Source organism: Populus nigra, chromosome 6, assembly GCF_951802175.1.
Source record: "Populus nigra chromosome 6, ddPopNigr1.1, whole genome shotgun sequence".
Classification (NCBI taxonomy): Eukaryota; Viridiplantae; Streptophyta; class Magnoliopsida; order Malpighiales; family Salicaceae; genus Populus; species Populus nigra.
In genome coordinates this window covers 12,625,519-12,688,789 of record NC_084857.1, presented here as the reverse complement: position 1 = coordinate 12,688,789, position 63,271 = coordinate 12,625,519, and the positions used below count along the sequence as shown (strand labels likewise).

Genomic DNA, 63,271 nt, shown 5'->3' with positions numbered 1-63,271 from the left:
TGAAACGCAGACAACAAAACTAGTTAGCCATTGCTAACCCAAGCTCTCCCGCCGTTCACGCTCCCTTCTCACAAACATGTTGTTGTCTAAAAATCATGTTTAGATATTAATTTTTAGTTGATAGTCAATTTATAAAGTCAAGTAAAACCAACGCTTTATATCTTGCTTAAACTGGTTATTTCATTCTCCATAAGTTACTTAGAATATCTACAATTTTCTCAGCAAGTTAAAAAAACACAAGGGTGTAAATGAAAAAAACACAAGGGTGTAAATGAATTTTTTTAAACTATAGAGGGTTAAAAGCAGAGATATATGTGAAATTTTCAAAATGTTAAGGATGGCTATGGCCCACCTCCGTTTACATCCACTCAAAATAACTTTTCGTGAAAATCAGATTTGAAATGAGCTAATTTTAAACACGACACGACAGAGATTCGGTTCCTGTGAAAAATCCACTCAAAAGACTAGTGGAAGGGCAAAGCATATGAATGAATGATCAATTTCGTGCTAATAATGCTTAACCGGCACACACTTTTCATGTTTATTATTTTATAATGCCCAGGCTATATCACACCTGTAACGGTGGAGCCAAGAAAGTTGACTTTTGTCGCTCATTTCTCGATTTATAGGGGTATTTATTTTTTAAAGTATTTAATTTAGAAATAATTTAAAATAATATTTTTTTAAAGAAATTATTTTTAGGCAGGGGTGTTTTCCCACAAGTAGGGCAACATGGGGGACCATTTTCAAAGACGTTAGGACAGGCATCAATTCAAAATAATGAGGGAAAGGTTAAATGAAAGCTGGAGACATTAATGTGTCACATTATTGGACCTGATTTATCCTACTTGTCCCTTAAGACATCATTATCAGACCTCATAGGGACGCTATTGGGTGCCAGCTTGTGGGGTTAAAAATTCTTTTTTGCTTGTTAAAATGAACACTTCCTGGACAGCTATGTTTTAACCTGGCTTATTTATGGACCAATAAGATGCTATTTTTTTTATATAATTATCTTATTTTATTCTATTCTTGTTTTAATTTTTTTAATATTTTCATATCATTTTAATTTATTGATATCAAAAATAATTTTTAAAAAATAAAAAATATTATTTTATTATATTTTCAAGTGAAAAATACTTTAAAAAACAACCACCGCTATTCTTTTAAATACCCTCTAAACCTCCTTGCAATCAATTACTCACCACTTGAATCAATTTTTTGCAATCTTTCCTGACATCAAAGAATATATATTTGATTGATAGATACTTAGCTTAATTTGATAATTTGCTTGGCATATGAAACAGAGCTTTCTTCAGAAATCAAACGAAAAGCAAGAGAGCAAGTTGAGAAGGTTTGACATGGTGGTCAAAATGATATTTGCTCAAAATTTGATTTATTTCTATTTTAAATTTATTTTTAATATTTTTTATTTTCTTGATACGTTTATGTTAAAAATAAAATAAATATTATTTTAATATATTTCTAAAAAAACATTTTAAAAAACAATTAAAGTAATAACAAATAATAAACAAGTACAGAACATCTATCAATGTTGCAGGTTTTTTACGCAACTTGTCATATGTGACGGAAAAAAACACACTCCGTTTAGCCTCATGCGAATATATATATATACCCGCACTTTCTTAATGTCTTGACAGCAATTCTCTTGAAACACTTTTTCCAGGATGATGAGATGACAAAATTCTTGAGATCGTTTTGGAATCTTGAATATTAAAAAATCCAATCGATTAAGTTACAACATAATTGTATTTTTGAAACATGAAATTGCATGTTTCAAACATCCTCTTGGATGCGGTGTTTGACTAGATTAAGGCATTTGTCTTTACTTTCTAGCACAAGACAGTCACTAAGCCACCATGTTCTCTTCCGAGGAAACAAAAGAAGGGGCTGGATAAACATGGGGGGTTTCGATTTGGGGTCCTGAAAATGCCCCTGCCAAGTACCGAGAAGGAAAATTCAAGTCAAACAACATGATAGATGTTGGCGTAGATGTGGCGTGGATGCCTATAGCATAGGTAAAGCTAGGGGAAGAAAAAAAGAAGAAGAAGAAGTTGGTTTTTGTATTTTAAAAGTGTTTTTTAAAAAAATTATTTTTTTAATTTTTTATTTTAAATTAAATTTTTTGATGTTTTTAAATATTATTGATGTATTAATATCAAAAATAATTTTTTTTAAAAAATATTATTTTAATATATTTTTAAATAAAAATAATTTAAAAAACAATCATCATTATATTCACATCCTAAAATTATTTTATTATAAGTTAGAGATAGTAACTCACTTGATCAATTCTCTATTTTTCTTTTTTACCTAGTTCTCCTTGTGTGTGTGTCTATAGATGACCAAGTGAGACTGGGCATGAGGCCTGATAGCAACTTGTTATTAATAACTATATTCTTGTGCAGTTTTTTCAGCAGATTAAAAGGTGTTTAAAAGTGTAGAAGTTAATATTTTTTATATTTTAAAAATTATTTTTCACATTAATACATTAAAACGATTTGAAAATATAAAAAAAAATAATTGAAAAAAAATAAAAATAATTTAATTTTTTAAAATATATTTTAAAACATAAAAACAGTTCTAATGATAAATCTAATAATTTATATATTTTCTTTAAGAATCATTTTTCCACGGAGATATAAAATCTGGCCTGAAGGCCTGAAATTCATCCGAAATGTTGTTGCAGGTTGCCATGTTGGGCTTTAGGTTCACAAGATAGGTCTTGATCCATATGAATCTTTCCTTTCGAAAAACTAATAAGAAAATGGGCTGAGTTTCCAAGAAATCCCAACGACCCATCTAGGATGATTTCAAATTTTCAATGACTGTTCCGAGCTTCCAAGTTCGAATGCCCAAAATCTTCGATAAGATTAAAAACTGGGCTCGGGTTTAAGAACCCGCGGTAAGATACGTGCAAGTAATCTTATTTTTACCAAAGCATCTTCTGTTTCAGAGGACTTTTTTTACTCGTAATAAAAGCTGGTATGGTACGAGAAACCAGTGGAAGCCACTGCTCTCCAGAGACCAGTCACTTCGAGTTTACACAGAGTGGAGTCCCCTGCGAACCACACCGTGCACGTGCTCACCTGTCATGTCACAATGTCCCACTAAGACTAACTGGTCGGGACGGGACCCATGGTTCCCCTCTTCATCCGGTCAATCACATGATCCTATGCTGATATTTGACCATGTGGTTTCCTTATACACGTTTCAGAAATTTGTGTTTTTTAGTTTAAAAGGTGTTTTTAAAATTTTTTAAAATATTTTTAATAATTATGAATAATTTTAATATGTTAGTATTAAATATATATTTTAAAATAAAAAATACTTTTAAAAACAGCTATTATCACAACAATAAGCTAAAATAATTCTCAACGAAACTCTTTTAAATTTTAACATTAATTTCTTAAAAAAGAAGAAGAGAGAATGTTATTGAATCCAAAAAAGAAGAAGCACTAAATGGGCTTTGAAGGCTCTGTGACCAGCGACTATACTAGAATTATTTGTCAAGGGCGGTAAAAAATTTTATAAGTAAAAAAAATTAAAAAAATATGGGTAGCCAATAATGTATCTTTTTAAAGAAGTATAAACACTAAATTAATCATAAACTGTGGACATGATTATATAGTAGAAAGTTACAGCTGACATTGGTGAGACTTGAAGTAGTGGTTTTGACAAAGCATGTTCAATATGAACTCCACCCTTTAGAATTCAGAAGATCTTGTGATTGGGACTCTACTCTATGATATTCTAATTATCATACTCTATGAACACAGAATACAAGTTACAACATCTCCCAACTTTCACTCTAAAAATGTCATATTTCCACCTATTTCTAGACGCATCGGTTGGAAAAATCAGTAAGTGGAGGTCAATTACTTTCTCCCTTAACTGTCAAGAACCTTCATGAGAGGTAGACCTAGATATCTTTTCATCTCCCCTAATGCGCGATGGGGTGAGGAGGCCACCCCTAAATCAAGAGGACAATGAGAGAACTGGGAGGACTTGGCCATACGAGAACACAAATTTTTTCTGGATACACACATTTTTTTCTTTCAAAATGCATGTTTTAATGGTTATGGGAGGGTAGTCGTTCTTCTACACGTGCATCCTTGATGAGATGATGATGATGATATGAACTCACCACAGTGATTGAACGATCACAAGTTAGAGTGCAGTGATTTTCAAACGAAAGAGTGTTAATGAATTAAATTTTTTGAAGGATATGATAATTAATATGAAGCAAAAATCAAGAATTAGAGTGCTTTAAAATCAAGTATCACTCAAGAATACTATTGTGACAGCGTGTGTATAATCAGTGCCCCTCCTGTACTGTTTATGAAGTCACCCATCCTTGATATTGGTCGATGGAAAACGAATCCATATCTGGCTATAAGAAGCACAGAACAATCCGTAGACCGCCTAGCTGAGTTTGGCCAGCTAGCTTGGGTCAAATCTACGGTACCGAGTTACGGTCAAATGTGATGCTTTCATGCCTAACTTGATAAATGCTTTATTTATTTATTTTTATTAATTTAAATATTTTGATCAATTTACATATATCTTAAGTAATCTCACAAATCCTGAAATTAACAATTATATAAACCTCCAAACCAGGAGTGGAGCTAATAGTATTTGATAAGGAAAGCCAAAATTAATATAACAAAATATGTTATTAAAAAGCCTATTTATTTAAAATAAAAATATTATACTATCCCATATTTAAATACTAAATAATATAAAAATTTTAAATATTTTACAGGGGCCGACCCCTGCTTGCCTCCTCCTGGTTCCATCTCTGTCTCTAGTAATCATCATATTAGCAATCACAAGACTCGAACATTAGACCATATAATGAGCAAACCTCTTAATTCCAAACTTTTACTACTGAGCCATCTACTAGATAATTTGATAAATATTTTATTGACATATGAGGGTGAGGGGTGTTTAGGATGAGGGAGTTATTTTTTAAACTATTATTTATTTGAAAATATATTAAAATAATATTTTATTATTATTAAAAAAAATTATTTTTAATATTAATTTATCAAAATAATTTGAAAACATAAAAATAAATTAATTTAAATTTTTTTTTTTTTTTAAATGTAACATGCAGGTTCTCTGGCGTGTCAATTTTTGTAAGTTCAATATCAGCAGACCGGCACTCATAGTAAAGCTAACTGGTCAGCATGCATTAAAAACATACTGATAGTGAAGGAACTTCAGACTTAAATCATAATCAGAACATCCAAATATTCATAGCCCCCTAAATTACAAGTATATATAAATTTTCATAAAATTAGTGTAATTAATTTGAAAAAAAAATAGTAATCAGAAAACCATATTTATTCATGTCAGAGGGTAATCTCAGAGTACGAAAAGAGAGCCTTTTTTTTTTTTTTTTTGATACAGCCTGATACACATACACGTATGAGCTTATTTTATGAAAATCTTGACCATTAAATATTTAAGATTGTGGATTGAACCGAACGAGATCATGCTATTTCTAGCCACTATAATGTATCACATATCAACCCTCTAAAAATGGAATCTTTTCTTTTTTCTTTCTCCGGGACATGAAAACGCTACACGATTCTGACCATTACTTGAAGCAAAAGGATCTCGATATCGTAGAATGTCTTTGGTTGCGTGGTTGCTTCTGTATTTGAAGCAACCACAGAAACTTAACTGTGTGGTAGTGCTTCAATAACAGATTTATATTGGTGGGTTCTATTATTAATTATGGCGTGGCTATAAATTTGCAAAAAGCAGTAATTTGTTGCTTTTAAGCTGGAGAACTAATGAACAGTGGAGTATGCTCTACTGTTACGACTGGATTGGTTCAGTTCAACGCTAAAAATACATTGAACCGGGTCCCATATAACAAAATAAAAAAAATATTTTTTATTTTTAATTGTGTTTTATTCGAAAAACTAATGTTAAACATTATTCAATGACACTACATAAATTAGACGGAGATCGCTTGATGACGTAATATTTACAGAATTTGATCGCAATTCCAATTTTATTCATGATTATATTTTACCTATGTTGTTGCGCTCTTAAAAAATTTAATGGAACAATAAAAAATATTTTATATAAAGTATCATTTATTTCATGATATAATAGTAATAGTTAAATCTACAATATTTGAATTAAAAACCATCAATATTAATATATATTTTTTAAAATTATCTTATAACCTCAATTTCAAAAGCATTCTTAACCAAACACGTTAAATTACTTTTTTTTCAATCTCAATTTCAACCACAGTTTTAACCAAACACCTATTTTTTCAAACCAATCTTAACTAAAAATATTTTTCATAAAATAATTTTTTTCAAACTACAACCACCACAGCAAACGCAATAGTACTAAACACACTTGGCAATTAACACCTTAGCTTGCGACCTAATTTCTCTCTTTTTTGTGTGTGGTAAAAATCAGGGTCAGGTATACCCTAAAAAAACTATATTAACTAAACACGAGAATAAGATAGTAACTAATTTTTGATTTAATTAACCCCAGCTGGTAGGTGCGAAGTGACTCCTATGAGTTGCATCTTATGCCATAACAAAAGCAATCTAGACCTCCATTTGATCATTACTATTAATCTCCATAGGAATTACTCCCTGTTAATCTACCCCCACCCCCAGGGCATCATGTTTGAAACACAATATGATGAAATAATTTTATTAAATTATACTTTGTTAAGGCTAGGAAATAAATAAAATTAACATCTTACAAAATCAAGAATTGTGATAATTAAGCTTGATTTAATATAAAAGATAATTATTACAGTTTCAGTGATTTATATGTTTACACTTTACATCTCCAATAATATATTATATTTGGATTTTTTATTTGATACAGTACGTAAAGTATAAATTATAAAAGCACAGAGATAAAATAAAATTTAAATCAAACTAGCTAGAAGGTTTTTTGTAATCATCCCTTCTTATATTAAAATAGGCAGACAGTATAATTAACCATGCTTTGTCAACAACGGACATACATTAATTTCATGGCATCTTACCAAATATTAATTTATTCAACTGCTTATGCATCTTATCCTTCAACTTGTCCCTTGATTGGACACGAGAAAATCTCCATGCAATCTAAATCCAGAGACTAGCTAGAAACCTACATTAATATAAGTTTTAATCCTTATACCAATTTACATATCAATTTATGTTAATTTTTTTGAAGGATTTTACGGGAATCTAGTACATTTAAGAGAATAAATTCTCTCAGTGCTGGTCTTAAAAGAAAATCTAAGAAGAAATCGAATATTTTCTATCACTTATCCACTCCTTGAAGTTCTACATGGATAATACCATGAAAAGAAGTTCTGTAAGAGTCTAGAAAGCTAGCTACCACATCTACTGAAAAACCTAAAGAATAGATTTGAGAAATCTATAGAATGGACTTGTGCCACTTGTAGATTTTCTCTTTCTCACTCAAAATTGTTGAAACTAAGATCAATGCTCATGGGTCTGGTGTCCATCATGTGATGATGGATTTTTCACTTTTATATTTAATGATATCTCCTCTTCGGGGGACACCCAGGATTGATGACATGATGGAGAAATGATATGTGGATTTGTATAACGAACGAGGCTATAGAGTATAGACCATTCAAATACAAAGACCCCATCCCGCAGCATAGCACAAATCAAAGGTAATAGGGAATAACATTTATCAGCAAAAGTCTCTTTCCCTTCCTCTTTATCAGCAATGAAATGCAGAAATTTCATTTTAAGCTTAAAATACCACTCTGACATCAATGCTTGCAGGGTTGTTTATATAAGATCTGCTCACCCATATCCATACAAGTTTTGTGAGCAAAAGCAATGGCAGGAAGCAGGAGGGAAAGCAAAAACAAGCAGAGTCACAGAATATTATACCATTTAAAACTTAAATAAGTATATCATGAAGACAGTGCTTGACAAACTGACACACAAAAGCTTTTTGATGCCAGAATGATTTGCCAAAACAAGCATTCAAACATATTACTTGACAAATGATCTGACACAAATTTTTTTATTGCCTGAATGATTTGCCAATACCTCATTAATATTATATAAAACCATAAATAAAAGAGAAATGGAACCAAAAAAGGAAAAAAGAGTGGAGAAGAAAAATAGTAAGATACACAGCATGATCTCCAAATCAATTACACTACCACTACCTGTCATAAATAGCCTTTTCTATGACAATTGGATGCTAGATCACAAACATATTTTACTAGCTACTGCCATGCCTATTACCGGGAACCGAAATCCTTACATTATCCAACAAAGCAATCTAACCGCTTTATAAAAGCTCCTTAAACCCAACATCCAATATTACACATGTGATGCAATAACATTGATGACAGAAAAGAAAATGCCCTTAGCTAGCTAGTTGGAAAATCCATTACTTAATTCATTGCAAACATATTTTAAGAGATCATCATCAAGTTGTAATGAGTTATATAACATCCTCATTGATCTTTCTCTTGAAAACCCAAATTTAATGCAAATAGGTAGATTACTACTATAGCTTAATTTCTTACTGATCATGATTACTTGCACCAGTAGTGCTCTCTGGTGGTGCTTGTGGTGGCATCAGGGAAGCAGGATTATGCTGCTGTGGTGGTCTCTTTCTCTTCTTCTTCTCGTAGCTAATCCCTCTAGCTTTTGCCTGTGAATCCCTAACTTCACGTAGATAAAGCCTAACAGCACGAGCCCCGAAGGGGTTGTTCTCAGGCTTGCCTCCGTGCTCTTCAAAGGCAGCACGGAGGCGGCCAATAAGTGCATCGAGGCTGCCCCAGGCCTGGCGGAGAGGGCACGGGCACGGTGCAGGCGGATTCGGGTGGCCAAAGAAGGGGCAGAGTTGGGTGTGGACTTTGGTTTTTCCAAACTGATCAAGGTAACGCAAGAACTCGAGGACGTGGGCCCCACTGCACCGGGAGAGGGAGAGAGGGGGGCGGTGGTTCCGGAGGTATTGGCCAAAGGTGTTCCAGTCTCGCCGCTTCTGGTTCTCATAGCGGCTGAGAGTGGAGGGGGAGGTGGTGGTGGTGGTGGTGATGGGGGAGGAAGAGGAGGGGGAGGTGGTGGTGGTGGTGGTGGTGTTGAGGGGGATTGTGATTGTTGGGTGTGTTGCGGTACTGCTGAAGTCTTGAACAGAGTCCATATTTGTTGGCTTAATTTATTGGAAGCGTGAATTAAGGAAGATGGTGTTTGTTGGCTAGAAGATTTCACCTGGAATTTGATGATCCCATATGAAATAGGTACATAGAGACTAAGATATCACAGTAGTACTGTTATTAGGTCTAAGAATGTGAGATGTGGATGGAGGGAGCTTCAAGAAGTGTTTCTGAGAGATATGAAGTTAAAATGTAAGGGTTTGATTACATGTCAAAGATGTTTAAACTCTATCTAGGGTTCAAGAATGCCATGAACATGACTAGCGCTGTCCATGAGATAGCTGGGAGGACACTAGTAGTATTGGTTAGCGAGATGCTGGAGATGAAAGAAGCTACGGGGAGGATGATATATAGGGGAAAAAGAACAGTAACTACCGATCTTTTATTGGTTTGAGGATTCTTTTTGAATCTTTTGTTCATCAATCATAGAAACCTTATGAAAGGGTTATGATGTTAGTGCTGGGCTTTTCCTAACTTTGTAATCTGAAGACATTTGTAAGTTGGGCAGATACTTTTTCTTTAAAAGGGGGGGAGCAACTTAGCCTACTGGTAACCTAGCTAGCTAGCCCTGCAAACATGGTAAAAGAAGATGGGTAGGTGGAATGTGCTCGTTTGGGGCTTTTGTGGAAATGTAAAGAGGTTGACAGTGAAAGACAGAGGAGGAGGGGAGGAGAGAGAGATGGTGGACGGAGGCAAGGAAAAAGCTATTGGTTAAAAATATACAAGGGAATAACATGATTTTGTTTCTTCAACCTTTTGTGTTGATTGACAACACCTTTTATCCAATGACCACATTACCCTTCATTGATTTCTTTTCCAGGACATTCTTCTTCTTTTTTAATTAATATTAATATTTAAACGAGCTTATACATCTCTTAATTAATTTTATAATGCTAAATTAATTTTATAATGAATATTGAGTTTAATTTACAGGTACCTCAACTAATTCTATGAATTTTAAAATTAATAATTATATAAATTTTTAATAATCATAAGATTTATAAGATTCGAACGAATAATTTTTAAAAAATAAATCTAGAATATAACCCGTTAAGGAACACCATCTTTTTTCTTTTTAGTTTAATGTGTGTGTTTGGGTTAGTTTTTGTGCACCTCGACTAATCCCACGGATCCTGAAGTTAATGACCATGTAAGCCTCCAATGACTATTATATAAGCAATCACATTACTCGAATCTGGAATCATAGAAAAAACAAATCTTTTAATCTCAATCTCTTATCATTGGACCACCACCTAGATATATGAAAGTCATACTATTAAAATTGAACACCATCTTAATACCATGGGTCCTATATATTTCAACTACAGTTGCTCGGCACAGTGCATGAAGACTGTAGCAGTAAGATCAAACCTTTCTTCTTTTTAGTAAGATCAAACTTGTAGCTCCCACAAATGCCCGGGTCCCAGATCATATGGATCTCACAGGGTTCTGCAATTTTCAAGGTTTTCATTTACTAAATCAATTCTCTCACAAAAAATAATAATAAAAAAATCACAACAGAATTACCGGTATCACAATCAAAGAATGGGCTGCTACAATTGCACTTTTTTTAAAAACTTGATTTTTTTTAGTTTTAAATTATTGCTTTGATATGTTTACATTAAAATTAAATTTTTTAAAAATAAAAATATATTATTTTAATATATTTTTAAATAAAAAATACTTTAAAAACAATACCAATTCTCAGTCAAACACTTAGTATTAATATAATGCACATTGGTGCATGGTTTCAATACATTTATTATTTGATTCATCTAGCAAAACTAGAAAGATTTGAAATTAATGTTATTAAACATGAACTGGTTAACGAGTTAATTTATGTTAAGTTAAAAAAAACTAATTTAAAGTTGATTTAATTCCACCAATTAACCTATATCGTAATTAAAATTTAGTTTGCTGGAAAAAAAATTCTTCAAAATATCGTTGTTCTAACCTTTTTTTTTTTTTAATAAGTGACAATCCGTCTGAACCGTGACTTCTTGTATCAGCTGGTTCCAACAACTTTACTTAACATATTCATTTTTTAGGCTTAAGAAATAAAACCGGGGATTCCTATATACGTGAAGAAAATTAATTACCCATCTAAATCAGGCATCTCCTACAGGGACGTAGAGATCTTGATTTTGGCTGTTAATTATATTTTAGAATTGCTAATTCTCGCTGCCTAGCTATTTGATCTTGCTAGCTAGGCTGAGCATGGTTCTGTAAATCTTTTGGCCATGTGTACCTGTTTCCATCTTCTCCTTCTTTTTTAAACGCAGGCTGAGAAGGAGAGAGGCACTAACTTCACAGTTCTTCGTCCAGGTAGATCGATGGATAAACAAATGTTAAAATTATTGATTAATATGCTTCTTTTTTCTTTTTAATAAATGCTATGCTTGAATTCGATATTAAAAAAAAAACACTGACAATAAATAAACAAATATAATATAAATATTGATTTGTATGTTTTCTAGTAATTAAATAAGTACATTGTATGTATTGTTTCCTTTAAAAGAGAATTGAATGTAAATTAACATTTTTCTCCTCTAAAAAATAATGTATTTTGATATAAAACTACGTGAAACACGAATTTCTTCTACTTGGAAAAAGCAAATCACTTCCATATATATGTATGTATGTATGTATGTATGTATATTGATTATTATTTTTATTTTTATCGAGGAGACCAGTAGAATAGGAAAACTAAAAAATCAGTACTAGTATCGTATGCTTAGAGATTTTAGAGTATTTCAATAATAATTATCCATATTTATTTTATAGGAGAGATAGAGATAAGAGGACACTCAATATATCCATTTGTTTATCAGTTTGTTTATTTTTATAAGAAAATCTTAATAGAACAAGAGAATTGTTGCTTGGGATTCAGCTTGTTTAATTTTTTGGCAGAAAATAAAAAATATAATTAAAATTACAATGTCTTGAGTATATATGGTAACAGATAATCCCAGCATTATATCAGAGTGTCGATGCTTCCGGATACTAACCCCTGGCATCTACATATACATTGGAGGAGACCCCCCCCAAAAGTCATAATCTCTGTAATAAAACAAATTAAGATTTTAATTACCAAGACCTGATAGCTTAGACGATGAAAGGAAAAAATAAATAAAAATAAAGCGACAATTGTTGGCCCGAGAAGAGTAGAGGGGCAGCCTTGTTTCACGGTCACTTGGATTTGGCCTCCGAGGAAAACTGTACTTGCAATGTCAGGCGACCACGACGAATTGCTAGCCAATCCTTGCAATCCATAATTAAATGAAGGCCAATTATACTTCAAGAATCTGTACTATTTTTAGATAATTAAAACTCAACACATGGCCTAGAAGTATCAACCTCTACCTGGTTTCGCCTGACGTTGGGAGTTGGGTGGACCAAAAAGTGCTTTGTGTTTCTCGAGAAATTAACAATCTAAAAGCTTAATGACTGGCTTCGAAGTTCTATTTACTCGTAAATTCCCTCATCCACCCGTCGATACTGTCTATTTCTGGTAAGCAATACGTTGAACCATCGTATAAATCCAAATCTAATGCTAGAAGCCTACATGCTGGCATGTGTTTGTATGTAATGAAAAATCAGTAGCCTGGGTATGCTCGTGAATTGTGATTATATATATATATATATATATATAAGAGAGAGAGAGAGGGAGGGAGGGAGAGAGACTAGGCGGGGAGGGAGGTGTAGCTTGCATGCAACTTGTAGGCTACAGGTATAAAATTCATGTAAATTTGACATAAATAATATAAAAGACAGTAAATTATTATAAAGATTTTAGTGTTCGAGGTTCTTGTACCGTGGTTCTTGAACTAGGGCGATCATATCCTCTCCAATTATAGTTTTCATAACCTTGCATGAATATTGTTTAATGAAATACTATTTACCAAGAAATGCATAATTCTATTATACAGCGAGCGGCAATAATTGAATGGAAGCATGCAAGCAGCAAGTATCTGCTCGGATTTGTTGATCATGGCCATGGATATCAGCATTTTCTATAAATAAAAAAAAGAAGGTACGTAATTATAGATCAACATGAAAGAAAGAAAGAAAGAAAGAATGTCAAGGTCACATAAGTAAATTAAAAAGAAGTGGACAGCATTTAGGAGAAGACAGAAAACATCCTACGTGCTTTGTGGAGTTGGATTGCGGAATCAATTTCAGTAACTTGCAATTGAATAAAACAAAAATCCGTATCCGTCGTTTCTTTCTCTTTTTCTAAAGGAACCAATGGAATATATTGGATTATATGCTAACCAATCTCCTAATCATCGGCATCATTCCATGTTTTTGTACTAAGATGGTCAAATTACTACTTTAACTTCAAGATCTGCTTTTAATCTTGCTATAAGACATTGAAATGAAGGATTGGTGAGCGGGCAAAGTCACTTGGCTAATTAGGAAAAAAAAAAAAAACTTGAAAGAGAAGGTGAATTTGCTGTAATCCTCCTGGCAAAATTACTATTTAATTATTTTTATTTCTATTAAATTTATTGTTGAATTTAATAATTTTTTTAATTTATTTTTTATGAGTTTATTCTAAGCTCATGACTCCAGACACGAGTTTGTCGATAAATTCGAGTGACTCGAGTTTTTTTATTATTTTTATTATTATTTTTTAATTTTATTATTTAATATTGGATCAATAAGAAATTATATTTCGTAATTTATTTTAGTTTACTTTTTATGAGGTTATTCTCGTTTTATGACTTTGATCACGAGTTTGGCAGATTAATCTTGGTTGATTCAAGTTTTTTTTTGTGTCTTTTTTTAATAGATTTTTTTTTCAATTTTATCTTTCAACATTAAGTTCATTGAGAATTGAAATTCATAATTTTTTTTAATTTGTTTGCTATTGGATTATCTCGGTCTCATAATCTGGATAACGAGTTTGATAAGCTAACTCAGATTAACTCGGGTTATTTTTTTGGGTCCTATTTTTTAATTTATTTTTTTAATTTTATCATTTAACATTGAGTTTATTGAAAATTGAGTTTCATAATTTCTTTTGATTTACTTTCTACAAAGTTATCATGGTCTTATGGGTTGGTATGCAGATTGATGGGTTAACACAGACTGATTCAAATTTATCCAATGTGTTGTCATCTTATTTTTTATATAAAAAAATCTCATCTTAAATATTTATCTTGAGTCAAACTATATTTTCACTGATCATCCGAGTTGTCTTTAGAGACCTGTCAAAGTGAACGAGTTACATTGTACGTATTAATCATTATACAGTTTAAATTTTTTCTACTAAATTTTTTTATTAAAAACACCTAAATATTTTTTTAAAGTTAAAAAATTGACTCAGTCTATAGGTTAGCACAAGTCAATCATCTAGTTAACATTAAAACTCAATTTCTCTCCCTTTTCTCCCTTTTTCTATGCCTATATATATGTAGCATTTCCAAACTAGTTTTGATACAATACGAAGTGTATATGTAATTAAACCCAATTAATACACACCATTCATATCAAATTTATGAAAATTTTTATCCAAGTAATTTTCTTTATTTCCCTGATCCATTAAGAAAAGCTAGCAAATCACCATACAGACATGCATGGGACTTGTTTCGATTTTTTGGAATTGAAAAAAGAGTCCACTGATTAGATAAGCTTATAAATCACTAAAATATTAATCTGAATTATTATTTTTATTAAACACTTGATTGAGTTAATCTGATCTTTAAAAATCTAATCAATTAATTAAATTTTATCAAAATAATATATATCTTTGCGGTTTAACTTTAAACTCAACCTAAAAAATATTTTAAATCTTCCATATCAACCCTAACAAATTAAATTTAACAAATATTACATATAGTTAATCTAGAATACACATACACTTTAACAATGAATGACCGTTATTTGCGCAATTCATTGTATCATATTTTTAAAATCTAGCCCAGCTCGACAGGTCGTCTCGGGACCCGGCCGATATGAGGCTGGAACCAGGCCGGGTTGAAGAAAAAACAAGAGAAGAAAAAATCTAGTATGACCCGGCTGACCCGGTCAAAAACCCGGTTGGAATCCGTTGACTTTTGTTTTTTTACTAAAACAATATTATTTTGATCTTTTAAAAAAAATTTATCCAAATAATCCAGTTAAAACCTGAAATACAAACCTTCGACCAGACAGGTCTAAAAACTATACAATATAAAAATCCAGGCTGTCTCTTTTCTTTTTCTCTAGTCGATTTTTTCCTCTAGAAAAGTTTCCTGTACAATCATTTTATAGCTCGAAGCTATCAAGTAGGGTCTCCTCGCCTTGCTGTTAGTTTCCTCCTTCTCATCTTTCTTTTAATCGTTTTTTAAGTATTTTTAATAGTTTTTTGGTTTTCGTTTCTCTTTTGAGGCTTACCACAAAGCCTCTTTTGGGTATATTTTCTTTTATATGTTTTTTCCCCTATTCTTACACTCATTGTTTTTGTGTGATTTGGGGAGTATTTTATAATGCGGCTAAGATGTTGTTTGTTTAAAATTTTAATTTTTTATTTAAAATTAATTATGTTAATATTTTTAAATTGTTTTAATGTGTTAATATCAAAATAAATTTTAAAAAATAAAAAAATATTATTTTAATATATTTTTAAATAAAAAATATTTAAAATATAATTTTATCAAGCTTTAAAAAATACACAACACATTGGCCATGGCCGAGACTGACCAAGAGGAGAGAAAAACGAGCATCCGCTTGCGAGATTGTCAAATGCCAGCAGTGCATTGGCCATGGCTGAGACTGAAACGGCGCGTGCAAAAGGAGAACGGCGCCGACCTCCACACTGCAGGTGGATGTGCAGCTACAAAAGGTATACAAGAAGACGCCCACTAAAATGGAAAAGAACAAGTTATCTGAAGCCTAATATCACATCCCTATGTTTTTATTAGGAAAAACTGAAAAGAAAGCAAAGAATCTAAAACACATTGAAAGAAAAAGGAACAAAAGTACTGCCTTGAATATTGCAGTTTTAACCAAAAAACAAATTGTACACTTGTTTATCTTAGATGATTTTGTATAGTATCATGGTTGCAGATTCTTACAATTTAATATTTTTTCAATAAAAATATTTTTTAAAAAATAAACAAGATTTTAATCCTGTTTGATTTTACAATATGATTATATTATTTAAAAAATTTCAATTCTTTTACTTGTTTTAAATTATTTTAAAAAAATAAAATTTAAAAAATAAAAAATATATAACTTTAATATTTTTTCAAAATAATTTTTTTTAAATAATTGTTAACACGCTCCTTTTAACCTCACATTTGCAACCATCAAATCGATAACATCACATCATCCAGTTAGGTAAACAGAGTAGACCTATCATAAATTGACATGCAAGTTAAGGCACGAAAACTTGCAGGCCATGTTGGATGGTGCATGCACAAACAACACGCGAGCAGCTGTGGAAAAAGTATTTAATACTGTGGTAACTATTAAAATATTTTAAAATTATATTTTTCTTAAAAAATTTATTTTTAGTCCCAACATATTAAATCAATATAAAAATATAAAAAAGTATTTTTTTTAATCAAAATTTGATAAAAACATAGCCTGGCTACGACGCCAATCGTGCTCTAAACACCAATCCCAGGCTGATCTTTTTGAAGTTTTTAAAAGTTAATATAATATAATATGGTTATTTCAAGAATAAAAAAAGGAAAGAAGATGCCTTTGATGGAGTAATTTGCCTAAAACTTAAATGGGGAAAAGATCCTCCACAGAATCCAGTCAAAGCCTTGTAGAAAAACTTTCACAGGGAAAGCTCAATTACGGAGGAAGTGTGTGTATAGAATTAGTTCATAAATGATTACCTTGAAAATTGCAAAAGCATTGAATCCCTTTTACGCAGTTCATATATGACTTCATATACAAGCACATTGGAATCTTATGTATACAAAGAAATTATACACACAAGGCTCACATAAGGTATACCCTTAAAGAACCCATACCCATACATGGTCTTACTAATCACAAGTAAATCACAAGTAGGCGAGTAAAATGTTCCAGAAGTTGCCCAACTGCAGCAACTCAAGTTGTCAATTCTCTTGCGCTGCCAAACTTACCTGCAGAAACGGTTGCCAGCAATTTAGCATTTTTGTTTCTAGTAAATTTTACTCTCTTCAGGATCCTACATTAAAATTTATGCGGAGATCAATAGGCTCCCATGTAGTCACACAGTAAATCACTAGACCCCAAAAAAACTAGTATCAAGCTATTCCCAAAGAAAATGCAACCACTTCCTAACAGTTTTGACAGCATTTACTTGTGTGATTTAGATACTGAGAGAATAATTTCAATTCCCAAAATGCAGCAAGTGTAAGATCTACATCGGCAGAAGGAGGATGGTTAGTTTCAAACTGTAGGGGATTTCAGTGATGCTACTGAAAGCACAAACACTAAGGTATTCTCGTTCAATAATTCAGAAAAAAAAGTTAAGGTTATATATTGTTCTATAGGAAAGAGAACATAATTGTCTATGGTGCCCAGAAAATACTTACCATTTATAGCTTCATTCTTCAGCAAGAATCAAACAGCATAGAGCCTTACAACCTGGTTAATTGTGGCACGACACACAGGGCAACCCCATTTCTTGGCTTTGATTTCCTTCAAACAAGACATGCATCCAACCATGTGGCCACATGGAATGCAAGCTCCCTCAACTGGAGCATCTAAACATATTACACATGATGATGAACCTCCATCTTCTTTCTTTTCACCTGTGTTTTCTGGTAAATTCTCAATGGGCAGGGAAGAAATATCAAGGGGGCTGGAATCAATTGATGGATAGTGAATGGGACCATCTTCTATAAGCTCATCTACACTGGGTGGAGCTGATGGGACTGAATCTTGGGCATCAGTTGCTGTCTGGACATCAGCAACGCTGCTATTCAAGATCTTGGTTTGCTGAGTTGAGCTGCCACTAGATACACCTTCATAAGGTGTCCATCCGCTGCTAGTTGTTTTTGGAGGAGGTGCTGCTGGCACATCCACAGCACCTTGACCGCCAGCATTAACAGGGCAATTCCAGCTAGTGGATGAACTTGCTCCAGTGCTAGAGTGGGTATCAGAAATAGGTTGCTCTGCCGTGGCAGACTGAATGGAGGCATTTATTGCCATTGCTATCTCTGGATCTTCATCAGATGGTGGAGCAGTTGCTTGAACAGCCAGATTCTGAGATTTGGACAGAAATTCTGGAGGATGCATTACCTGTAACATTATATAGGCATTCATGTCACAAGTCCTCTTGTAATGAACAAAGTCTTTGACTAAATGATATATAGCTCTTATTGACCATGCAAGTTTTTACATTAAAGTTTCCCACTCTATACATAGATATGTAAACAACAAGGGAATTTCAATTGGAAGGTATGCAACACACTTGAAATGCTGATCAGAATTTAGACTCTAACAGATCACAACCATACAGATACACTTGTGACATTAGGATCCTTTTTTGCATATTTAAGTAAAAAACCTTTTTTAAAGGAAGCAAATCAACTGTTAGAATTTTAAATATGAAGCAATTAATGAGGTGAAGAGGAACCTCAATCAGCAGTCTGTATGCATTACGATCAGAGTATTTCTGCCCATTAAAGCAGTATAGCACCAATCATAAATAAATGCATTTCTTCAGCAATAACCGTAGCATAGTGACTAGCGTGCATTTCAGGAGAGTTTGAGCATAAGCTACCACTTACACAGTAGCAAGCAGCTCATAACTGTCCAAAGGAAAGCATAATGACTAGTGTTCATTTCAAAGGAGTTTAGTGTCGGCTCATAAACTCTTGAAGGGGGAATATAAGCCTCAAGGAAAGTAGTCCAGTATATAATATACAAATATATGCCAACGCGAGAACAGTTAGAATTTATTAAAGACATTTAAGCTTTGGTTTCTCCCAATCTGAAACAAATGTATTGTTCTTCAATATGAGTTTTGAATTTGACCCAAAGTGACATGAAAACCAATAATAACCCAAAAATAACTGATTAAAGCCAACAAAATTCCCTGCAACAGCATGCATTCCTCCCATTTTAGAAGGCTCAGAATTGTCCGTAAGGGGAGGTTTTCATGTCCTCTTCTAAATGGATCTACTAGACTCCAGAACAACCCTATTCTCAAGGAGGCTTCTTATTTGGCTATAGCATCTAACATTAGTTATGCTGGAATCTGGATAGTATTGGAAATTATAGCGTTATAAGAAAAAACTCCTCAAAAGTTATCATGGTTTCAATGAAAGGAAAGAAAAAATGCACATTCAAATACTTCAGCTGAAAAATTGTCTCATCTACTTGTAGCATACAAGTTATCAATTGCTCTATGACCAAAGAAGAACTGTATACAAGTGTGAATTGAACCTGTGGTATTCCTTTGCATGCATCACAAAACCACCGAAGCTGTTGCTTGTCTCTTTCCTTTGCAGGTGCGAGTTTAATGCGTGTTTCTGAAAACAAAACATATCAGGTTTAAGTTTAAAATAATCAATACAAATTAAAAAACTTTTGATTACTTAAATCTTAACCAAAAGCAAGTTACTTTTGATGTGGTGAATCATCAAAAAACTTTTTTTGCTAGCTATCTGGTATGTCTAATTCACGTTGGAGGCAGGAGCATGGCGAGGTACACTATATCCAGAATAGTTCGAAAGATATCTAGTTCCTTATGTTGTCAGGATTATTTATCATACTTACTTATGCCTAATAGTCTTAGGCCTACACCTCAGTTGTCTCCGCTTCCTGCCTCTTGAGACTATGCATGGACATAAAAAATCCAATGTAAATGTAGGGACTAGGAAACCAACATGATCAACTTCAACAAAGGTCAATAAAAGATTCGTGAATAGTTATCATCATTGAGAAATTACTAGTGAAGTTGTCAACAATCATCACGGTAGGATCGGAGTGGTGAAACTTTGGTTCTTCCAGATTCGCTTTCCACAATGCAATTATCGCGTGTGGTTGAGCATCCTGGTCATCCATTAATATGTAAGAAAATTATCAAAAACCAGAAAGTCATAACTTAAAAGAGAAGAAAATATAGCACTTTAAAACATAGGAATACAGCATCTTACATATGCAAACACTACTTGGAATACAAATTCAAACAAGGAAAAAGGACAACGAAACTAAGATATAAAACCCTGATAACATACTATCATCAAAGGAAGAGACCGTTGAAAGTGAGTCGTCAGTCCCATTTCATGCAATTTCATAAACAAAGTTTGCTTTGTTTAACATGCAGTACACAGTGAGAGGATCCAAAACCCAACCTATTCTGAAAAATTCTAGCACCAAAATGTTCAAGTGGTAATTGATGCAAAGCATGCTTGGATGTGGAAGCAGTAGCTAAACACATCACCACCTCTCACGCTGCATTTTCTCATTTCTGAATGCCATGAATTGATGCAAAGCATGCTTGGATGTGGAAGCAGTAGCTAAACACATCACCACCTCTCACGCTGCATTTTCTCATTTCTGAATGCCATGAAGTATTGACATCTTTGAAGACTATTTCAACAGCATGAAGGGACAAAATAGCAGCATTTTTAACCACCGAAGCTTGTAGCAGTACTGTAGGTGCTTGGATAACTTAATAAAATATCTTTGATTCAAGCCACTGTGCTAGGTGGGATGAGGCAGACTTCAACCTAGGAACGATAACCTTGTGTCTCACTCACATGTAGAGGCACTCACACGGGGTTGTTAGAGGGATATATTCCATTAGTTTGAGTCTCAACCTGAGCTTCTACTTCCACCTGTGGAATGAGCTAGCCAAACAACATTTATTGTTTCTCACCACATTCTATCGATTAAATACATGGAAGGTTAACAGGTATAGCTATAGCCATTACGAATCCAAAACCAGATAAATTTTATAACAAAAGTGTGTTTTTGGTAAAACCCATAAAACCAACCCATGTGTATAAACAGGAATAAAGATAAACCACCGATGCAAACCAGGAATGTGCCGAAAGAGAATTCCAAAAGCTTAAAGACAAATACAAGTATCATTACAGCAGAGCCTAGAACCAAAAAATAACTCTCAACGGCAGCACAAAAACAAAAGCCTCCATCATTGTAAGCTTTTAACAATGAATGTGAATCTGGTATCCAATTTCTTGCAAATCAGAAAATTTTACTTGTCATACCTGCAATCTAGAATAAATGGCAAGCTCCAACTTGTAAGGCATTCTAGGACTACGGGAACCAGTAGGTAAAACAACAACCCATCTGCACATGCCATGACACTATTAGGCATAACAAATCCAGTGCTTTTTGAGAACAATTAGCTGTATAGCAAATGTTACATGAAACAAGCCATTTCAAACTGTCTAGATGACAAATTCCGTAACTTAAAAAGGAGTAGCAAAAAACAACAAATAAAACCCCATCAATGCGAGAACACATGGAATCGATACCCACATGTTTCTTGAAACCAACCGAGGTGCCAATACTTCTAGAAATCCAGGTCCATAAAACTCCCGCAACCAACCAGAGAATAGGCAAATATGACTCTGCAAAGAATTAGGGGAAAAAATCTTTTTTACATGGTAAATAACAGAAATTATTTTCCCACGTTGCCCAGTTACAAAGTAGTTACAACATCACAGCATGAACTGTTAAGCATACCTCAATTGCCCGGACAACATTGCCGTACCCTTTTGCCCTAGCAACTTCTAGAGGAGTTTGACAATCATCATTCATCACTAATGCATTTGCTGAAAATTGAAAAGAAACAAACACTTATTAAACTACCGCTGACACTCAAAAAAAAAAACTAGACAGCTGCAAGCAAATGAAGTTTCCAAATTGACGGCAATAAATGACAGTGCACCTCACCTCCATGTGAAAGAAGTAACTTGACAGTATTTTCAAGACCTCTTTTTGCCGCATGATGCAAGGGAGTCCCCCCATTACGACCTACAGCTCAATTAAAAAAAAATAAATTATACTCATAAACAGAATTAACACGTTAATCAAGAATCCGTGGGCAGAGGCAATTCCTTTAAAAAAAAAAAATCCTTTACCGTAATATATTCGAAAATGAACCTGTTTTGTTATATAGTGGAGTACTAAACTAATTAAGAACGAACTGATTTCTCTCAATTGAAAAATTAAGAACGCAAATGAATATTTAAATTAGTAAAGAAAGGGATACCTGGGCGATAGGCATTAACATTAGCACCGAGCTCAATCAAAGTTTTAGCCACGTTAAAAAGTTGAGGATTCAAACACGCCACTATCAGTGGTGTTTTTCCTTCTTTATCAATCCACTGCACAACAAAACCAATTAGATTTAATTTTGTTTTTTTATTTAAAAAAATAATAAAAAGGCGAAAGATAAAAAAAGTTGGAATAATCGGAACCTCGAGGCCAGCGCCTTCTCTGCAAAGATTTTTGATTCCTTCTATATTGCTGCAATTCACTTGCTGATACAGCAACTCGTCCTTTGATTGCTGTTGCCCCATTCTTTTTTATATCACAAACAAACAAAAATGAAGGATTCCTTCCTTCCTGGATTGCCTTCTCTTCTCTTCTTGTATTATTTAGAGGTAAATCGGAGCGGTACTGTCCGGGAAAGCTACGACTATAATTTTCCTGGAAAATCGAATATCGATATTTTTTTTTTTGCTTAAGAAAGAAGAATTTGGAAAGTCAAGTGATGGGAAATTTAAAATATAGGTGAGGAGTTGAATGGAACTAAACTAAGCTCACGTGTCCTCTAATTTTATGGTGTGGGCTAGAGAGCGCGTGGATGGTGGACCCGAAACCGCCTTCAACTTCATTGTGAAGGATTTTGCTTCTTCTTCTTCTTTTTTTTTTCTATATTGAATTGGCCCAAGCCCATAACACAAAAACCCAGCTATGAAATAGATTTTTTTTAAAATATTTTTTATTTTAAAATATATTAATTTATTTTTATTTTTTAAAATTTATTTTTAATATTAATACAGCAAGAAAAATTAGACTAAACAAACACCAAGTTATTCTATTATAAAACTATAAATTAATATTCTATTTGGATATCCTAAGTTTGATTTGTTACCAAATGGTTTTAGGAATCATTCTCAATTCTATACAAAAAAACCTTAAATATCCTTTTATATTTTATCTTTTTTTTTACACAACAAATAATAGAAATTCAAGCCGTGATCTATTAACATCCCTACTCAAAAAGTAGTTTAAGAAGAAAGCTATTGTTTCTTTCTCGAGTAACTCTTTTTTTTATTAATACAAGTATAGTTATTAAACCCGACTCAAGAATTGACATGGTTAAAGGGCTCGGTCCCGGTTTTATGGGTCAAATCGGGTCAACCCATAAAACCCGGGTTATTTTGTGGAACCCAATGTGAAGGGCGTGGGAGAGGAATGAACATGAAGTTGTGGTTGTTTCGTGTAGAGAGAGAAAGTACTTTTAATCTCATCATCATCACCTCACGAAGTTCATCTACCCTCTCTGTTCCTTGACTTCTCCATGCTTTAAAGTTTAAAAACATCACACAAACCCTCTCTCTTTTACATCTTTCCCCTGTAAATTCCTGTGATTCATCTAACCTCTCTCTTTTACATCTTTTCCCTCACAAAGTTAAAGACTTGTTGATGGTAATAAAGCTTGTGGTACTGGTATTGCTACAGTGCTACCTGTTGCCTCTCTCTCTTAATGTTAATAAAGCCTGCTAGATGTTAAACATGGATTCCATAAAGTGGAGCCGACTTAGGATCCAAAGATGTTCAAATCCAGTTCCAATCAGGATAAAAGAAAGAAGAGGATGAGAATCACGACGGAGGGCTACTACCACTAGGAAGAAGAAAGCCTTTAGTACCTGATTCCCCGCTCTTAGTCATCGCTCTGTGAAGGAGTGGGTGAATAAACATCCGGCAAAGGCTCGTCGATCCACCACAAAGGGACGTATTCGACCTTGTTTTGAAGCAAAGCAAGGAAAGGCCTCAAGATCTTCAAACCCAAATCGACTTGCAAATTGCAATCATCTCAAACGGATCCAACTTCAAAACGTCGGGTCTCGTCCGGGTTCACCCGGGTCGCCCAGGTCATGGGTCGACCCGCCGGGTTGACCGGGTTTTGCCGGATCGTTGCACTGGCCGGTCTTTTAAAAAACCTGAACCGGTCTAGCCACTGGCTCCCGGGTCAACCTGTCGGGCTGGTCTGAATTTAATAACTATAAATGTAAGCATTAGGGATAATGTAGCTTTTTATATTTAGGGTAACCTCTTTTTGGTCCCCAATTTATACACCAATTTTCAATTAGGTCATCAACCTAATTTTATATTAATTTGATCATTAAAATACCAGAAATCCTCAATTGATTCTCCTTCATGTTTCTTGTCTAAACTTTGTAATTTATGAAATAAAAAGACTTTATTTTATGCTATTTTTCTTGCAATAACTCTAAGAACACAAGAACTTGATTGAGGATTTCTAAAAGAATAAATTTGATTAGAAAATAGGCTGGGATCTAATTGAGAAATGGGTAACATGTTAGGGACTAAAGTGAGGTTATCCCTTTATTCAACTTGTATTAAATGGATATGGACGACATTTAGGAGAAGACAAAAAAACATCCTACATGCTTTGTGCAGTTGGATTGCGGAATCAATTTCCATAACAAAAAATATGATATTTTTAATTTTTTCACAACTTCTAGAAAGTGTTTTCTGTCTAAAATAAAAGAAAAGCACTTTCCTGAAAATCAAGCTAAATTTTTTTTTTACTGGAAAGTGTTTTCCGTTGACCAGTTTTTCCAATGACAAATAAATACAGAAAAGTTTAAAAAGTGATTTTCAAGAAACCGTCTTCTGCCAAACAAACAAGGCCTTTTGGGTTTTTCCTTGAGGCTTACCACAAAGCCTCCTTTTGGGTATATTTTTTTTTATATGTTTTTTTTTTTTGAAGTCCTACACTTATTTTTTATGTGATTTGGGTATTTGTTTAAAATTTATATTTTTAACTAAAAATATTTTTTAGTGTTTTTTAATCATTTAAATTTCTTAATATAAAAAATAAATATAAAAAATTAAAAATAAAAAACAATTTATTAATACATTTTTCAATAAAAAATATTTTAAAATATAATTTCTATCCCACTCCTAATATTTACGCAACTTATTGGCCATGGCCGAGACTAACCAAGAGGACAGAAAAACTAACATCCGCTTGCGAGATTATCAAATGCCAGCAGTGCATTGGCCATGGCGGAGACTGGAACGGCGAATGCAAAATGAGAACGGCGACAACCTTAAAAATGGAAAAGAATAAGTTATCTGAAGCCTAATATCACATCCCTATGTTTTTATTTGCGTGTATAACTTACCCTCTTTCTTAATTGTCTATTAACAAGGTCCTAAACTGTCAGTAATTTAATTGTTTTATTTCCAGAATATCCATTAATTTGACCATATATTATTTTTTAAAAAAATATTTTAGGAATAGTTTGGTCATTTTATAAAAACCAACGGGCCATTTTAAGAATTAGTATATAGTGTATGGACTAAGTTATGGTTTTTTAAACCAAAGAAACTAAGTTATTATATCGCTAGAAACACAAAAGTATTAATTAATATTTACTCAAAGGAAAAACTGAAAAGAAAGCAAATAATCTAAAACACATTGAAAGAAAAAGGAACAAAAATAATGGCTTGAATATTGCAGTTTTAACAAAAAAAAAATGTGTACTTGTTTATCTTAGATGATTTTGTTTAGCTTATAAAAAAAATATTTAATATTAATTTAATATTTTTTTAATATGGTTGATAATTTAACTTTGTAATTTTTTTTTATAAGTAAAGCTAAATCATGTGGGGAAAGCACTGTAGCTTTCATCACAAAACACTGTTGATTGCTATAATGTTTCCCTACGTGTTTTTTTTTGTTATGATTTTTTCTAAAATTATCTTTGTTGATTTTGTAGGGAAAACACTGTAGCAATCTACATGATTTTTTTTTGTTATATTTTTTTTAAAATTATCTTTGTCGATTTTATTTTTTTAATATTACAATTACAAGTAAGGCTAAATCATGTGGGAATAACATTATAGTTTTTTTTATAAAACACTGTAAATTGCTATAGAGTTTCCTTGCATAAGTTTTTTTTTGTTTTTTTTTCTTATGGAATATTGACTCTATTATATTTTCAGTTTCTATTATCTAGTACTGGTTCACAATTATAATATTTTTAAATATATTTATTTTATAAGCCCACGACAGTATAGAAGCGTGCTATCGAGTCATATGTATAGAAAGAAATTATACACAAAAGGCTCACATAAGGTGTACCCTTAAAGAACCCATACATGGTCTTAATAATCACAAGTAAGCGAGTACAATGTTCCAAGAAGTTGCCTAACTGCAGCAACTCAAGTTGTCAATTCTCTTGCGCTGCCAAACTTACCTGCAGAAACGGTTGCCAGCAATTTAGCATTTTTGTTTCTAGTAAATTTTACTCTCTTCAGGATCCTATATTAAAATTTATGCAGAGATCAATAGGCTCCCATGTAGTCACACAGCAAATCACTAGACCCCAAAAAAACTAGTATCAAGCTATTCCTAAAGAAAATGCAACCACTTCCTAACAATTTTGACAGCATTTACTTGTGTGATTTAGATACTGAGAGAATAATTCCAATTCCTAAAATGTAGCAAGTGTAAGATCTACATCAGCGGAAGGAGGATGATTAGCTTCAAACTGTAAGGGATTTCAGTGATGCTACTGAAAGCATGAACACTAAGGTATACTTGTTCAATAATTCAGACAAAAAAGTTAAGGTCATATATTGTTCTATAGGAAAGAGAACATAATTGTCTATGGTGCCCAGAAAATACTTACCATTTATAGCTTCATTCTTCAGCAAGAATCAAACAGCATAGAGCCTTACAACCTGGTTAATTGTGGCACGACACACAGGGCAACCCCATTCTTTGGCTTTGATTTCCTTCAAACAAGACATGCATCCAACCATGTGGCCACATGGAATGCAAGCTCCCTCAACTGGAGCATCTAAACATATTACACATGATGATGAACCTCCATCTTCTTTCTTTTCACCGGTGTTTTCTGGTAAATTCTCAATGGGCAGGGAAGAAATATCAAGGGGGCTGGAATCAATTGATGGATAGTGAATGGGACAATCTTCTATAAGCTCATCTACAATGGGTGGAGCTGATGGGACTGAATCTTGGGCATCAGTTGCTGTCTGGACATCAGCAACGCTGCTATTCAAGATCTTGGTTTGCTGAGTTGAGCTGCCACTAGATACACCTTCATAAGGTGCCCATCCGCTGCTAGTTGTTTTTGGAGGAGGTGCTGCTGGCACATCCACAGCACCTTGACCGCCAGCATTAACATGGCAATTCCAGCTAGAGGATGAACTTGCTCCAGTGCTAGAGTGGGTATCAAAAATAGGTTGCTCTGTCATGACAGATTGAATGGAGGCATTTACTGCCATTGCTATCTCTGGATCTTCATCCGATGGTGGAGCAGTTGCTTGAACAGCCAGATTTTGAGATCTGGATAGAAATTCTGGAGGATGCATTACCTGTAACATTATAGGCATTCATGTCACAAGTCCTTTTGTAATGAACAAAGTCTTTGACTAAATGATATTAGCTCTTATTGACCATGCAAGTTTTTACATTAAAATTTCCCACTCTATACATAGATATGTAACCAACAAGGGAATTTCAATTTGAAGGCACGCAACACTCTTGAAAAGCTGATCAGAATCTGGACTGTAACAGATCATAACCAAACAGATACACTTATGACATTAGGATCCTTTTCTGCATATTTAAGTAAAAAACCTTTTTTAAAGGAAGCAAATCAACTGCTAGTATTTCAAATATGAAACAATTAATCAGGTGCAAGAGGAACCTCAATCAGCAGTCCGTATGGATTTCGATCAGAGTATTTCTGCCTATTAAAGCAGTGTAGCACCAATCAGAAATAAATGCATTTCTTCAGCAATAACCGTAGCGTAATGACTAGTGTGCATTTCAGGGGAGTTTGAGCATGAGTTACCACTTATACTACCATGCATTTCAGGGGAGTTTGAGCATGAGCTACCACTTACACAGTAGCAATCGGCTCATAACTGTCTAAAGGAAAGCATAATGACTAGTGTTCATTTCAAAGGAGTTTACTATGGGCTCATAAACTCTTGAAGGGGGACTATGAAGCTCAAGGGAAGTAGTCCAGTACATAATATACAAATATATGTCAACGAGAGAACATTTAGAATTTATTTAAGACAATTAAGCTTTGGTTTCTCCCAACCTGAAACCAATGTATTGTTCTTCAATATGAGTTTTCAACTTGACCCAAGGTGAGATGAAAACCAATAATAACCCAAAAATAACCGATTAAAGCCAACAAAATTCCCCGCAACAGCATGACATTCCTGCCATTTTAGAAGGCTCAGAATTGTCCGTAAGGGGAGGTTTTCATTTCCTCTCCTAAATGGATCTACTGGACTCCAGAACAACCCTATTCTCAAGGAGGCTTCTTATTTGGCTATAGCATCTAACATTAGTTATGCTGGACTCTGGATAGTATTGGAAATTATAGCGTTATAAGAAAAAACTCCTCAAAAGTTATCATGGTTTCAATGAAAGGAAAGGAAAAATACACATTCAAATACTTCAGCTTAAAAATTGTCTCATCTACTTGTAGTATACAAGTTGTCAATTTATGACCAAAGAAGAAGAACTGTATACAAGTGTGAATTGAACCTGTGGTATTCCTTTGCATGCATCACAAAACCACTGAAGCTGTTGCTTGTCTCTTTCATTTGCAGGTGCGAGTTTAATGCGTGTTTCTGAAAACAAAACATATCAGGTTTAAGTTGAAAATAATCAGTACAAATTGTAATAACCAAAAATAAAAAATGAATGAATTAAAGATTGGATTGAGATGGGACCAATAAGGATTGAATTATAAATTTGGGGATCAATTATGCCAAACATGGGAAGAATTGGAAGTTTGGGGACTTAATTAAACTTGAAATTATTTAATTAATGAAATAAAAAATCTAATTAAAAATAATCATTTCAAGTGAAATCATTTTCAACATATATTATTTATCATCTTTTTATCTTGAAGACCAGATCAACAAGAAACACAACCAACAAATCATGAACCACGATGCCCACGGTCCCTCACGAAACGTGCCTCATTTCTGAAGGCATGAACACACGATTTTCTCTGGCTTTAAAAGCCTGAGAACAGCCTCGCAGAGAGAAAGGGGGCTGAAAAAACACGCAGAGAGAAAGACACGAGCCGAGAACGAACACAAAAAAAAGAGAGAGAGCCAGGGGCAGGGATACTTAAGAAAACAGAGAATCAAAAGGGAAAAACAGGACCAGCAATGGGACAAAAAAAACACAGACAGGTAAAACAACAAAGAAAAAGACCAAGAACCAGAATGACATTACTAGGAAACCAACATGACATCAACTTCAACGAAGGTTAATAAGAGATACACAGATCGTTATCATCATTGAGAAATTACTAGTGGAGTTGTCAGCAATCATCACAGTAGGATCGGAGCGGTGAAACTTCGGTTCTTCCAGATTTGCTTTCCACAATTGAATTATCGTGCGTGGTTTAGCACCCTGGTCGTCCATTAATATGTAAGAAAATTACCAAGAACCAGAAAGTCATAACTTCAAAGAGAAGAAAATATAGCACTTTAAAACATAGGAATACAGCATCTTTCATATGCAAACACTACTTGGAATACAAATTCAAACAAGGAATAAGGACAACGAAACTAAGATATAAAACCCTGATAACATCTATCATCAAAGGAAGAGACCGTTGAAAGTGAGTTGTCAGTCCGATTTCATGCAACTTCATGAACAAAGTTTGCTTTGTTTTAACATGCAGCACCCAATGAGAGGTTCCAAAACGCAACCTATTCTGCAAAATTCTAGCACCAAAATGTTCAAGTGGTAATTGATGCAAAGCATGCTTGGATGTGGAAGCAGTAGCTAAACACATCACCACCTCTCACGCTGCGATGTTCTCATTTCTGAATGCCATGAAGTATTGACATCTTTGAAGACTATTTCAACACCATGAAAACAGCAAGAAGGAGCAAAATAACAGCATTTTTAACCACTAAAGTCGCTTGTAGCAGTACTGTAGGTGCTTGGATAACTTAATAAAACATTTTTTATTCAAGCCACTGTGCTAGGTGGGATGAGGTAGACTTCAACCTAGCTAGGAACGATAACCTTGTGTCTCACTCACATGTAGAGGCACTCACACGGGGTTTTAAGAGGGATATATTCCATCAGTTTGAGTCTCAACCTGAGCTTCTATATATTTCCACCTATGGATCCAAACAACATTTTTTGTTTCCCACCACATTCTATCGATTAAATACATGGAAGGTTAACAGGTATAGCCGAGGGCGGAGCCAGGAATTTTTTCTACCCAGGGCTACAAAGTAAATCCATATAAGTTATTTTTCAAGATTAATCATTAGCTTATATATAAAAATTTATCAAGATAACACTAAAGTTTCAATCCAAATACATACACACAAAATATAAAAAAATAAAATTTAAATTACATAAAATTGAAAAAAAAAATTACACTATTAAAGTTGCACTCTTCGATGTTTTGTGGAATAGAATTCATATATGATCGAATTCGAATCGATATCTTTAGCAAGTTCTCGTTTAATGTAAATGATTTAAAGTTGTTCTTAGGTTCTAAATCAGAGATAAATGCAAGGAGTTCTACTGTTCCATCACTGAATCTAAAATTTAATTCTTCTAACTGAAAATCTATTATTGAGTTAAATATATCATAATGATAATGTTTGTAAACTATTACAGATTCTTGTTACTGACATGAACGACCTATAGCTTTTTTATACGAAGTATTCATTTGTGGTATGTCAATCTCATATTGTGTGCAAACAGATTGCACATGTGCAAAGAGAAGATTAAATTTGGCATCTCTCAAAGTTCAAAACAATGCTTTAGTAGTTGATATAAGATCAATTGCATTTAAGATGTCAAGAGATTTTTGCTGCAAAACTCGACAAAGTAAATAAATAATTCATATTATTTTATGCATCAAATATAAGATGAATATAAATTCAAAAGATTTCATCACGATGGAACAACCACCAACTTCTCCATGTATAAAGTTAGAAGATCCGTTTTGAACTATACTTTAAAGCATAAGTTGCATCATGCATATCTATTAAGTTGCAAATAGAATCAAAATGAAAGCTCCACTGAGTAGTTTCACTTCGTGTAAATTATCGATTTGATTAGTCCATCTACCAGTCTCACATTCTACGGTAGCTAAAACTTCAACTTACAAAGGCATGCAAATTTGATTGTCTCATAACCAATTAGTTATTTGTGTTTAGGATTTATGTGTCTTTTAGTAAAGGACAAAGAAAGTTTTTTTATTGAGTTTTGGGTTATTAGAAAGTTTATGTGACTATCTCATAACCAATTATTAAAAATCAAGGTGGATAACAAGGTTATTAAAATTGTGATTTGACTTCTAAAATCGTATGATTTTACAAGTTAAATATATGCTTAACATGCAAAATTGTTTTAAAAACTTAAAAATAAGTGAAATTAGGTGAAATCATTAAAATCAAGCGAAAATCACGTAAAAATACGATTTCAAGGCCGTTTTAACAATTTTAGAAGAAAATATAAATGGCCGTTACTGTTTCCTCCAACTGTCCAGCACTCCAGCGGCTATTTTCCTATTAATGTGTAAACAGTACTTACCTCTGCAATTAAAAAAAAAACCATACACGCTTTTTAAGTTGTAGTATAATATTAATGAAAAGTCAACATTATACAGGTTTCACCGATTGGTCGGATTTGTGGGCTCATGTGCCCACTCCAACCCATAACCCAATCATAGAAAAGCCTAGATCATTGTAAAAAAAAAAAAAACATAATAGTGCCTAATTGAACTATCAACATGCTGGTGAGATTGAATGACACGAGAGGTATTGGGTGTTTCGACTTATATGTTAAACTCCAGATTACTCGATGCCGCAAACATTGTTGTGGATTTTACGTTCTTCTAACGAGTTTCAATTTAATTGCATCGTTGGAGGTTGGATTATTTTTTTAAAATATAAAAAAATAATTTTTATTTAAAACATATATTTAAAAGTGCTTGAATTATGTATGAAAAAAAATTTCTCACGATTTTACGATTTATTTTTACAATTCGAGTTTATTTTGTATTTTTTATACCGTGTCAAAAATACATTTTTGACAGCTTTGATGGATGGTTCATTAATTTTTTTATTTATTGAATTTTTTGTAATTTATTTTTTTTTATTTAAGCTAGGCTATAGCCCACCATAATCTCCTTAACTCCTCCGCCCTTGATATAGCTACAACCATTATGAATCCAGAACCGGATAAAGTTTATAATAAAAGTGTGGTTTTGGTAAAACCCATAACACTGCTAGAAAGCCGATCAATGTGTATAAATCATAGTTATTAAACTTGAACTGGACTAGTAGGGTTTCCCAATGGCTAGATCGGTCTGGATTAGAAAAAAAACCGAGATGAGCAAAAACTTTGTTGACCCGGTAAAACCCGATTGATATCTGTTGTTTTAGTTGATTATTAATTTTTTTTCAAAATTCATTATATAAATACTAAAATAATATTTTATTTTTTTAATATGAGAAGTATATATACTTTATGTTTTCATAAAAAAAATTTTTTATAAGATTTCAAAAAAACAAATACAAGTATCATTACATCAGAGCCTAGAACCAAAAAATAACTCTCAAAGGCAGCACAAAAATAAAAGCCTGCATCGTTATAAAATTTTAACAATGAATGTGAATCTGGCATCCAATTTCTTGCAAATTAGAAAATTTTACTTGGCGTACCTGCAAACTAGAATAAATGGCAAGCTCGAACTTGCAAGGCATTCCAGGATTACGGGAACCAGTAGGTGAAACAACAGCCCATCTGTACAAGCCGTGACACTGTTAGGCATAACAAATCCAGTGCTCTTTGAGACCAATATTTAGCTGGATAACAAATGTTACATTGAACAAGTCATTTTTTGATTTTTATTTGTTTTCGTATTTTAATAATGTTTTTTAAAAAAATAATTTTTTTTTATTTTTTTATTTGCTTCAAATTAATATTTTTTTGGTATTTTTAGATCATTTTGATGCATTGATATCAAAAATTATTTTAAAAAAATAAAAAAATATTTTAATATATTTCCAAGTAAAAAACACTTTAAAAAACAACCACAGTCATATTCCGAAGCTCTAACCGTCCAGATGACATATTCCGTAACTTGAAAAAGGAGGAGCAAAAAGCAACAAATAAAAATGATACCCACATGTTTCTTGAAACCAACCGAGGTGCCACTACTTCTAGAAATCCAGGTCCATAAAACTCCCGCAACCACCCAGAGAATAGGCAAATATGACCCTGCGAAGAATTAGGGAAAAAATCTTTTTAACATGGTAAATAACAGAAATTATTTTCCCACGTTGCCCGGTTACAAAGTAGTTACAACGTCACAGCATGAACTGTTAAGCATACCTCAATTGCCCGGACAACATTGCCGTACCCTTTTGCCCTGGCAACTTCTAGAGGAGTTTGGCAATCACCATTCGTCATTAATGCATTTGCTGAAAATTAAAAAGAAACAAACACGTATTAAACTATCGCTGACACTCCAATATATATATATATATATACAGCTGCAAAAATTAACTATTTATTTTTGTATTTTAAAAATATTTTTAAAAAAATTTAAATATTTTATTTTTTTAAAATTAATATTTTTTTAGTATTTTTAAATCATTTTAATAGATGATGTTAAAAATAATTTTTTTAATAAAAAAATATATTATTTTGATGAATTTTCAAATAAAAAATATTTTAAAAAGTAATTATTACCTATTTATTTTTTAAAAAATAATTTTTTTTAATTTTTTGCTTCAAATTAATATTTTTTTATGTTTTTAAATAATTTTGATGCACTGATGTCAAAAATAATTTTTTAAAAAAATATTATTTTGATGAATTTTCGAGTGAAAAATTCTTTGAAAAACAACTATAACTTGTATGTTTTTGTGTTTTAAAATTGCTTTAGAAAAAAATTAATTTTTTTTGCTTCAAATTAATTTTTTTAGTGTTTTAAAATCATTTTGATGCACTGATATTAAAAATAATTTTTTAAAAATAAAAAAATTATTTAAATTTTTTTTTTAAAAAAAAATCACTTTGAAAAATAATTATAGGTTAGTTTTTAAGTTTCAAAAATATTTTTAAAAAATTTTAAAACCTTTTCAATTAATATTTTTTAATATTTTTAAATTATTTGCTCACCTCCATGTGAAAGAAGTAACTTGACAGTATTTTCAAGACCTTTTTTTGCCGCATGATGCAAGGGATTCCCCCCCTTCCGACCTACAGCTCGATAAAAAAAAAATAATAATTATACTCATAAACAGAATTAACACGTTAATCAAGAATCCGTGGGCAGAGGCAATTCCTTAAAAAAAAAAAAAAAATCCTTTACCGTAATATATTCGAAAATGAACCTGTTTTGTTATGTAGTGGAGTGCTAAACTAATTAAGAACGAACTAATTTCTCTTAATTGAAAGATTAAGAAAGCAAATGAACATTTAAATTAGTAAAGAAAGGGATACCTTGGCGATAGGCATTAACATCAGCACCGAGCTCAATCAAAGTTTTAGCCACGTTAAAGAGTTGAGGATTCAAACACGCCACTATCAGTGGTGTTTTTCCTTCTTTATCAACCCACTGCACAAAAAAACCAATTAGATTTATTTAAAAAAATAATAAAAAGGAGAAAGATAAAAAAAGTTGGAATAATCGGAACCTCAAGGCTAGCGCCTTCTCTGCAAAGATTTTTGATTCCTTCTATGTTGCCGTTTTTCACTTGCTGATACAGCAACTCGTGCTTTGATTGCTGTTGCCCCATTCTTTTTTCTATCACAAACAAACAAAAATGAAGGATTCCTTCCTTCCCGGATGGCCTTCTCTTCTCTTCTCGTATTATTTAGAGGTAAATCGGAGCGGTAGTCTCCGGGAAAGCTACGACTATAATTTTCCTGGACAATCGAATATCCATATTTGTTTTTGCTTAAGAAAGAAGAATATGGAAAGTCAACTGATATGAAATTAAAAATAGAGGCGAGGAGTTGAATGAAACTAAACTAAACTAAACTACGCGTCCTCTAATTTTATGGCGTGCGCTAGATAGCGCCTGGATGGAGGACCCGAGCCGAAACCACCTTGAATTTCATTGTCATGGAAATTGCTTCTTCTTCATCTTTTTTCTTATATTGATTTTTCAATCTCGAAGAAAAAACAAATACAAGGCGGGCCAAGGTTTTTTAAAATATTTTTTTCAGAAATATATTAAAATATTTTTTTAAATTTATTTTTAATATTATACACCAAGCAAAATTAGACTAAACAAGCACCAAGTTATTCTACCGTAAAACTATAAATTAATATTCTATTTGGATATCCCATAATTTTTTTTTTAGTTTAACATAGGTATCGGGGTCAGCTTGCGCGTACCTTGACTAATCCCACGAGCTCTAAAGTTAACGACAATATAAGCTTCCAGTGGCCATCATATCAGTAACCACAAGGCTCAAACCTGAGACCACAAAGGGAGCAAACCTTTTGGTCTCAAACTCTTACCACTAGGCCACCACCTAAATGGTTTTGGATATCCCACATTTGATTTGTTATCAAATGGTCTTAGGAATCATTCTTAATTCAAAAAACAAACATTAACTACCCTTTTATATTTTATCTTTTTTTTTTACACAATGAATAATAAAAATTCAAGTTGTTATCTATTAAAATCTCTATTCAAAAAATAGTTCCATAGTTTTTTTCTCGAGTAATTCTCTCCTTATCAATGCAAGCATTAGGGATAATGTAGTGTTTTATATTTAGGGTAACCTCTTATTGGTCCCTAATGTATACACCAATTTTCAATTAGGTCATGAACCTAATTTTATATTAATTTGATCATTAAAATACCAGAAATCCTCAATTGATTCTCTTTCATGTTTCTCGTCTAAACTTTGTAATTTATGAAATAAAAAGACGTCATTTATGCTATTTTTCTTGCAATAACTCTAAGAACACAAGAACTTGATTGAGGATTTCTAAAAGGATAGATTTGATTAGAAAATAGGCTGGGATCTAATTGAGAAATGGGTTACAAGTTAGGGACTAAAGTGAGGTTGTCCCTTTATTCAACTTGTATTAAATGGATGTTTTTGTGCTAAGATGGTCAAATTACTACTTTAACTGTAAGATCTGCTTTTAATCTTGTTATAAGACATTGAAATGAAGGATTGTTACTTGGCTAATTAGGAGGGGGGGGGGGGGGCATGAAAGAGAAGGTGAATTTAGTGTACTTCCGCACTATTTATTTTTTATTATTTATTATTTTATTAAAAAATTGAGCTTTATAATTTTTTTATGAATTTATTTTAGACTTATAATTCAAGATACGAATTTGATAATTTAAATCAATTGACTTGATTTTTTTTTATTTTAATTGATTTTTTTTAATATCATTCATTTCATGATTTGTTTTTTATGAGGTTATCACCACTTCTTAACTTGAATCACATGTTTGGCAGATTAATCTTAGCTGACTCGAGTTATTTTTTTATGTTTTTTTTAATAGATTGTTTTTTTAATTTTATCTATCAATACTGGGTTGATTGAGAATTAAGTTTCATACTTTATTTCAATCTGTTTTATATTGGATTATTTATGTCTCATAATCTGGGTGGCAGGTTTAGCAAGCTAACACAGGTTATTATTTTGGGTTCTATTTTTAATTTTTTTTAATTTTATCATTTAACATTGAGTATATTAAAAATTGAGTTTCGTAATTTATTTTGATTTGTTTTTTACAAGGTTATCATGATCTCGTGGGTTGGTATGTTGGTTGACGGTTTAACCTAGACTCATTCAAATGGATCCAATGTGTTGTCATTTCACTTTTTATATATAAAAAATCTCATCTTAAATATTTATTTTGAGTCAAAATATATTTTTGTTGGTCATACAAGTTGATTTTAGACCTGTAAATGTAAACAAGTCATGTTGTATCAATTCTCATGTAGTTTAATTTGTTTTACTAGAAAAAATATGAATAAAAACTGGATATTATTTTTACTTTAAAAAATTGATCCGACCTCCAGTTTTACATGACTGAATTATCTAGCTAATATTAAAACTCAATTTCAAAACCAGCTTTTATACAATACGAAATGTATCTGTAAACCCAATTAAATATACAGACCGTTCACAACAAATTTATGAAATTTATAAAAAATTTACTCCAAGTAATTTTTTTTTATTTCCCTTTCATTAAGAAAAGCAAGTCGCCATAGAGACATGCATCGGATTTGTTTCGATTTTTTAGAATAGTTTTTAGCATAATTTTTCATGTGCACATATAACATAGTTGTCGTTTGAAAAAGAGCCCAGGTCATCAGATGAACTTATAATTACTAGATTAACATAAATTAATATTTTTATCAAGAATATATTGTTTTTTTATATTCTATATATTTTTTTAACCGTTGACTCAATTAGGCTTGATTAAGTTAATCTAATCACTAAAAATTTAGTTAATTATTTAAATTTTATCATGTTAATATCTTTATGATTTAAGTGGAAACTCCTAAAATAAGTTTTAGATATTCTAAATTAATCAACCTAGCAAATTAAATTTAACAAAATTAAATATAGCTTATCTAGAATACTTTTTTTTTGGATTCGAGGAAACTCCACCTCTCAAAAAGCACACTTTATAGGTTCAGGTGAGTGAGTAAAACCCCGACTGTCCCTTTATCTAGAATACGCGCCCACTTTAAAAATGAATGACAGTTATTTGCGCGATTCATTGTAGAAATCCAAGCCGTCTCATCTTTTCTTTTTCTCTAGTCAATCTTTTCCTCTACACAAGTTTTCTGTACAACCATTTTATTGCTCGAAGCTATCAAGTAGGGTCTCCTCGCCTTGCTGTTAGTTTCCTCCTTCTCATCTTTCTTTTAATCATTTTTTTTAGTATTTTTTTCTAGTCTTACACTCCTTTTGGTGTCATTTGAAGAGTGTTTCGCAGTGCAGTTAAAATACTGTTTGTTCAAATTTTATTTTTTTTATTTAAAATTATTGTTTTAGTGTTTTTTAATTGTTTTAGTGTTTTAATATAAAAATAATATATTAATACATTTAGGAATAAAAAATATTTTGCCAGACATTTACGCAACTTATTGGCCATGGCCGAGACTGACCAAGAGGAGAGAAAAACTAGCATCCGTTTGCGAGCTTGTCAAAAGCCAGCAGTGCATTGGCCATGGCTGTGACTGAAACGGCGCATGCAAAATAAGAACGGCGACAACCTTTAAAGATGGAAAAGAATAAGTTATCTAAAGCCTAATATCACATCCCTATGTTTTTATTTGCGTGTATAACTTACCCTCTTTCTTAATTGTCTATTAACAGTAAATCACTAGACTCCCAAAAAACTAGTATCAAGCTATTCCCAATGAAAATGCTACCTCTTCCTAACAGTTTTGAAAGAATAATTCCAATTCGCAAAATATAGCAAGTGTAAGATCTACATCAGCGGAAGGAGGATGATTAGCTTCAAACTATAGGGGATTTCAGTGATGCTACTAAAAGCATGAACACTAAGGTATACTTGTTCAATAATTCAAACAAAAAAGTTAAGGTCATATATTGTTCTATAGGAAAGAGAACATAATTGTCTATGGTGCCCAGAAAATACTTACCATTTATAGCTTCATTCTTCAGCAAGAATCAAACAGCATAGAGCCTTACAACCTGGTTAATTGTGGCACGACACACAGGGCAACCAAATTTCTTGGCTTTGATTTCCTTCAAACAAGACATGCATCCAACCATGTGGCCACATGGAATGCAAGCTCCCTCAACTGGAGCATCTAAACATATTAAACATGATGATGATCTTTCATCTTCTTTCTTTTCACCTGTGTTTTCTGGAAAATTCTCAATGGGTAGGGAAGAAATATCAAGGGGGCTGGAATCAATTGATGGATAGTGAATGAGACCATCTTCTATAAGCTCATCTACAGTGGGTGGAGCTGATGGGACTGAATCTTGGGCATCAGTTGCTGTCTGGACATCAGCAACGCTGCTATTTAAGATCTTGGTTTGTGGAGTTGAGCTGCCACTAGATACAGCTTCATTAGGTGCCCATCCGCTGCTAGTTGTTTTGGGAGGAGGTGCTGCAGGCACATCCATAGCACCTTGACCGCTAGCATTAACAGGGCAATTCCAGCTAGTGGATGAACTTGCTCCAGTGCTAGAGTGGGTATCAGAAATAGGTTGCTCTGCCGTGGCAGACTAAATGGAGGCATTTATTGCCATTGCTATCTCTGGATCTTCATCAGATGGTGGAGCAGTTGCTTGAACAGCCAGATTCTGAGATTCGGGCAGAAATTCTGGAGGATGCATTACCTGTGACATTATAGGCATTCATGTCACAAGTCCTCTTGTAATGAACAAAGTCTTTGACTAAATGATATATAGCTCCTATTGACCAAGCAAGTTTTTACATTAAAATTTCCCACTCTATACATAGATATGTAAACAATAAGGGAATTTCAATTGGAAGGTATGCAACACACTTGAAATGCTGATCAGAATTTAGACTCTAACAGATCACAACCAAACAGATACACTTGTGACATTAGGATCCTTTTCTGCATATTTAAGTAAAAGCCATTTTTTAAAGGAAGCAAATCAACTGTTAGAATTTTAATTATAAAACAATTAATCCGGTGCAAGAGGAACCTCAATTAACTGTCCGTATGCATTACGATCAGAGTATTTCTGCCCATTAAAGCAGTATAGCACCAATCAGAAATAAATGCATTTCTTCAGCAATAACCAGAGCGTAGTGACTAGTGTGCGTTTCTGGGGAGTTTGAGCATGAGCTACCACTTACACAGTAGCAAACGGCTCATAACTATCCAAAGGAAAGCATAATGACTAGTGCTCATTTCAAAGGAGTTTAGTGTCGGCTCATAAACTCTTGAGGGGGGACTATAAGCCTCAAGGGAAGTAGTCCAGTACATAATATACAAATATATGTCAACGAGAGAATAGTTGCAATTTATTTAAGACATTTAAGCTTTCGTTTCTCCCAACCTGAAACAAATGTATTGTTCTTCAATATGAGTTTTCAATTTGACCCAAGGTGACATGAAAACCAATAATAACTGATTAAAGCCAACAAAATTCCCTGCAACAGCATGACATTCCTACCATTTTAGAAGGCTCAGAATTGTCCGTAAGGGGAGGTTTTCATTGTTAATATATTCGTCTTTCCTTATTTAGTTTCTTTCATAGCCATATATCCCTTGATTATCTCTCTAAGATTTTCATTATTGTTCTATATATTCTTACTGTAATCCTTCCTATAATAGGCCTAGGATTAAAGGATCTGATTATGTTTATTAGACCCTAGAATTAATGGATTTGATCATTCTTGATGTGTTTATATATTGCAACTCTCTTAGTAAAAGATACATAAAACATTTCAGAAATTCTCTTGTATCATCTTGTCATTCATGTCCTCTTCTAAATGGATCTACTGGACTCCAGAACAATCCTATTCTCAAGTAGGCTTCTTATTTAGCTATAGCATCTAACATTAGTTATGCTGGAATCTGGATAGTATTGGAAATTATAGCGTTATAAGAAAAAACTCCTCAAAAGTTATCATGGTTTCAATGAAAGGAAAGAAATAATGCACATTCAAATACTTCAGCTGAAAAATTGTCTCATCTACTTGTAGCATACAAGTTGTCAATTCCTCTATGACCAAAGAAGAAGAACTGTATACAAGTGTGAATTGAACCTGTGGTATTCCTTTGCATGCATCCCAAAACCACTGAAGCTGTTGCTTGTCTCTTTCATTTGCAGGTGCGAGTTTAATGCGTGTTTCTGAAAACAAAACATATCAGGTTTAAGTTTAAAATAATCAATACAAATTAAAAAAAATATATATTTATTACTTAAATCTTAACCAAAAGCGAGTTACTTTTGATTTGGTGAATCATCAAAAAAAAAAAAAAATTGTTAGCTATCTGGTATGTCTAATTCACGTTGGAGGCAGGAGCATGGCGAGGTACACTATATCCAGAGTACTTCAAAAGATATCTAGTTCCTTATGTTGTCAGGATTATTTACCATACTTGCTTATGCCTAACAGTCTGAGGCCTATACCTCGCTTGTCTCCGCTTCCTACCTCTTGAGACTATGCATGGACATAAAAAAAATCCAATGTAAATGTAGGGACTACGAAACCAACATGACATCAACTTCAACAAAGGTCAGTAAAAGATTCGCAAATAGATATCATCATTGAGAAATTACTAGTGGAGTTGTCAATAATCAACACGGTAGGATTGGAGTATTGAAACTTTGGATCTTCCAAATACGCTTTCCACAATGCAATTAGTGTACGTGGTTGAGCATCCTGGTCATCCATTAATATGTAAGAAAATTACCAAAAACCAGACACTCATAACTTAAAAGAGAAGAAAATATAGCACTTTAAAACATAGGAATACAGCATCTTACATTTGCAAACACTACTAGGAATACAAATTCAAACAAGGAAAAAGGATAACGAAACTAAGATATGAAACCCTGATAACATACTATCATCAAAGGAAGAGACCATTGAAAGTGAGTCGTCAGTCCCATTTCATGCAACTTCATGAACAAAGTTTGCTTTGTTTTAACATGCATTACACACTGAGATGAGGTAGACTTCAACCTAGGAACGATAACCTGGTGTCTCACTCACATGTAGAGGCACTCACACGGGGTTTTTAGAGGGATATATTCCATTAGTTTGAGTCTCAACCTGAGCTTCTATTTCCACCTGTGGAATGAGCTAGCCAAACAACATTTATTGTTTCCCACCACATTCTATCGATTAAATACATGGAAGGTTAACAGGTATAGCTATAGCCATTATGAATCCAGAACTAGATAAATTTTATAATAAAAGTGTGTTTTTGGTAAAACCCATAAAACTGCTAGAAAGCCAACCAATGTGCATAAACAGGAATAAAGATAAGCCACCGATGCAAACCAGGAATGTGCCGGACAAGAATTCCAAAAGCTTAAATACAAATACAAGTACCATTACAGCAGAGCCTAGAACCAAAAAATAACTCTCAACTGCAGCACAAAAACAAAAGCCTACATCATTATAAGCTTTTAACAATGAATGTGAATCTGGTATCCAATTTCTTGCAAATTAGAAAATTTTACTTGTCATACCTGCACACTAGAATAAATGGCAAGCTCCAGCTTGTAAGGCATTCTAGGATTCCGAGAACCAGTAGGTAAAACAACAGCCCATCTGCACAAGCCATGACACTATTAGCTGTATAGCAAATGTTACATGAAACAAGCCATTTCAAACTGTCTAGATGACAAATTCCCTAACTTAAAAAGGAGTAGCAAAAAACAACAAATAAAACCCCATCAATGCGAGAACACATGGAATTGATGCCCACATGTTTCTTGAAACCATCCAAGGTGACAGTATTTGTAGATATACAGGTCCATAAAACTCCAGCAACAAACCAGAGAATAGGCAAATGTGACTCTGCAAAGAATTAGAGGGGAAAAAATCTTTTTAAGTGGTAAATAACAGAAATTATTCTCCCACGTTGCCCAGTTACAATGTAGTTACAACATCACAGCATGAACTGTTAAGCATACCTCAATTGCCCGGACAACATTGCCGTACCCTTTTGCCCTGGCAACTTCTAGAGGAGTTTGGCAATCATCATTCGTCATTAATGCATTTGCTGAAAATTGAAAAGAAACAAACACTTACTAAACTACCGCTGACACTAAAAAAAAAAAAACTAGACAGCTGCAAGCAAATGAAGTTTCCAAATTGACGGCAATAAACGACAGTGCACCTCACCTCCATGTGAAAGAAGTAACCTGACAGTATTTTCAAGACCTCTTTTTGCCGCATGATGCAAGGGAGTCCCCCCATTACGACCTACAGCTCAATAAAAAAAACCATGGAACTTTGACATAGTATTAAAATCTGGATGAATAAGTAGTTATGAGTCTGATTTTTTTCATTTTATTCATTTAATAAAAAATAAGTAAAGGACTTCAAGTTCAAAATTTTTTTGCTATCGTAATATATTAAAAAATAATATAAATTATATTTTAAAATCTCAACTAAAATCTAAGATATTAAATTAAAATTGTTAGTTTACCATACTCATACACAGAATTAACACCTTAATCAAGAATCCGTGGGCAGAGGCAATTCCTTCGGAAAAAAAAAAATCTTTTACTGTAATATATTCGAAAATGAACCTGTTTGCTATATAGTGGAGTACTAAACTAATTAAGAACGAGCTAATTTCTCTTAATTGAAAAATTAAGAAAGCAAGTGAATATTTAAAATTTTAAATTAGTAAAGAAAGGGATACCGGGGCGATAGGCATTGACATTAGCACCGAGCTCAATCAAAGTTTTAGCCACATTAAAAAGTTGAGGATTCAAACAGGCCAGTATCAGTGGTGTTTTTCCTTCTTTATCAATCCACTGCACAACAAAACCAATTAGATTTTATTTTGTTTTTAATTTAAAAAATAATAAAAAGGCCAAAGATAAAAAAAAAAAAAAAAGTTGGAATAATCGAAACCTCGAGGCGAGCGCCTTCTCTGCAAAGATTTTTTATTCCTTCTTTATTGCCGCATTTCACTTGCCGAAACAGCAACTCTTCCTTCGATTGCTGTTGCCCCATTCTTTTTTATATCACAATCAAACAAAAATGAAGGATTCCTTCCTTCCTGGATTGCCTTCTCTTCTTGTATTATTTAGAGGTAAATCGGAGCGGTACTTTCCGGGAAAGCTACGACTATGATTTTCCTGGAAAATCGAATATCGATATTATTCTTTTTTGCTTAAGAAAGAAGAATTTGGAAAGTCAATTGATGAGAAATTTTTTTAATTAACATGAATGTTTATTTTAATTTTCATATATTTTAATTAATTTTACAAGTTTTAAAATTAATAATTATATAATTTTATAATGAACATGAACCTAAAATTTATATAATTCAAACCGGTAAATTCAAACCAGTTTATAATTTATAAATTTTAAAATTTATATAACTCAATTAGTGAACTCAATTGATGGGAAATTTAAAATATAGGTGAGGAGTTGAATGGAACTAAACTAAGCTCACGTGTCCTCTAATTTTATTGTTAAGGAATTTGCTTCTTGTTTTTATTCGGGGGCATGCCCATAACACAAAAATCTAGATTATTTTTTAAAATATTTTTTATTTTTTTAAATTTATTTTTAATATTAATACACAAATCAAAATTACATTGAACAAACGCCAAGTTATTCTACTGTAAGACAGTAAATTGATATTCTATTTGGGCATCCCACGTTTGATTTGGTACCAAGTGATTTTATGAATCATTCTCAAATCTTAAAAAAAAAACGTTAATTATCCTTTTATATTTCATCTTTTTTTTAGACAATGAATAATAGAATTTTCTTTCTTTTTTTTTTCTCACAACTCTAGTATTAATAAATATTACATATTAAACAAAAATATATAGTATTCTTAAATATGGTGTCATAAATAAACTAATAAAAAGGATTTAAAATCAATACATGTATATTTTTTTTTATTTTTTTAAAAGAGAAAACAAATACAAGAAATCTAAAAATAAATTAATTATACAATGAAATATCTAAAAACAAATATGAGAAAGCTACAAATAAATTCAAAAAATCATTTTTTTGATATTCAAAAAAACCTGTCTAACTAAATATCAAAATAAAAAAACAGTGAAAATAAGAGGGTGAGGTATAAGGCCCAGCCCGGTCACTGTGCATGCATGCGTGAATTACTCACGCATGCTTTGCACGGTGACAGGGTAATTATTTTGCCTTTGTAACTACTGAGAGTGTGTTTGGTATTGCGGTAGCTGTTGTGGTTGTGATTTGAAAAAAGTTGTTTTATAAAATGTACTTTTAATTGAAGTTAGTTTGAAAAAATAGGTGTTTGGTTAAAACTGTAATTGAAATTGAGGTTGAAGAAAAAGTAGTTTAATGTATTTGGTTAAAAATGCTTTTAAAATTGAGGTTATAAAATAATTTTAAAAAATATATATTAATATTGATAATTTTTAATTTAAATATTATGGATTTAAGTATTGCTATTATATCATGAAATAAATCATACTTAATATAAAATATTTTTTATTATTCCATGAAAGCATCCACAATTCCATTATGTACGAAATACATTCGATAAGAATTACAGTTTCATAATTATTTTAACGTATAATAAAATTAGATAAAATATTATCAGGTATAAAATTCACTCTAAACTAATTTTTAAAAAAATATTAAAAAAATTATCACACTATAAAAAAAAATTAAGTTCAATGCAAGTTAACGAATTGCACTGTTTATTATTTTTAAATGAATAGTGCAATTTTCTTGCACCATGTACATGAATAGTATATTAATGTATATCAATGTATACTGTTTATGTTAATTGAACTGCTTAATGAACAGTGAAAGAAAAACAGGAAAAAATTGCTTGCAAAAACCGCAGGTGAAATGCCAAATTTTCATGGATCCCATGACCAAAACACAGTTGTTGAAAATAACCAAACATCATGCTATTAAGTTTCACAGAAAAAGCAGAAGATAACGCAGAGCCAAACACTATCTGAATTTGCAAAGCGGGGAAGAGGAAGGAGAGGGTACCTGGAGCTACTGCCTGAAGACGAAGATTACGGTGAGGGAGGGCTGGTTAACCAATGTTCCTCTCTGCTTCTGTTTATTTTTTTTTATCTCTGTCTTTCTCTCTGTGTGTGTTTTAGTCCCTCTGGTATTCTTCTGTTCGTTCGTTTGTTCTCTCCTCCATCTCTCTCTTTTTTTTTTTCCTGGTTTTCATTCGTCTTTCTCTCTGTGTTCTTTTAGTCTCCCTCTACACTCTCTCCGTCTGTTCTTTTTTTCTTTGCGTTTTCTTTCAGTCTCCTCTTGCTCGCTCTCCTCTCTCCGTTTTTCTAGTCTGTCTGTCCTCCCCTCTTTTCATGGTCTTCTCTGGCTTTTTATAAAGCCAGAGATTGGCTTCAGTTCGTGCGTTCGTGCCTCACGATCGTGAGGCACGTTCATCTCTGTATCTTTGAGAAGAAACAGAGGAGAAACAGTCGTGCGATCAACTTCGTGGCCCCTGGAAATGGCAACGTGGGGATAGTGGGCAGGATACGTGGTCCAAAGCAATTTTGGTCCATTTCCTGTTGAATCGTTCTCTGGTCTGGAGACAAAGGGGCGAAGACGATGAATAGTATTCCTGGAAACGGCGCCGTTTTCTTGAATAAAAACGGCTATTTTCAATTTTGCCCCTGGATCAATTGCAATTGAAGCCTTGGATTTAACGCCATTTACAACATGATCCTTGTACGTTAATTTCTTGCAATTGTAACCCGAATCAGCTCCAAACTTTGGTGTTTCTTCAATTAAACCCCTGATTTCATTAATTAAACTAATTTCAAGTTCAATTAAGTCCCCAACTTCCAATTTATGTTGCTTTTGCCCAAATTTCAATTTAATCCTCATTTATTTTATTATTATTATTTTGATTTTTTTTAATAAAGTAAATAGAGTAAAAAATTGGGTTATGACAACCTCTTTATTGGCCCCCAATTTATACACTAATTTTCAATTAGGTCATCAACCTAATTTTATGTTAATTTGATCATTAAAATACCAGAAATTCTAAATTGATTTTCATGTTTCTCGTCTAAACTTTGTAATTTATGAAATAAAAAGACGTCATCTTGTGCCATTTTTCTTAAAATAATTCCAAGAACACAAGAACTTGATTGAGGATTTCTAAAAGGATACATTTGATTAGAAAATAGGAAATGGGTAACAAGTTAGGGGCTGAAGTGAGGTTGACCCTTTATTCAACTTGTATTGCATAATATAATTCAGCTCTAAATTTATTCTGATAGGGAAACAAGCATACTTATATAGCCAATGGCCATCAAGTCCGAAACCAGTTATGAGGCCTGGAAGCAAGCTCTGTGCTTCGATTCTGGAAATAAATGATCATCTTGTCTCGAGGTGGTAAGTTTTCCTTGATCACAGGATGGTCGAGAAACTTGTTCATCCATGAAGTTGTTGCTGGAAATTGCAGAGGATTTACTATCTTCATGGACCCAACTTCTTCCCACACTGGCAGCCAGTAAGACATCCATCCCATTGCAATGTCCAGGTAGCCGATGTTCTCTCCTCCAAAAAATTGCTTCCCTTTTAGCTCTCCCTCTATCTTTTCCATGGCTTCAACGGTCAGTTTTATTGCCTTCTCCTTCTCCTCTCCCAGGGAGCACATTGCAATCCATGCACCATCCAGAATCTTCAGAAAAATAGGAAATTAATTGAAATATTGGCATTACAAAATCGAAACCATAATGTTTAATCGCACACCCACATTTGATTGTTGCGAGGATCAATCAAGAAATTCATGGAGATAAAACAATCTTTGAGATTTATTGGACCTTTTATTTTAGGTTATTTATCTCCCAATTCTCATATATTTTTGATAATGCATGTTTTTTTTTTTAAAAAAAAAATTATACTTTTTTATGATTTTGACATGGAGATGTTAAAAATATATAATAACACATGACAGACTCACATCCACTCTTCTCATCTACGTTTAAATTTTTGTTTAAAATTGGATTTTAATTGCAATAAAGTCCTGATGGCTAACATTAGAAAAAGAAAGAAAAATCAAAGTGTAATCACTAACGTGTTCCACTCAAAAATAATATTTTAAAGAAATCCCTTTTATTGCCGAACCATAGAATAATTTCACGATGTTCAATAAATAATAAAAAATGATAGATATAAGGAGAAGAGAAAAATAAAAAAGAAAATAATTTTTAATTCTATATGATTTTTTTAAATTTTTTTGATAGAATTCAATATATTTGTGTCTCTCTTCAAACTGGCATCGCAAATATCTTTCCGACACAAAATGTTAACTAATTAAATATATCAAATACTAATAAAATTAAAAATCAAGCAATTAACAAATCAAGCGAATGCTAAGCAATAATCAATCACCTTCTCTTCGGCAAATTTAGCCCAGAACCGTGCCTTAGCTCTTTCGTAAGGATCTTGAGGCATCAGTGGAAATTGTTTCCATGTCTCATCGATAAACTCAAGAATAACAAATGACTCGGCGATCACTTTCTGGCCATGCACAAGCACCGGAACTTTTTTATGGACAGGATTTAACTCCATGAGCAGAGAACTCTTGTTGAATATATCTTCCTCTATGTACTCATAATCGACACCCTTGAGCTTCAAAGCCCATTCTACCCTGCGAGCGAAGGGGCTAGCCCAGAACCCCAAAAGCTTCACCTGCTCTGTGTTTGCCATCAGATTATTTTTACCTGCTTCTTGTTCTCAGCTGCTTGCTTAGCTCTTTTATATAGAGCATGGTAGAGGAGTAGGAGTGGGCAACTTGTAATTAGTGTTGGAATTTCAAAAAGAGAGGGTTAGAGTAGAGCAATTGTTTTCTTCAACACCACCAATAGAACGCGAGGGCGTACATCAGGAGGTAGAAAAATGTGGTAACTTTGATGATGGGAGATTCTGTAAACGATTTGTGGTTTCTTGGCCTTTTCTTTCAATATCGCGTTTCTTCAAGGGAGGCGGCTCTACATGGCAACGACTAATCTATTTGTTCTTGGTATGCACATTTTCATATATTTAAATATTATTTTTTTAAATGTATTTTATTTCAAAATATATTAAATTAATATTTTTTTATATTTTAAAATTTATTTTTGATATTTACTTGCCAAAACAATCTAAAAATACTTAAAATATAATTTAAAATAAAAATAAATTTAATTTAAAAAAAAACAAGCTGGAACTTAAATTCCAAACGGGTCTAACTTATGTGTACAAGAAGCCAGACAACTATCATCCAAAAACAAACATACTGGACAACAAAACACGACCTGTCATCGATTTGAAACTGTTGACGACAGGTCGTCTGTATGGATACAAGTCCGCTGGCATTCTCACAGAGCCTAGTGCTGAGACCACCCCTGTTTGTGAATTTCTGCTATAGTATGTCTTCATTCTAGCTGTAAATTGCTTCCTAAAGTGTGGAGGAAGCTGGAAAGCAAGCTAGGGAGTCGGTGGCCACTGCTTTTCCCTTGCAAAAATAATTAAAATTAGAAAGGAAAAGTAAAGAACAGTGTGCGCAAGTCTTGCCATATCCTCACAAACTGTACGGAAAAGGTGAAAGAAATGAAATTTTCACGTGGCCGGACCATGTCTAGCATATTCAATTAAAGCCATGTTCGGTTCATTTCCAAAATTAATTGGGAAAGTTCTACTATTCAAATTCAAATAATATTGCATACCAAATGTTGGATTCCAAATGTGGTCGTGTTCGTTCCTCCATCAACATTAATCTTGTAAATGATCAAACTCAGCTCAATATCCATGTTTGAATTTTTACTTATCCTGGATTAAATAATCTATGAATTAAATTAGCTTTTTGAATGAATGGTGATTAAAACAAAGACTAGTCTTGATGTTAACGATCCGCAACGTGACTAAATTATTTTTTTATACAAAAAAAATAATATTTAGTTATTAAAATAAAGTAAGAGGAAAATTAAAAATTGATTTTATAGTTGAAATAAGTGAATGATTACAAAACTTTGAAGTAAGAGAAAAGGGAATAGTTTCATTGACAGAAACTCAGCTGCAGCAGCAATGCCGCACTCTTCATTTGTTCTTATTGTGTGTGGTCCCGCACCATGTGATGGTGGGACCACCACATTAGTTAGTAAGAGGCAGCTGGTTGCCTCTTTGAATTAATATATGGTCTGCCACTGTAGAAGGCAGACAGAGTAGAACAGAATTGAAAGAAAGCAAAAACAGAGGAGAAAAACGTGAGAAAGAAAGAAGAAGAGGCAGCAGAGTAGTCTATCTTTTTTCTTTGATTTCCAGCTCGTTCATCGTTGGATCAGGCTGAGATTTTGATAGAAGCGTCTAGACATGTTACTCTTCATTCTGAACGGTTGGATAGAAGATTGGTGGTGTGAAAGCTAGTCTTTTGATAAAAAAATAGAGTTGTTAGTGTTGTGAGCTTTTCTCAAACATTTCTCTCTTTAATCTTATTGTATTCCAAGAATAGGTTGTTCTTGATGATATATATGTTGTAGCCCTTAGTTAAATCTGAGGAATGACAATTATAAACCCATTATTTGTTGATAATGGAAGTTTTTAGATGAACTAAGGTCCCGTGGTTTTTCTCGCATTGGGTTTTCCACATAAAAATCTTGGTATTGATTTGTGTGATTGTTGCATTATATTTGTTGATTGTTTGATCCTGATTTTGATTGCACAAAGAGAAAAAAGAATTGGAACTTGTGAATTGTGAATTGATCCGGCTAGATTGGTGTCCGGTTATTTGTTCCTAGTTTTCCCAACAAAGTAGTATCAGAGCACTGGTTGTGTAGATTGAATTTCTTGTACAGTTAAAATGGAAAAAGAAGATTCGAGCATGATAAAACTTACCTCCTCTAATTATTTTTTATGGAAAACAATGATGGAGGATAACTTATATTGCAATGATCTGGCTTTGCCGCTTGAGTGTAAAGGAATAAAACCTGATGAGATGGATGAGGCAAAATGGAATGGGCTTAATAGAAAGGCGACTGCTAATGTTAAAAAATGGGTATCTTCTAAGTTCATTAATCATATTTTTCAAGAACATGACTGCTATATAGTTTGGAAGATATTGGAAGAAATCTTTGTTAAGAAGAGTGCACAAAACAAGGTTTTTGTAATTAGAGACCTTGTAAATTTGAAATACAAAGATGGTGAAGATGCTTCAATGCATATAAATGAATTCCAAGGGTTCCTAAATCAGCTGTCGTTGATGAATCTTGAGTTAGCCGATGAGATGCAAGCATTAATCCTATTGAGTTCATTACCGGATAGTTCGGAGACTTTGGTAGTGTCACTTAGCAATTCTACTCCGAATGGAAAGATCACTTTGAAGAAAGTGAAGGACGGTATCCTCAATGAAGAGAAAAGGAGGAAAATGACAAGCACTTCCGAGTCTCATGTACTTGTTACAGAAAGCCGAGGGAGAAGTCAAAATAGATTCTCTCATGACAAGCAAGATAGAGAATTCAGCAATAGAAAAAGCAAATGGAAGCTAAGAGGAAGATCTCAGTCAAGGAAGGGTTTTAAGTGTTATTATTGTGACAAGTCAGGGCATATTCAAAAAGACTGTAGAAAGTATAAAAGAGATAAAAATGGTAAAGATGAAGACAAGAATGAAGAGAATGGTACAGCTGCAGTTGTATTTGATGGTGATATTGTCATTGTTTGTGATGGTGGTTGTGTTAATTTTACATGTCAAGATAACACCTGGGTTGCAGATTCAGTAGCTTCTTACCATGTTACACATCGACGTGATTTTTACTCATCCTACACTGCTGGTGACTTTGGTCAAGTTAGGATGGGAAATCAAGGGATGGCTAGTGTTGTGGGCATTGGAGATATTTGGTTGGAAACCAATACTGGGTGCAAGTTGCTACTCAAAGATGTTAGGCATGTACCTGATATGCGCTTACACTTGATCTCTATAGGTACTCTTGATGAAGAAGGCTATCACAATTACTTTGGAGATGATAAATAGAAACTCTCCAGAAATTCTTTAATTGTTGCTAAAGGGAAGAAGATGGGTCTCTACATGTCACAAGTTAAGGTGATTAAAGGAGAGGTGAATGCAATTGAAGATTGCTCTACTGATTTATGATATAAAGAGCTTGGACATTTGAGTGAGAAAGGCCTTGTCATCCTTGCCAAGAACAACTACCTTCCATTAAAAGGTATGAATTTAAACACATGTACTCATTGTTTAGTTGGTAAACAACATAAAGTTGCATTTTAAAAATTACTTTCATATAAAAGATCACATATTCTTGATTTAATTCATCATAATGTTTGCTTTATGATTGATAAGTTTATCTGAGGATTTCTAATCAAATTAAGGAGACCGGAGACATCAAAAGCAGAATATCAGAAACACTTTTGAGATGCACATTAGGCTCTGCGAAAAGATTTTAGAAGAGTATGGATATATGCCTACAGAGGCTGTTTTACGAGCAATATTAGCCTTCATCAAGTCTGCTGCCAGTTCAGCGGCCTCAATTCCTGCTGTGCCAGTGCAATAGCTGTTACGAATTGTTTGCTTACAGCATTTGGAACCCCAAACACTAGCGTGTTTATGATTTACACATTCTCCTCGTTTGGAAGAGAGGTCTCCTTGAACAAAAAAACTAAGAAAAACACGAAGTTCAAAATCCTTTCCAGCATCCACAGATGTGAAATTCATTACAAACGGAAAGATAAACCCAGTAATGTGAGCACAAAGCATATGCAATTCCAAGAAAGGAAAGGAACGTGACTGTTTTTCACACAATGTAAAATTCTAAAAAATTTCCAGCAATCTGGTAGATGCGCAGTGTAGAAAACAGCAGAAGGAACTCGAGCAAACAAACTACTATATGTGCAAAGCACCATATCCTTGAGAAAACGGTATCAACTAATTTTTAAAATGTATTCAACTAATTTTTTTTAATATTAAAATTATAAAAAAATCTAAAAAATTAATTTAACATTTTTTTCAAACAAAAATATTTTAAAAAGCAGGATCTAAACCCCAGGTTGAATATGATGTTAAATGACGCAACATCCACATGGATGACTTGTTAAAGTGTGTTTGACAGTGTGGTAATGATTGTTTTTCAAATAACTTTTCATGTCGAAATACATGTCAATAATATTTTTTTATTTTTTAAAAATTATTTTTAACATCAGTATATCAAAAAAATCCAAAACATATAAACTATATTAAATTTTAGCAAAAAAAAAATTTAAAATTTTTTAGAAATACAACTTACACCGTGTTCTAAATGGTTTCTTAGTGTTTGTTGACTCACTAGTTGTGAAGTGTATGTTAGATAACATGATCAATGTGCTTTTTAAAAGTAATTTTTATTTAAAAATATATTAAAATAATTTATGTTTTTACATTTAAGGCAATAAAATCATCATAAAACACATAAATATATTTTTAAAACATGTATAAATAAAATTCTAATTATTGACAGACAAACTGCGCTCAACTCCATGCCCAGTCTGTTTTCTTTTGTTTTTATTATATAAGTTTATTTTTCTTCTGAAGATTGCTTTAAAAACTAAGTTTAAATGAGGAAGATGAGCATGCGACATGGTGGTGATAGAATCAGACCGAGAAGCTCCTGGTTGGGAACAAGCTGATAACTATGATATTTGATGACGATGTTTTTCCTAAAAATATACTTTTGTAAGATATGCCTTCAAGGACGCCACGTCTTCCTTAGATGATAAATTATTAAAAGTGTTGCTAAATTTAATTGTAAAAAATTATACTGTTGTGATTGTTATATGATATGGTATTAAACTATAACAAATGCTATTATTGGGCTTATGTAGTAAAATTCTTTACTATGACCACGATTTTACATCTTCATCAGGTGATCAGCAATCAAAGATCGGACCGTTGATGTACTTAAAAACCATGTCCTAGCCCTCTAGAGGATAGGTGATACGTTGACGTTTTTAACCTTATTTAAAGAAATGTTTGAAATTGTATTTTAAATAGAGTTTTTTAAAAAATTAATTTTTTTAAAAATTAAATATCTTATTAACATAAAAAATAATTTTTTTTAAAAAAAAATATTATTTTAATATATATATTTAAAAAAAAACATTTTAAAAATTAATCAACCCGTATATAATTCGGTGCAACTAACCACAGCTCAACCGAGAGCTAGCAGGGCAAACGCGTGATGTCCGCTACTTAAAATTTTTTTTAAGAAGAGAGAGTCAACAAAACGACGTCGGTCTTCCTAAACTAACAACCTTGTACATATCCTATTATTCCCTGGCATTATCCATTTCCACACGCACAAAGAACTCCTCTCGCTCAAGAGTAGCCTCTTTCCACTCTCACTTCGTTATCGACGAACGATCTTAAAAGAATCGGTTTTCCTCTCTGTGTCTCTCTAGATCTTCACCAATGGCAAAGGAACCCGCTCGCGTTCTCGTTACTGGAGCTGCAGGTACTATAACAAAACTAAAAACAAAACCTTAACTCACACTAACTTTGCCACAGATCTATCACTGATGGTTGTTATTGACGATAGACCTAGAAAAATTATTGATCTTAATCTTGTAGATATTGATCTAGTGTAACATGCTCATGACTAGATTGAGTTTTGAAGGCGAAGTTAGTTGAATCGATTATTATTATTACGTGCTTCATGTAATTAAGAGTTGGCGGTTACTGTTTGATGCGACACTATTTCAGAGTCTGTTTTAATTGAATTGCACGCTTCATTTTAATGATCGTGTCTTGATACGTGTATATCTGCGATTCAATTAAAATTATTGATTGTGATCGCTCAAGTATTATTTGCGATAATGCATAAAAAATCAAATTATCCATGTTTTTTTATATTTGTTAATTCTCATTTTGTTGATATCAATTCTTGAATGTACGCGTATAGCTATGTGATTTATAAACTGCAATGTAACAAAGTGAATGTGTGGTTGGGTTTGCAGGACAAATTGGATATGCTCTTGTCCCCATGATTGCTAGGGGAGTGATGCTTGGTCCTGACCAGCCTGTGATCCTCCACATGCTAGATATCCCACCTGCAGCCGAGGCATTGAATGGTGTGAAGATGGAGTTGGTAGATGCTGCATTTCCTCTTCTTAAAGGTATCTGCCCTTCATGTCCCTTTTCAAAATGACCAGACAAGTTGTCGAAGAATGATTTTTTTATGGTGCAACATGTGGGATTGTGAGGAATTAGTTGAACGATCACAAGATCTGACCCAAAATATTTGCAATAGGTGTTGTTGCTACAACTGATGTTGTGGAGGCCTGCACCGGGGTTAACATTGCAGTAATGGTTGGTGGCTTCCCAAGGAAGGAAGGAATGGAGAGAAAAGATGTGATGTCTAAAAATGTGTCAATTTACAAGTCACAGGCTTCTGCTCTTGAGAAGCATGCAGCTGCAAACTGCAAGGTACCGTGTTTCAAAAAATTAACAAAAAAATCTGTGTTTGGGTGCTTTGTTTAAACGGTAATTGGATTGTGTATTGTTAAATAGAAACACATGTATTTAGACTGAGAGAAATTCGAGGGATCTATTGAATTATAATGGAAATACATGTCCTCTATATTATTTTTAGTTTGAGACATCCTGTGAAATTCTAGCTACTGTTACATGTATCAAACTGAACGCGTTTAGAGCCGCATCACTTGAACAATTCAGACTTAAATTTCATTTTAATTATCGTTTCTTTTTGTTATCTTCAGGTTTTGGTTGTTGCTAACCCAGCAAACACCAATGCATTGATTTTAAAGGAATTTGCACCATCTATTCCTGAGAAAAACATTACTTGTTTGACAAGACTGGACCATAACAGGGCACTTGGTCAAATTTCAGAGAGGTTGAATGTCCAAGTCTCTGATGTTAAAAATGTGATTATTTGGGGGAATCACTCATCTACTCAGTACCCTGATGTCAACCATGCTACTGTTAAGACTCCAGCTGGGGAGAAACCCGTGCGGGAGCTTGTTAAGGATGATGCATGGTATTAATGATTGTATTTCTGTTTAAACTCTATTTTATTTTCGAAAGTTGTGGATCACAATGGTAATTGTATTTCTTGGTTTAAGGTTGAATGCAGAGTTCATTACTACTGTTCAACAACGTGGTGCTGCAATCATTAAAGCACGAAAGCTTTCAAGTGCATTATCTGCTGCTAGCTCTGCTTGTGACCACATTCATGATTGGGTTCTTGGAACTCCTGAGGTTTGACAGTGCTCTACCTGCTTTCCAATGTTAAATTAATCTTGTCGTGTTTTGTGGTATGATTTTTTTTCTTTAATGTAGGGCACCTGGGTTTCAATGGGGGTGTACTCTGATGGCTCGTACAATGTACCAGCTGGTCTAATTTATTCCTTCCCTGTTACTTGTCAGAATGGAGAGTGGAAAATTGTTCAAGGTAAGGGTGTACCAAATAAAATATCGTCACATAGCACTCATTCATCATGATTTTATGCCAATATATGAGATTATAATAGAATCAGATATTATCTATTTTAAGGGCATTTTGGTAACGTGTTTATGGATTTTGCTGGTGCTTGCATATATTTTTATGATGCAGCACTTTTGGATCTCTACAAGCCTGATCTTTTTCTTGTTTCCCATGCAGTGCACTTCTCTTTTCTGTTCAAATTTGTTATTTTCCATATTCTTAAGCAGATTTTGTGGAAGGCTTACAAAAGTAAATTTTTAGTGATGAAAAATTTATTATTAACCTCTTTCATTCTATTTTATGCTGCCACTACATCTAATAATAGGTCTTAATATACGTGAGGGAATCATGATGTATATTAATGATAGTAGAGTTTTGATTCTCTTTCTTTGGTTCCTTACCCAACCATATTGTGGTTGGAAGTATAGAAAACCATGTTTGAAACTTTTATTTCAAGGATATTCTCATCTTGTTTTTTGCACAAGCAAGCAAAATTATATGTTTTTCTTTTAATTTTGCCTTTGTACGAAAAGTTTGTAGTAATTCAGTTCATATCTATCTTGAACTTCAGCTTTCATGGATAATTACAACTGTTTTATGGCCTCATTCTGTGACTCAGGTCTTAGCATTGATGAATTCTCAAGGAAAAAGTTGGATTTGACAGCAGATGAGCTTTCTGAGGAGAAGGCTCTTGCTTACTCGTGTCTCACTTAGATGCTCGTTTCCTGTCATAGGCATGTAGTAAGTGGGCCTCTCACCTTCCAAACCAGCGGGCAGTGTTAAGTTTTTTAATAAAGCTACTGTTGTTCCTAGATGAGAGCTGCCTCTTTGGATCTTACCTTGTTAAAGACTATCATAAGATATGAGGATGTTTGAATTTTTGTGGTGTTTCATCGATTGAAATTTCAATAGTTGCATATACACTGAGTTTTCAGGGTAATTATTTGACAGCTGTTTGTGTTTTTGAGTTTTGACCTTCTTTCTCCTTTGAAACGTGATACTATGGGTACCTGTGAGATTTTCCAGACCACTGGCTGATCTGTGGTGTGACTTGGACTTGTTGGGAGAGCTGACAGTTGTGTTGGATAGTTCAAACCCTCGAATATCTGTGCCTATCCTCGTTTTTGGGAAACTGAAAATAATGGATAGCAGTAGAATTTCTTGAGCTTGATGCAAACTTCACCAGAATTCAGCTCACCTATTTTACCTCGTCCTCCTATTATTGTCGTTTTGGAACCTTGCAATCTAACGCACTTGATGACCCAAGCATGCACAGATCTGCAATTCGATGGCAGGTTCAGGTATTAAAGTTGTAAACTTAGGATTCACAAGTGTAAAAATCAATAACTAATTGTTTATTTTTCAAAACCGTAAATGATGATAAACAATCCGCACTTAAGATTTCGGTCATAATAAATATGAATTACTATCATGAATATGAATGCCATGCTTGATCTATTCTTACGCGTATGCATTGCATTGGATGAACTATTTGCGTCTTTGGGAATAATGTTTGATAGAAGATGATGTTAAATTTCCACATTTGCATGGTTTTTTATGGTGGTAAAAATACAAGGTACGTGGGTTATTTTACACTTTCCAGCAGGGAATTCTCATCATACCATCTTTTTTATTCTTTTATTTTTATCAAGAAGTGGTTGCCAATATACAGAATTTGCACCATAACCTGACCCTGGAGGAAGTGGTTGCCAATATACAGAATTTGCACCATAACCTGACCCTGGAGGTGGTATCTAGAACACTATAACCAGCCACCTGGTGAAATAGGTGGAGGTTTTTTTGACTCTAATGTGTATGATATGTTCTACTGTTATATCGCGAGGCTGGTGTTCTGGTTATAAACCGTGTACTTGATTTGTGGTTCCATGGTACAATCCTTTACGTTCTAAAGTGTAGCTAGTTTTTTTTTGTTTTTGTTTTTTGTCTGTGTTATGCCGCCGCAAGTGAGGTTAATTTTTTTAGTATATAAAAAATATATATATTCATATAATGATAATTTAAATTAATATAGGTTACTGTAACCTAAAATATGAGATTGTGATTTTTTTTTTACAAAATATTCTAATAATCTAATATTAAATAATAAAATTTTAAAAAAATTATCTAAAAGAAAACCCTTATCAAATTAGGTTCACTCATTGGAATAACAAATTAATTTTTTAAGAAATGACATAGAAAAAAATATGGAAATTAATTAAAAAAAACATTAAAAAAAATCAACTAGCTCGTAATTAGAAATAACCATATAAAACAAAAACAAAAAATATCTCCACCACTAAACTGCCATAAATATCATTATATGCGCCACCCTATCAGCTTCGTTGTCCCTAAATGATTTGAACGACACAATAGGGGGTTGTTTTTGACCACCGTAATCCTTCGCACGCTGCCCGAATTTAATGCTCTGTCAACATTTGCAAGGGTTTGATTTGATTGGGGTTTTGAATTTATCCCAGCCCCTCAATTTCATATATGAAGAGGAGGTCCGGTTTCTCAGCAATTTGTTCCATGATCATCCTAGTCTAGATTCATGGCGTGTAGATTCATGGAATTCTGACAACTCTAGCAGAAAGTTTCCGTCCTGACGCGTCCACTAGGAGTTGTTTTCCAAAAAAATTATTGTAAAAAACAAGAGTTTTGTTTGCCTCATCCAAGTTTTATATCCAATTCTTTTATTATTTGAAATAAATATATTTATTTTTTCATGGAAATATCTTTTGGGAATAAATAAGAAAATTATAGATGGAGATTACAAAACTAATTTCCAAACCCAAGATTTTGAAGGCATGGACTCATTATTCTCTTTCTCATTAAAGATTTAGAGCATATTTAAAAACGCGGAACAAATCACGTTTTTAAAAGTTTTAAATTTGTTTTATTAAAATTTAATATGATTTGAATGTTTTGGATCGTTTTGATATACTGATGTCAAAAATAATTTTTAAAAAATAAAAAAAATTATTGGCATGCATTTCGGCATAAAAAGTTATTTGTAAAGTAACCACTACCACACTATCAAACACCCTTTTAATCTCTTGAAATTAGAAAATCTATAACGATACAATGGATGCTATCCATCAAAGGGGTTATTGACCTACGTTTTGGAACTGATGTTTTATATATTTTATTTTAAATTATTTTTTAATTGTTTTGATTTGTTAATATTAAAAATAAATTTTAAAAAATATATTATTTTAATATATTTCAAATAAAAAAATCTTAAAAAAATATCTAACACATTCTCGGATAACTAAATAAGCTTTACATGGGTCTAGGAAATCAAAGCAAGCAACGCGTTTTGAAGCTTTGAATAGTCATTTTTAGTTTGCAAGGAATAGTTATTTCTAGAAGAAAATATCTTTTCCTAGGGTAAATCAGTCAATTCCTTTAAAGATCTGAATGATTGCAAGGAGAACCAATAATCGTACGGTTACAAGAATCAACTGAGGGCACAGGCTGATGCCATCATGCATTAAAAAAAGTGCTCTCCAAGTTTATCAGATTAAAAAGTGCCATGATTAACAAGTATCCTTAATGAACATCGTATTGTTTTGTTCATGGTGCATATAAATTAGTTAACCAGTCCACTGGTTTTTGACAGACTAGAAAAAAATAATCATGCCATTTCCTACCACTTTAACTGATAATAATAAAAAAAAAAAACCTAATTAAATTCAAGTTAATCAAACAAATTCGTGATGGAAGTTATGCATGTCATTGGATAAAATTATTTTTCTTTTTAGTTTTGAGCAAAATAAAAAAAAATATCTTGAATGCCATGAATGAACCTATTAAATTTGTAATTTGATTCATGAATTCAATTGGATTCAATAATTTTTTTTATCAATTTTTTTAACCCACATATAAAACAACAAAACTTAAAAAAGAAGAAGAAAAAAAAGAAGAATGCTAAGCATATTAGAAAAAAAAACTAGTCCAAGCACGTGAGGCTTGCAGCCCAACCTGCACTCCCATGCCTAGCTTTATTTTGTTTAATTTCTTAACAAGTCTGCTTGCCAAGATTTTTGTAAAATAAGATAGTAAACAACACGACATTTGCTCTGTGCAAAATCCAGTGACCAGAGGTGGCTGGAAAAATAAGGTGTCAGATTTTTCCTTTAAAAAATTATTTTAATCTATTTTTTGATCAAAAACACCATAAACATCTTGATAAATCTACAATGACCTCAAAAATACAAAAAAAAAACTCAAAAATCTAAAATCAACATGTCTCCAGAAACATTTACATGGTCAGATTTGTCTTTTCGGACAAGTAAAAGGAAAAAAAACACTTAAATTAAACTCTTTTCATTAAATAAAACTCATTGACATCAATTTTAATCATTTTGATGGTTGAAATCTTTGTCAACGATCACTTTCTCTCTCTTTATCGGAATCTGACAGCCCTCTCTCTCTCTCTCTCTCTCTCTCTCTCTCTCTCTCTCTCTCTCTCTCTCCTCTAACAAAAAAATAATTGAAAAATGAGGGAAATAAATTTTGGTATTAAAATTGAATTTCTAAAAACTAAAATGATCGATCACCTGTAAACTGAAAAATATAAAAGACCAAAATAAAATTTTGTATAAAGCTTAAAGACGCCATCTAATTCACTTGTTTTTTTAACTTTGATCTTCTATCTTTCATTTCAACTCTCTTTTTAAAACAAATTTATCATTGAGTGCTAATTTGAGCTTAAAAGAATTCAATTGTACAAACAAAAATTTTAATAATCAAATTAAAATTTTTTTTAAAAAATATTATTATAATTCATAATGATTCGTGAGAGAATGTAAAATAACTTAAGCTACAGTGAAAATTTCGCAAGTCATAATAATAGTATGTACATGGCAACACGTCAAAGTTTACTGTATTAGTTCCATTTTTAGTCTATGAATTTTGGAAAATTCAGAATTTAAGGCAGAGGAGTTATGTAAATTAAGAGCTTGTTTGTTTTTGTATTTTAAAAGTATTTTAAAAAAGTTTAAATTTTTTTCCTTCCTTCAAAATAATTTTTTTGTGTCTATAAATTGTTTTAATATCAACAATAATTTAAAAAAATAAAAAAATATTATTTTAATATAATTTCAAATAAAAAATATTTTAAAAAGCAACCGCGACTACACTCCCATCTAGTTTAACCGCAAGAGTGCATCCAACCTCTTTTTTTCCCAATTGTTCTTCCCTTCCTTGGTAGTTTCGATGTAAGGGACAATACAGTACCAAAAATATTCAAATTCATTGTCCATTGAACAGATCCGACTTAAATTAAGGATCACTTGGGTAATAGTTCAAGACTCTCACTTAACCAAAAAAATATTAAAAATAAATAAAATATATTTATCAATTATGTTTTATGAAAAGAAAATTACTCATACTTAACAAAATGCTATAAATACAAAATAAAGATTGTCCATAACTTCACTCCTTAAACATATATAAAAAATAAAAATATATATATATATACTTATTTAATATTTTAAAAGACCTCATTATAGTTCTGCTCTGCTCCAAATAGTTTACCTCTGCGAATTGCCTTGGTAAATTATTTTATTCCCTGAGATTTAGCGAAAAGGTGGTGTCAAAATTTCATGTCGTCATCAATATCTGGAACGTAACCAGCACCCTGCTGGTTCCATAGTGTCTGCTGAAGGGAATGGAAATTGTAAGTCGTCTAGAAATTTTGATGGCATGCTGGAATTCTCAAACACTTGTGGTTCTGACCAAGAATTTTCATCAATCACTGGATAAATCTCGGATGAGTCCATGTTTTCAAATTTTTTTTTTTGATTTACGTGGATGTCCAGGGCCACTTGCGCGCAACACGACTAATCCCACGACCCACTGAACACCCTGCAAACCCAGTGAGCATGTAAGGCACCACGGGGGTGACAGGCGTGCACATGAGAACTCGAACCCAGGAGCAGCAGGAGAAGACAAGCCCCTCTCACCGCCAAGCCAAGACCCTCAGTGCCCATGTTTTCAACTTTTTTTTTAAAAAAAAAAAAACTTTGATCATGCTAGTGCTGGTGCTGTTTGTTTCTGCAGTAGTGATTGAAGTGTTCCTCATGACTGAGGAGTGATCAATTGAAGAGGGTTGAGGGGACATTTGAGCATACCCTATACTTTCAGATCCTGAAAGGGAAGGAATAGTCGAATTTGCCGATTCTGATAGCTTGGTGTCATTGGCATTAGAGTTTGGTATTCTGATGTATTGTTGTGGCTTGGACTCACCGTTTTGTACGAGTCTTTTCTTCAAGTGAGTGTGCCATACATTCTTGATCTCATTGTCTGTCCTCCCCGGTAATCTTGATGCAATTGCTGACCATCTGAAAATGGAAGAATATTTTTGTATGAGAAAAATGGATCCATCGGGCAGTGTTCTTTTTTACCTGGAGTAAATTATTAGTGAGTTGGATGGATAATTTTTTTTTTTTTTAAAAAAAAGGGTTCATATTACTAAGAAGGAAATATGTGATTGATCAAGAGTGTAATTTATTTAATCAGACTTTAAATTTGCTCACTAAAAATCATAAATTCGAGTTCTATAAATTTCAGGATTACTAGAAGTTTATATAATTATTAACTTTAAAAAAATTAATTAAAATATACATAAGAGAATTTTTAAATAAAATGGCACAAATCCCACCGAAGTTAAATTGAAGGAGACATTTTT

General features: G+C 32.9%; 5 protein-coding genes and 1 pseudogene across 5 annotated transcripts; 1 reads left to right on the top strand and 5 right to left on the bottom strand.

Annotated features, from left to right (window-relative positions):
- Window positions 1-8,190: 8,190 nt before the first annotated feature.
- On the bottom strand, window positions 8,191-9,923 carry LOC133696904 (protein LIGHT-DEPENDENT SHORT HYPOCOTYLS 4-like). The gene has a single exon (XM_062119199.1). The coding sequence runs from the start codon at window positions 9,199-9,201 to the stop codon at window positions 8,578-8,580; it is 624 nt and encodes a 207-aa protein (XP_061975183.1). The 5' UTR covers window positions 9,202-9,923; the 3' UTR covers window positions 8,191-8,577.
- Window positions 9,924-17,005: 7,082 nt separating this feature from the next.
- Window positions 17,006-22,936, bottom strand: LOC133697571 (putative E3 ubiquitin-protein ligase XBAT34). Its single transcript, XM_062120213.1, has 10 exons — window positions 22,603-22,936; window positions 22,395-22,509; window positions 22,076-22,156; window positions 21,866-21,954; window positions 21,659-21,750; window positions 21,385-21,466; window positions 20,101-20,203; window positions 19,595-19,680; window positions 17,737-18,445; window positions 17,006-17,301 (listed from the first exon to the last, which is right to left on the bottom strand). The coding sequence occupies exons 1-9, from the start codon at window positions 22,702-22,704 to the stop codon at window positions 17,765-17,767; spliced, it is 1,431 nt and encodes a 476-aa protein (XP_061976197.1). The 5' UTR covers window positions 22,705-22,936; the 3' UTR covers window positions 17,006-17,301; window positions 17,737-17,764.
- A 3,548-nt stretch (window positions 22,937-26,484) lies between these two features.
- Window positions 26,485-35,468, bottom strand: LOC133697572 (putative E3 ubiquitin-protein ligase XBAT34). The gene is made up of 10 exons (XM_062120214.1): window positions 35,132-35,468; window positions 34,938-35,052; window positions 34,614-34,694; window positions 33,822-33,910; window positions 33,616-33,707; window positions 33,149-33,230; window positions 29,759-29,861; window positions 28,980-29,065; window positions 27,079-27,787; window positions 26,485-26,643 (listed from the first exon to the last, which is right to left on the bottom strand). Exons 1-9 carry the CDS (start codon window positions 35,231-35,233, stop codon window positions 27,107-27,109), a joined length of 1,431 nt encoding a protein of 476 aa, XP_061976198.1. The 5' UTR covers window positions 35,234-35,468; the 3' UTR covers window positions 26,485-26,643; window positions 27,079-27,106.
- A 3,544-nt stretch (window positions 35,469-39,012) lies between these two features.
- Window positions 39,013-46,662, bottom strand: LOC133697573 (putative E3 ubiquitin-protein ligase XBAT34; annotated as a pseudogene).
- A 594-nt stretch (window positions 46,663-47,256) lies between these two features.
- LOC133696126 (probable glutathione S-transferase) lies at window positions 47,257-49,134 on the bottom strand. The gene is made up of 2 exons (XM_062118179.1): window positions 48,506-49,134; window positions 47,257-47,792 (listed from the first exon to the last, which is right to left on the bottom strand). The coding sequence occupies exons 1-2, from the start codon at window positions 48,821-48,823 to the stop codon at window positions 47,421-47,423; spliced, it is 690 nt and encodes a 229-aa protein (XP_061974163.1). The 5' UTR covers window positions 48,824-49,134; the 3' UTR covers window positions 47,257-47,420.
- Window positions 49,135-54,405: 5,271 nt separating this feature from the next.
- LOC133695842 (malate dehydrogenase) lies at window positions 54,406-57,544 on the top strand. The gene is made up of 7 exons (XM_062117806.1): window positions 54,406-54,588; window positions 55,091-55,249; window positions 55,384-55,559; window positions 55,853-56,130; window positions 56,216-56,351; window positions 56,433-56,544; window positions 57,197-57,544. Exons 1-7 carry the CDS (start codon window positions 54,546-54,548, stop codon window positions 57,289-57,291), a joined length of 999 nt encoding a protein of 332 aa, XP_061973790.1. The 5' UTR covers window positions 54,406-54,545; the 3' UTR covers window positions 57,292-57,544.
- Window positions 57,545-63,271: the final 5,727 nt, after the last annotated feature.

Bases quoted from the DNA above. Each gene is read 5' to 3' on its own strand.
- LOC133696904 (XM_062119199.1), bottom strand. From the start codon at position 9,201: ATGGACTCTGTTCAAGACTTCAGCAGTACCGCAACACACCCAACAATC.
- LOC133697571 (XM_062120213.1), bottom strand. From the start codon at position 22,704: ATGGGGCAACAGCAATCAAAGGACGAGTTGCTGTATCAGCAAGTGAAT. The intron at 21,955-22,075 runs GTGAGGTGCACT...TTCAATTTTCAG, and splicing joins GTTACTTCTTTCACATGGAG to CAAATGCATTAGTGATGAAT. The intron at 20,204-21,384 runs GTATGACAAGTA...ATGGATGACCAG, and splicing joins CCATTTATTCTAGATTGCAG to GATGCTCAACCACACGCGAT.
- LOC133697572 (XM_062120214.1), bottom strand. From the start codon at position 35,233: ATGGGGCAACAGCAATCAAAGCACGAGTTGCTGTATCAGCAAGTGAAA. The intron at 35,053-35,131 runs GTTCCGATTATT...TTTTTTGTGCAG, and splicing joins GAGAAGGCGCTAGCCTTGAG to TGGGTTGATAAAGAAGGAAA. The intron at 29,066-29,758 runs GTAATTTCTCAA...TTTTGTTTTCAG, and splicing joins GATTGCTGACAACTCCACTA to AAACACGCATTAAACTCGCA.
- LOC133696126 (XM_062118179.1), bottom strand. From the start codon at position 48,823: ATGGCAAACACAGAGCAGGTGAAGCTTTTGGGGTTCTGGGCTAGCCCC. The intron at 47,793-48,505 runs GTGATTGATTAT...ATTTTTCTGAAG, and splicing joins CTAAATTTGCCGAAGAGAAG to ATTCTGGATGGTGCATGGAT.
- LOC133695842 (XM_062117806.1), top strand. From the start codon at position 54,546: ATGGCAAAGGAACCCGCTCGCGTTCTCGTTACTGGAGCTGCAG. The intron at 54,589-55,090 runs GTACTATAACAA...TTGGGTTTGCAG, and splicing joins TCTCGTTACTGGAGCTGCAG to GACAAATTGGATATGCTCTT. The intron at 55,250-55,383 runs GTATCTGCCCTT...TATTTGCAATAG, and splicing joins TGCATTTCCTCTTCTTAAAG to GTGTTGTTGCTACAACTGAT.